The sequence below is a fragment of the Primulina eburnea genome, chromosome 4 (genome assembly GCF_022965805.1).
Source record: "Primulina eburnea isolate SZY01 chromosome 4, ASM2296580v1, whole genome shotgun sequence".
Lineage (NCBI taxonomy): Eukaryota > Viridiplantae > Streptophyta > Magnoliopsida > Lamiales > Gesneriaceae > Primulina > Primulina eburnea.
In genome coordinates, this window is record NC_133104.1 from 39,163,377 (window position 1) to 39,225,519 (window position 62,143).

The 62,143-nt window shown below is 35.6% G+C and overlaps 5 protein-coding genes and 1 non-coding gene across 9 annotated transcripts; 5 read left to right on the forward strand and 1 right to left on the reverse strand.

Annotated features, from left to right (window-relative positions):
• Positions 1 to 13,851: 13,851 nt before the first annotated feature.
• LOC140831211 (uncharacterized) lies at positions 13,852 to 23,729 on the forward strand. Its single transcript, XM_073195046.1, has 4 exons — positions 13,852 to 14,136; positions 14,240 to 14,447; positions 22,275 to 22,333; positions 22,610 to 23,729. Exons 2-4 carry the CDS (start codon positions 14,330 to 14,332, stop codon positions 23,615 to 23,617), a joined length of 1,185 nt encoding a protein of 394 aa, XP_073051147.1. The 5' UTR covers positions 13,852 to 14,136; positions 14,240 to 14,329; the 3' UTR covers positions 23,618 to 23,729.
• Positions 23,730 to 24,848: 1,119 nt separating this feature from the next.
• LOC140831212 (uncharacterized) lies at positions 24,849 to 26,827 on the forward strand. 2 transcript variants are annotated; one of them, XM_073195047.1, is made up of 4 exons: positions 24,849 to 25,417; positions 25,495 to 25,637; positions 25,912 to 26,086; positions 26,171 to 26,827. In XM_073195047.1, exons 1-4 carry the CDS (start codon positions 25,168 to 25,170, stop codon positions 26,524 to 26,526), a joined length of 924 nt encoding a protein of 307 aa, XP_073051148.1. In that variant the 5' UTR covers positions 24,849 to 25,167; the 3' UTR covers positions 26,527 to 26,827. The 2 variants fall into 2 exon arrangements, with proteins under 2 accessions (XP_073051148.1, XP_073051149.1); XM_073195048.1 differs by having other exon boundaries at positions 24,849 to 25,267.
• Positions 26,828 to 27,006: 179 nt separating this feature from the next.
• TRNAV-CAC (transfer RNA valine (anticodon CAC)) lies at positions 27,007 to 27,080 on the forward strand. The gene has a single exon. It is a non-coding gene; the product is annotated as a tRNA-Val (tRNA).
• Positions 27,081 to 30,787: 3,707 nt separating this feature from the next.
• On the forward strand, positions 30,788 to 40,840 carry LOC140831213 (uncharacterized). 2 transcript variants are annotated; one of them, XM_073195051.1, is made up of 9 exons: positions 30,788 to 31,048; positions 32,089 to 33,356; positions 33,493 to 33,611; positions 34,066 to 34,190; positions 34,601 to 34,700; positions 34,818 to 34,895; positions 34,975 to 35,058; positions 39,762 to 39,837; positions 40,443 to 40,583. In XM_073195051.1, exons 2-9 carry the CDS (start codon positions 32,141 to 32,143, stop codon positions 40,448 to 40,450), a joined length of 1,806 nt encoding a protein of 601 aa, XP_073051152.1. In that variant the 5' UTR covers positions 30,788 to 31,048; positions 32,089 to 32,140; the 3' UTR covers positions 40,451 to 40,583. The 2 variants fall into 2 exon arrangements, with proteins under 2 accessions (XP_073051152.1, XP_073051150.1); XM_073195049.1 differs by having other exon boundaries at positions 30,790 to 31,048; positions 39,762 to 39,847; positions 40,443 to 40,840.
• Positions 40,841 to 40,924: 84 nt separating this feature from the next.
• On the reverse strand, positions 40,925 to 43,924 carry LOC140831214 (uncharacterized). 2 transcript variants are annotated; one of them, XR_012117802.1, is made up of 3 exons: positions 42,369 to 43,924; positions 41,327 to 41,881; positions 40,925 to 41,167 (listed from the first exon to the last, which is right to left on the reverse strand). XR_012117802.1 is itself a non-coding variant. In XM_073195052.1 (2 exons), exons 1-2 carry the CDS (start codon positions 43,713 to 43,715, stop codon positions 41,702 to 41,704), a joined length of 1,527 nt encoding a protein of 508 aa, XP_073051153.1. In that variant the 5' UTR covers positions 43,716 to 43,924; the 3' UTR covers positions 40,926 to 41,701. The 2 variants fall into 2 exon arrangements, 1 of the variants encoding a protein (XP_073051153.1); XM_073195052.1 differs by having other exon boundaries at positions 40,926 to 41,881.
• A 9,922-nt stretch (positions 43,925 to 53,846) lies between these two features.
• LOC140831215 (5-amino-6-(5-phospho-D-ribitylamino)uracil phosphatase, chloroplastic-like) lies at positions 53,847 to 55,972 on the forward strand. Its single transcript, XM_073195053.1, has one exon. The coding sequence runs from the start codon at positions 54,650 to 54,652 to the stop codon at positions 55,790 to 55,792; it is 1,143 nt and encodes a 380-aa protein (XP_073051154.1). The 5' UTR covers positions 53,847 to 54,649; the 3' UTR covers positions 55,793 to 55,972.
• Positions 55,973 to 62,143: the final 6,171 nt, after the last annotated feature.

Consider the following 62,143-nt stretch of genomic DNA (forward strand, 5'->3'; position numbering starts at 1 on the left):
AACAAGATTATATATGAAAGAAGAATGAAAGATTGTCCTAACGCAAGTTCTTCCGAAATATGAAAATAAAAAATTGAACATTCTCTAGTTTTTAGTTTATTTAAAATGTTATTTTAAAAAAAAAAAACGGATTGGATTTTTATGGATACTCTATTTTATCACAACCACATTACAGCTAATTAATTAATCAGTGATGATTACTACTATTTAATTAAGCAAGAAGACCATATGATCACTATTTTAGTATTTTATGTGGATTTTATTTAGTATCCTAAAATTAATTAAAAATACTAAGAGCATCTCCAGTCTTACGCGAAACGCTATTTTAGCGTAGGTTTTTTTTTTTTTTTTTCTTTCCAATGACCCTCCTCCCGGGTACGCAGAGTTATTTATTTATTTTAAACAATGTTTTAATATAACAAAACACTTCCTAATAAAAACTCAAACACGAAAAAGATTTATACTTATATTATTAGATTTATAAATATATTTATAGTTATAAATTTTATTTGTGATGTTTTTAATTCTCATAAATATAAATAATTGATAAAAATTTTGATTTAGCAACAACACAATTTTAAACTAAAATATAAAGATAATTATAATTATATTGTTATAAATAGATATTAACAAAAGATAAGAAATAATTTATGTAAAATAAAAAGAATATTCTAATAATATACTTTTTAGTATATGCTTTGCAGTAAATAAGTTGTAGATGAAAGTCGTATTTGGTGCAAAAACTACATTATTTTAGTTCAGAATTTCCATCAAAATAGATTTTTAGACGATATAGGTTGGTGATCACCTAAAAGAAATATTAAATTTCTTGGAAGTCCGCTCCTAATTCTTACATTATAGCCAACCGTTTTTATTCAATTAAGCATTTATTTAAATATCAAACAAACGAATATGATATAATCGTTGTTACCTTTTAAAAAATATATAAATAAATTATTAGGACCAAAAAAATATTATACATTAATTTTTTTATGACACAATATTATACAATATTTTTTATGCACGTAGTCACTATAAACTGCGAGCAATTGTTATTTCGAACTCCTGCAAAACCGACCAGGCCCTGGAAATGAACCCAAATAATGGCCCATATTTCTTTGTGGGCCACCAACACATTCAACCTCTAGCCCAGAGGTAAACAAATAAAAATGGACTGCACACATTCGAATTCTAATTTAATTGGGTGATAGGCTTTTCAAATTGGGTCATGTACGTCGGGCCAGCCGGCCGGCTCCGCTATAAAAATTGAGCGAGTTGGGTTGATAAAATAACAGCTCGTTTGGAGGTGTGCCAAGATGGGGCGGGCTGGCCCACCAAATCAGGGTAAAATTTTATATAAAAATTCCTATTTCTTCATTATTTTTTCTCCTGCGCCTGACCTCCATCACTTTGGTAAAATCTCTATGCTTCTATTTTTTTTGAAGATGTTATGCTCTCCAGTCTCCTCTCTTTTCTCTAATGTTTAACTCGAACGAATCTAGAATTATCGAAATAATATAGTAAATAAAGTAATATTGTGTATTGTTGAACACACAATATTTTCTGAAATTTACAACCGTCTGTTTCCTCAATTTTCTGTTATCTTCCAATGTTTCTCACTTTTTAAGAAAAAGAGGATGGTAAGAGCTAAGTTCCTTGTGCAGACAAACCCTTAAGATCGTTAATTTTTGTTTCCTTATGAGGACACACCCTTAAGAAACTGGGAAAGTGTATACTAAAAAAGATTTGGAATTCACCTTTAAAGGTTTCATTGTATTTACGGTTGGTGAGATTACATGAGTTAATTTTTATTACATATGTACGATGAAATCTTGTGTGACTTAGAATAAGCACTTTAGTTTTTATGGATTATGTTGATTGTTGTATTTTTTTAATGTCTTATTTCAATGTTTTTAAGTATTTTATGAAACTATTTGACTGAAATATATATTTTTTCTATGTTTACTGTAATACTGTTTAGTATTTTTTGCTTAAAAAAAATAAACGGGTCGGTCCGCCTAACCTGCGACCCAAAGTGGATTGGCCATTTAGAGGCCCGCCAAAATGGCAGGCTGTCCCACCCCGCCAGCCCGTTTTGACATATATAGATGCATGAAAAGGTTTTTTTAAATTAATTTTACTTATATTAAAATATGAGTAACATTAAAATTAAAAAAATCAGCGAGGCAATTTGGGAGAAAATAAGTTGAAATTTGAAACTTAGTCTAATTCAATTTCAAAAGTAATTTCAAGGAGAATGATTGTTCAAATCCATATATACAACTTCCTACGACTGGAGGCTGGAGCGCATAAAATTTACATTACAAGTGGCTTACATGATATTCAAATACATAACATTGTATTTGTACTCTGATATCATGTTAAGGTTGAGATTTAATTATAATTCAACCTCAAAAGCTAGCTCAACAAAGATGGTTGTCCAAGTCCATATATACAATTCTCAATAATTTAATCACTGATATACCAAAAATGATGACACACCACGTTTGTCTCTCTCAATCTCTCTCGCTTAATATCTTAATATAATAGATAGATAGATATTGTGTTTCTATATATCTTACTAAAAAAACTAATGTAATAGATTAATGAAATTAATTTTAATATCTGAAATCATATTTGCGGTTACGCCTAATCCCTTGCATTTGTATCACCCGTGACCGACACTCATTATTTATATAAGATGAAATGAGGTATTTATGGAGAGAGAGCCATTTACCATAAAGACACTTGTTTGTGTACCTTCCACAAGCCAAAATCAATCAATAATGTCGGATAAAATAAAATTATCAAGTTTTTATTATCCATTTGCCTGCAATGGACCACTTTCGTACTCCCATCCTCGTGAATCTACACATAATTTCAATATTTTTTTATGTAATAAGAATCATATTTAATGAGCCAAATTTTTTTAGGGATGTAAATGAACCAAACTGTTTACGAGCTATTCGAAGCTCGCCTCGATAAAAAAAGACGTTTGAGTTTGTTTGTTAATCATATCAAGCCAAACTCAAGCTAGATTTCAAGCTCGAAAATCTAATCAAACTAAGCTCAATCTTAGGATATTCGGCTCGTGAGCTCACAAACATGTTTGATAATAGGCTTTTGATCTCGAGCTCGGCTTGTTTAAGTGGCTCGTAAACTCGACATTGGCTCATTTGTTGAGTTGAAAAATTAAAATATTAAAATAAAAATATTAGTCCTAATTTCAATGGAAAGAATTGAACACAAAACATAGTTGGAAAAATAGATGAATTTACACCACATGGTAACAATTACATTTTTTTTTTATCTTACTTGCATATCATTATACTAAAATGTTCTTTGAAACATAATAAATTAACAAAAGTACACCAACTTATTCATTTTTTCTCGAAAAATTTACATCACCAAATCATGTATACGTTGAGTAACTTTATAAATTATTATCCTAAAATATTATATTAAATAGAATATAATGAATTTATATTGATTAAAAAATAAAATTTATTTGTAACAGATGAAATGAAGTATTAAAGGAATGAAATTATTGCAGTGTTATTTATATGATGATATTAGTGTGTGAAGAATATTCGTTATCTGGATGCTAAATATAATATTTGGGGATGTTCAATAATCTAATGAGTTTATGTTTTTTTAGTTGTTATTTTTGTTTTTTGTTTTTGTTATTTATTAATGAATTTATAATTTTATGTATGATTTAAAATTAGTTCATAGATAGATTTAATTTTAACAAGTTCGAATCAAGATCAAACTCGAGCTCAATTCTATGTTTTATGAGCTCGAAAACGAGCCGAGCTCAAGTCAGGCTTGTTAACATGATAAACGAGCTATTATTTAATTAAGCTCGAGCCTGACTTGATTAACATGATAAACAAATTTTTAATGAGCCGAGCTCGAGCTTTTATCGAGCTTAATGATTTCAATACAAATCGAGCTCGAGCCTAAAAGCTCAAATCGAGCTCGAGATCCTCAAATAATATTAAACGAGCCAAGCTCAAGCCTAATACTGTACATCCTTATTGATTTTCATGGAATAACAAACATGCAATTTCTCTCAAGTTTTATATCAAATACATGATCTCTATACTATACTATATATTACATGGACTAGGTCTTTTGTGAGACGGTCTCACGGATCTTTATCTGTGAGACGGGTCAATCCTATCGATATTCACAATAAAAAGTAATTCTCTTAGCATAAAAAGTAAATTTTTTTTATGGATGATCCAAACACTACAAGAAAAATGGTAAACGACAACACACTTTTAACAACGGTTTTTGTTAAAACCGTTGTTAAAAATCTTTTAACAATGGTTTTAGCGAAAACCATTGTTAAAAGTGTGTTTTTTAAGGAAAAAAACAACTGTTTTTATAAAACCGTTGTCTTTTGAGAGCAAACCACAACGGTTTTATAAAAACCGTTGTCTTTTGAGTGCAAAAGACAACGGTTTTTAGGGTCAAAGACAACGGTTTTATAAAACGTTGTCTTTGAGCGTTTTTAGGGTCAAAGACAACGGTTTATAGAACCGTTGTCTATTAGCGTTTTTTTTTTTGACATTCGACAACATTTTTAGAGAAAATCGTTGTGGGAAGTGTATTTTGTGGCATATTTAGCGACGGTTTTTTCTTTAACTGTCGATAAAATTAGCGACGGTGTTAGGCCACCGTCGCTAAATTATAAATCGGCGACGGTATAACATAAACCATTGCTAAAGTTAGCGACAGTTAAAGAAAAACTGTCGCATGTTTAAAACTAGCGACGGTGTTGCCGATTTATAACTTCGCGACTGTTTAAGTAAAACTGTCGTCATTTTCAAAAAAATTCGTTCCCCCCTAAACTTCCCTCTATTTTCTTTCACCACTCTCTATAATTACATGCAAATTTGCTTCAATTTCATCCACTTCACTTCACAACAATTAAATTTTTTTTCACTTACACGATTTTACAACTTCACAACACTTAAATTTTTTATCTCTTACATGATTTTACTACTTCACAACACTTAAAATTTTTATCTCTTACACGATTTTTTTACTACTTCATAACAATTAGAATTTTTATCTCATACACGATTCTATCACGTCATGACACTTAAATTTTTTTATATCTTACACGATTGTACCAATTCAAAACACATATTTATTAAATTCTTAATTTTTTTTATTTTACCAAAAATATTAGCGACAGAATAGATAAACCGTCGCTAAGTAGAGACGAGTTTGCACATGAATACCGTCGTCGCTAAATTTAGCGACGGTATTATGTCCATCGCAAATATCTTTTGCAACGGTTGTCAAAACCGTCGCAAATTGTAGCTACGACAACAGTTTTTCAGTTGCGACGGTTTTTAAAACCGTCGCAAAATGTAGCTACGACAACAACAACAGTTTTAAAATGGCGTTAAAAGCCGTTGTCGTATGGCATTTTTCTTGTAGTGAAATAGAGATCCGTCTCACAAATACGACCTCTGAAACCGTCTCAAACAAGTTTTTGCCTATTACATATGTGTGACATTCATCCTCTACAAATATATATTTCTTATCTTGCCCTTCACTGATAATCTTTCTACTCATTAATAACGTTTTAACTATATATAAAACTTTAATATATATAATTATATGAAATTATATGAACAATGAAATATAAATTATGGAGTTGTTGTGTATGGCACCGTAGAAGAGAGCCAAATTGGGAATGACGCCAAATACAAAATTTACGATCCCGATATCATAAAATAGTGTGTGATCTTCTTCAACCAACCCATTTTCTTGCCTCTAAATCCAAACGTAATAAATTTGGAACAAACAACAATTATATCCATGATTTTCTATTACAACAATTCTACTAATTAAAAATATCAAAATCTCAAAATCATGTTTGTGTCACGTTCATTTTTTAAAATATAATTTATTATATAGTATGACACTGTGAATATATAAAACTAAAAATCGAGGGTAAGTAAACATACTTTGGCACTAGATTCGGGAGTAATGAACTAATTTTTGAATTGGGATTCTTGAATACCGGAAAGGGCATATGGATGCCGATTAAATTAGGCCAATGTTGAGTAAATTTAATGTCATGATTGAAGTTAGGTTTTATTTTTACATAGCTATAGAAGACTTCATTTCACGGGAAGCCAGGAGTTGATGCAAATAAATATTTGGCACATTTTGTTTTATTTATAGAATAAAAGCTTGTTAAGATTGAGATTTGGACTTAACTCAATCTCAAAAACTAATTCAAGAGTAGCTAGATCAAGAAGGAGGATCGTCGGCTCAAGTGGAGAAAATTGTCCAAGTTCATACGTACAACTCTCGAAGACTTAATTCAGCCAATGTGAGACGTTAGTATGAAGTTTACAAGTCATTATAAGCTGAATTAAGTACTTGATAGTTGTATATATGAACTTGAACAATCTTCTTCTTTGAACTAGCTTTTCGAGTTAAGTTAAATATATGTTTCAATCTTAACAAATTCATCAAACAAATTCATCAAATATTTATTATTGAACCAAAAAATATAGAACTTACATAAATATTATTTAGAATTCAGGCACAAATTTATGAGCGAATGATGTGAAACACATTTGATACACATAAAATATTCCGTAAAAATTGCTGCCATCAATTCAAGGATCTTGAAGTTCAACAAGTGAATAAACAATGCAGCATTAAGTACTCTAACAATAATATAATACATTATAATATTAATGCAGCATTAATTACTCTTAACAACAACAGGCTTTTTTTTATTTCACATAGATCTTCGGATTCCTTCGATTATCACCACGAGGTTGCTGCCCATATAAGCGATGTCCCAGAGGATATCCAACCAACTTGTAGCATGTGGCTTTAGTATGTCCAGTCCAGTTGCAATATTCACAATATGGCTGGTTTTTTCTCGGTTCTTCGGCTTTGTGTTGTGTAGAATAAAACACAGATGCTGGTTGGGGATCCATTGAGATCAATGATCTATGGGATTCCTCTTATGATATAATAGAAAAGGCTTGTCCAATACTCGGGAGTAGAATCATCATAAGAATCTGGTTGTGAATCATCATATAGCTATCGTTTAATCCTATAAGGAATTGAAGTAACTTTTGATGCTTGTCATGATTCAAGTACCTTCTAGTTGTGTCACATTCGCAAGAAGGAAGTGTAACCTGTTAAGAGCCCACACCTGTGATGCCGTATCTTCCTGTTTCTCGCTGGACAACCTGCAAGATTTCAGTGCAACAAGAAACAATAGAATATAAAGTGTTAGGATAAAAACGGGCTCAGACGAACTGATTTTGGCCTCTCCAATTACACAGTAAACCAAGGCGAAGACCACAAAGGTTTCCCAATAGAAACACTGGTTGATGCCCTCAACTCACGCTCTTTCTTCCTCACTTTCTAACACGACCAGCAGGTTCACACACACACAGATTTATCCCGTGACAGAACGAGAGAGAAACACACAGAATATCACAAAGCAAAGAGAAACCGATGACACTCAGTCAACACCGAAGGAAGACGCACACGAAGCGAAGCGAAGTATCGCGATCTCTCTTCTCTGAAGTCGCTGCTCACACTCTTGGAGGAGAAGAAAACTCTCGGCTGCTACTGTCCAAGGAAAAGAGTGGTCTTATTTAAGCCAATAGCCCATACGTAAATAAGGAAGGAACAGTAGGTTAAGGTAATGGGCTGGAGAAGAAATTGGGCCAAAACCCAACATTTCTCCACCTTTTGGCCCAACACCGGTTCACTGGACAGGAGAGTCACCTACAGTCATCATCATTGCCCCACTTGCAGAAAACACAAAGTTAGTACAAGTACCAATATGTAGCAAACACTAAGTAAGCTACACTACAGAACAAGAACAGAACACATCAATCAGAAGTATCAAAGTTTAAAATTTTTAGACAGGATATAAATTTTTCAACAGACAAACACTTAGTTCCCATATCAGCAGGATTGAATTGAGAAGGAATTTTTTCAAGATAAACTATGCCTTTTGCAACCACATCACGAATGTAGTGAAATCTAACATCAATATGTTTAGTTCTATCATGAAAAACAAGATTCTTACACAGTTGTATACCAGACTGACTATCAGAAAATACTACAACTTCACCTTCAAGAAAACCAATTTCAGAAATAAGACATTTCAACCAAATAGCTTCTTTTAAAGCTTCAGTGACAGCAACATACTCAGATTCAGTGGTTGAAAGAGCAACAATGTGTTGTAATTGAGATTTCCAGCTAATACAAGCACCACACAATGTAAACACATAAGAAGTTGTTGATTTTCTATTGTCCCTATCATTTGCATAGTTAGAATCCACATATCCAACCAATTTAACACCAACATCAGATTTTGAAAATTTTAAACCATATTTCACAGAACCATTCAGATATCTCAAAGCCATTTGACAGCTTGCCAATGGTAAACACCGGGATTAGACATATACCGACTCAAACAACTCACAGAATATGCAATATCAGGCCTCGTGCTAACCATTAAATACATGACAGAACCTATAGCATTTGAATATGGCACATTCTTCATGATTTTAACATCAAAATCAGTTTTAGGGGATTGCTCTTTACTTAGAACAAAATGACCAGCTAAAGGCACATTGACTGGTTTTGCATTTAACATAGAAAATTTACTCAAAAGTTTCTTAACATAAGTATCCTGATTCAACAAAATGACAGAACGTTTTCTATCCCTATAAATGTTCATGCCAAGAATACGTTTAGCATCTCCTAAAAATTTCATATCAAATTTAGCACTTAAGCAATTTTTGACATGATCAATAGTTTTCACACAAGAACTAATCAATAGTATATCATCCACATAGATAAGCAAGAAAACAGGAACTTTAGCATTTTGTTTGAAATACAAGCAATGATCATAATTACTTCTAGTAAAATTCATAGAGAGCATGCATTCATCAAACTTTTTGTTCCATTGCCTAGGAGATTGCTTCAATCCATACAAAGATTTCTTTAGCAAACAAATATGATCAGGATACTTAGAATCAACAAAACCATCAGGTTGTCTCATAAAAATTTTCTCATCAAGTTCACCATGTAAAAAAGCAGTTTTAACATCTAATTGTTTCAACTCCCAATCAAACTGAGCAACAAGGGCAAGCATAATTCTCACAGTAGTAAACTTTACTACATGAGCAAATATTTCAGTATAATCTATCCCTTCCTTTTGAGTAAATCCCTTAGCCACTAACCTAGCTTTAAATCTGACAGATTCACATTCATTCTTGACCTTAAATAACCACTTACAGTCCACAACAGAACAATTTTCAAGTTTAGGTACCAGAATCCAAGTGTTGTTAACATGCAGCGACTTAATTTCTTCATTCATCGCATTTAACCATTGCACAGAATTTTCAGATTTTAAAGCTTCTTCATAAGACTTAGGTTCAACATTATCAATCGATTCAAACACACTAAATGCATGAGAAGTCATATGAAAATCATCAAAATGTTGTGGCTGCCTAATATTTCTTTTAGATATATCCCTAGCCAATTGATAATCATTCAAATCACTAAGATCAGTTTCAGGAATATTTTCAGCAATTTCTTCATGCATATCAGCATCAACTTGATTATCAAAAACAGATTCAGACAGATTTTCAGGTAAAATATTCACATCAGGAACATTCTGCACATTTTCAGAATCATGACTTGGACCAAGTAAATGCTCCACCTTGTTTGGAGCAGTGGCAGGTTCAGGAGTAGGTAAAGGAACAGATAAACAGGGGAATTCAGACTCATTGAAAACAACATCCCTACTGATTAACACTTTAAAACCAGGTTGTTCCCTTACCCATAATCTATAACCCTTAACCCCATCAGGATAGCCAAGAAAAACACATTTCACAGATCTAGGTTCAAGTTTGTCATTTTTCTGATGCACAAAAGCAGAACAACCAAAACCTTTCAAATTTGAAAAATTAATTTGTGTACCAGACCACACAGATTCTGGACACTTACCATTCAAAGGCACAGAAGGAGACCTATTTATCAAATAAGCAGCAGTACAAACAGCTTCACCCCAAAACCTTTTTGAAAGACCAGAACTAGCAAGCATGCACATCACCCTTTCAAGTAAAGTTCTATTCATACGCTCAGCTACACCATTTTGCTGAGGCGTATAAGGGACTGTCCTATGTCTTTGAATACCAGATTCAGCACACAAATTGTCAAACAATCGATTACAAAATTCAAGACCATTATCAGTTCTTAGAATTTTAATTTTCTTGCCTGTTTGATTTTCAATCAAGATTTTCCAGTTTTTAAACTTCTCAAACACATCAGATTTGTTTTTCATTAAAAACACCCAAACTTTTCTTGAAAAATCATCGATAACAGATAGAAAATACTGATTTCCACCATGCGTTGGCACACTAGCAGGACCCCACACATCAGCATGCAAATACTCAAGTATTTCAGAAGTGACAGAGTGTTTGGGGATAGGGGAATTTGGAAATTTAACTCTGGATTGTTTGCCAAGAACACAAGAATCACAAAATGGCATACAAGACAATTTATCACTACCAAAATAACCATCTTTGTGCAAAATTTCAAGACCTTTAGAACTCGTATGACCTAATCTTTTGTGCCACAAATCAGTTTTGTCACTTAAGACAACATTCACAGAATTTTACACACAAGGTTCATATTCAGCTTGACAAACATACAAGTTTCTCTTTTTGGCAGCTTTGAAAATTACTAAAGACCCTTTCATAATTTTCATAACCCCGTTTCCCCATCTACCCTGTAAACCATCATCTTCTAATGCAGCACAAGAAATCAAATTATGACATAAATCAGGAACATGCCTCACATTTTTCAAAGTTAACACATAACCGGAATCAAATTTCAGCGATACATCACCAAGACCAGCAACTTGACACAATTTTTCATTTGCCATAGAAACAGACCCATGATTCACTTCTTTATAACTAGAAAACAGATTTTTAAATGGGGACATGTGGAAAGTGCACGCAGAATCAACTAGCCATTCATTTTCACACAAAGAACTTGAACGCACAGAATTCACCATAGACACATCACATACCTCAGTCACCATAAAAATATCACACATGTTTTCACTACCAGAAGCCATATTTGCATGGTCATCATGCTGATTTTTAAAGTTTTGGTTTTGATTTTGGTTTTGCTTAGGCCTAGAACACTCTTTAATGTAATGACCAGTTTCACCACAATTATAGCATTTTCTATTCTTGGGTCTTGACTTGGATCTCGCCTTACTCTTACCTCTATTTTTAACGAACGCTTGGTTATGGTTGTTTGAAGGTTTTTGATTTTGAAATCTATGTTGAGACCTTCCTCTAACAAACATAACCTCACCAGAATTATTACCACCCTTATTTGTTTTTAAATCTATCTCTTTGCTTTTCAGGCCGTTCACGACAGTCTCTAAACTTACCTGATCTCTACCATACTTAATAGCAGATTTAACATCACTGTAAGAATCAGGTATTGCATTTAAAAGAACAATAGGGGTGTAATCATCAATATTCTTATCTCCTGTTTGCTTAATGTCTTGCACTAATTTGGTAAACACATCAAGGTTCTCATCGATGTCCTTGTTTAAATCAAGTTTGAACCGGAAAAATTTCTCAAGCAAAAACAATTTACTAGGCAACGAAGTTTCAGTATAAAGTTCTTCTAATTTTTCCCAGAGTTCCTTAGCCGATTTCAGTTTACCAACTTTTCTTAGCACAGAGTCAGACAAGTTCAAAATTATAGACGAATAAGCAAACCCATCCACTTCAGCAATTTTTTCAGGAGTTTCAGCAGCAGAATATGACAAGTCTATCGCTTTGAAAACTCTTTGTTGTACCAAAATACCTTTCATTTTCTGCTGCCATATTGAAAAATCCGTTTTTCCGTTAAAAGGTTCGAGATGATATCCAGTCATAGATATTTTCAAAAAACACAACAGTTGATCAAAAACAACAAATTTTCACACAGAGAAAATTTAAATCACCAAGATCAAAGCGAACACAGCGGAAGCAACTTTTCGCCACGAAAATGGAAACACAACAAGCACATAAAACCTAGAGTTCTACCAGCAGCAAATCCCAGCACATAAATCCGCGGCAAGCGGTTACGCTACTAAATGCAGTAAAAGAGGTTCCAGCCAATATACCAGAGCGAAACTCTAAGTAAGAGTTTCAAATTCCAACGAACCGAAGACGACGGTGCGGCGGGCAGCGTGCGGCGGGCAGCAAGACGGGCAGCGGGCAGCGGGCAGCAAGCCGGGCAGCGGTCAGCAACCAATGGCTCTGATACCACTGTTAGGAGCCCACACCTGTGATGCCGTATCTTCCTGTTTCTCGCTGGACAACCTGCAAGATTTCAGTGCAACAAGAAACAATAGAATATAAAGTGTTAGGATAAAAAACGGGCTCAGACGAACTGATTTTGGCCTCTCCAATTACACAGTAAACCAAGGCGAAGACCACAAAGGTTTCCCAATAGAAACACTGGTTGATGCCCTCAACTCACGCTCTTTCTTCCTCACTTTCTAACACGACCAGCAGGTTCACACACACACAGATTTATCCCGTGACAGAACGAGAGAGAAACACACAGAATAGCACAAAGCAAAGAGAAACCGATGACACTCAGTCAACACCGAAGGAAGACGCACACGAAGCGAAGCGAAGTATCTCGATCTCTCTTCTCTGAAGTCGCTGCTCACACTCTTGGAGGAGAAGAAAACTCTCGGCTGCTACTGTCCAAGGAAAAGAGTGGTCTTATTTAAGCCAATAGCCCATACGTAAATAAGGAAGGAACAGTAGGTTAAGGTAATGGGCTGGAGAAGAAATTGGGCCAAAACCCAACATAACCAAATATGCATATTCATCCACAGGTGTTTGAGTCTCGAATAATAAGCTAAGATTGTGCTGCTTCCTTGAGTCAATCAACTGATATCACAATGGATAGAAAAAATCCTTGATCCATTCATTTTTATCAAACTGTTCTTTCAAATCACTCCAAACTATTGAAGCATTTGTCGAATACACGATTCCTCTATAAATCTCCTTAGATACAGTGTTCATTAGTCACGAAATCACCAAAGCATTACATTGCTCCCACTTGTGCAAAGAAGCATGTCCAACTGCGGGTCGTGGATATGAACCATCAATGAACACAATCTTATTTTTAGCTCTTAGGGCAATTATCATAGCTCGACTCCAAACTCCATAATTCTCGACACCAAGCAATTAATCATTTACCAAATTCATTCATAGTGTGTCCAAAGGATGTAAGAACAAGGGATCATCGAAATTACCCGAATTTGCCATATGTTTGCGATAATCACGTAGCAAATTCCAGCAATGTGATCTAGATCTTGTGTCGCATCAAGAGGTAGGATCGATACCCACTAGCTCTGATACCATGTTAAGTGAAGAAATGTGAGACGAACAAGTTTTGTTCTTCTCGAGCTGAGTCAATATTATTTCTTGTTGTTTTTTGAGTACAGAAGAACACATGCATTTGTACTTCTTCTAAACAACCTAAAGAGTGCTACTCTAACATTTAATAAGAAAAAGCGTACTAATTTTGAACACGTTTCTTTATACAACATTATAACCAAACAAGTTCAAAGATTTATAGTGGTCGAAAGAAACCAAACTTTGATGCCAAATTGCCAACGGGGATGGACAGAGTCAATATCATACAGTTCACATTTTAATGCTGTTTGTGGAAATAAATAACAAATCAAGAAATAAAACTACATGTATATGTGCAAACAAACAAATGACACTCTTTTTTTTAATTATTTGGGTCATTTTCTTTCTCCACTGTCCCTGAGGAACTATTGATAGGACGAAGTAGTTCCTATTGGCATGTATTCTCTACCCCTAACCTCCCGCACTCCCTAATTTTGTGGCGTTGTGTTTCTTGGAATGCATGCATTGTTTTCTTGGGAAATGTAGAGAATGTTTGTTTATGGCGATCTTTTGAAGTTTCTCTTCGTTGAATTAGCTTGGTACGATTACATGGTTTTATGGATAAGATAATGCGATGTTTATATTGGTCATCTAAGCTTCTAAGACAGTATATGTATGTATTATGTTTGAAGAAACAAAAGGGTATATCATTTATCTTGCACTCCATTTATTTGATGATGGTTTTGCTAACCTTTTTCTTTTGGTTCTTTTGGCAGATCATGGGGTTCATCGAGAACTTCTTTAACGCCAATTGAGAGTAAAGACTGATCGGTTATGTCGAAAAGATCATCACGAATCCGAGGATCATGCGGGAAAGTAATATCAACTGCATGTGGGGAGGGCTTGATGTCCTTGAGTCCGGCCAAGGCAAAGCCTGTAATGACCAGATTTCGAATGGAGGGCTGATGAATAAACACATTATAGGTATGGCTGTGACGTTAAATTCTCAGCATTTTGGATATATACATATGTGATGTAATACTCACGGGAAATTTAGGGTCCGCTCCCAGCAAATGTCACTAATCCAGACGCGGGTTTTGAAGTTACCCTGAGCCTGAAATAAAAAAGAAGATCGTTAAGAGGGGGCCAGGAGGGTGTCCTGGCGTAGCCCCTCCAACGCTCAAGTCAGTGACTGAGGATATATGGGGGGAGCAGCTAAGGGTGCTGCTGAAAACAATATAGTGAATTGAATGCCTGAACTGAACACTCAAACCTGGTATTTATAGGAGAATACCTGGGCCTTTGATGGGCTTGTCTTTCATTTGGACTTGGGATGGGCCAGGGGTAGCGGGCCCATCCACGGGGTATCACCAGTCTCCCCCTCTCGAGTCGAACTGAATCGCAGGTTCGAAGTTCGATTAGTCGTGTTGTCCTCGGGTTACCGGGTGCGAGTTTTGCATTTTTCCTCTACTGCCCACTAGTCTCCCCAAAATTACCTCTGTGTTATATTCAACAATTCTCCTTTGCTTACACATCACCCAGCCAATCACCGCCCGCTCCATCCGCCTTAGCCACCTCGCCCTCACAGCGCAGCCCTTGCCTGCTCCGCCCGCCCAGCAAGTCGAGTGCTCGTCCCGTGCAAGAGCCCCGCGAGCTCGCCCAGCAGAATGCCGCGCGCTCGCCCAGCACATCGAGCCCTCCGTCCCGCGCAAGAGCCCTGCGAGCTCGCCCAGCAGTCATGTCGCGCTCGCCCTGGACGCTCGCTCAGCAGCACTCGCGCTCGCCCACTACTTGCGTGCTTTGCTTCGCCCAAGGGTTCTCGCCCAAGCATGCCACGCTCGCCCTACCGAAGCGCTCGCCCCAGGTGTCATCGCCCTCGCCCACTTGCCCGAGTGCCCACACTCGCCCGGCGTGACCTCGCCCCTCCTCGCCTAAGAGCCTGCCCGCTCACCCTCAAGCCCCATCGTCTCGCCTCGCCTCACCCTCTCGCTCGCGTGCCCTCGCCCCTCGCCAGCCCTCCTGCACGCTCGCCAGCCTTCCTACATGCTCGCCCCCCTCCTCGCGAGCCCTCGCCAGCTCTACTTCTCTCCTCGCCCCAAGCTCGCCCGTCGCCCATGCCAGCAGCGCCTCGCCCCGCCCAAGCTCGCCCAACCATCACCCTCGCCCAAGCTCACCCCTCGCCCTTCGCTCTTCGCTAGCAGCGCCTCGCCCATCGCCTTTGCTCTCGCCCGAGCACGCCATCGCGCACACTCGCTCGCTTGCACGTCCACACGCCTACAGCCCTCCTGCACGCTCGCCAGCCTTCCTACATGCTCGCCCCCCTCCTCGCGAGCCCTCGCCAGCTCTACTTCTCTCCTCGCCCCAAGCTCGCCCCTCGCCCATGCCAGCAGCGCCTCGCCCCGCCCAAGCTCGCCCAACCATCACCCTCGCCCAAGCTCACCCCTCGCCCTTCGCCCTTCGCTAGCAGCGCCTCGCCCATCGCCTTTGCTCTCGCCCGAGCGCGCCATCGCGCACACTCGATCCCCGTAAACTCTGCTCCCCAACATCTTTCGTTATCGACTAACCAAATAAATTTTTTTCCTCCCAAACTCTGCTCCTATGCTAGGCGATGCCTTAGCAGAAAAATTTAATTCTCCTCCTCCACTCTGCTCCTCTGCTAGGCGACGCCATAGCAGGAAAATAACAATTCACCACCTCCCCCCTCTAACTCCTCTGCTAAGCCGGGTCTTAGCAGGAAAATAAAAACTCAACATCTCCACCCTCTAACTCCTCTGCTAGGTGACGCCATAGCAGGAAGATAAAATTCAACGCGTCCACCCTCTAACTCCTCTGCTAGGCGATGCCTTAGCAGGAGAATAAAATTCAACTCCTCCATCTAACTCCTCTGCTAGGTGACGTCTTAGCAGGAAAATAAAATCAACACCTCCACCCTCTAACTCCTCTGCTAAGCCGGGCCTTAGCAGGAAAATAAAATTTCTCTTGCACCCCAACTCTGCTCCTCTGCTAGGCGATGCCTTAGCAGGAAGATAAAGTCTTTCTTCCACCCCAACTCTGCTCCTCTGCTAGGCGATGCCTTAGCAGGAAAATAAAGATTCTCCACCCTCACCCCCTAACTCCTCTGCTAGGCAGCACCTTAGCAGGAAAATAAAGATTCTCCACCTTCACTCTCTAACTCCTCTGCTAGGCGACGCCTTAGCAGGAAAATAAAAATTCTCCACCTTCACCCTCTAACTCCTCTGCTAGGTGATACTTAGCAAGAAAATAAAATCAACACCCCTACCCTCTAACTCCTCTGCTAAGCCGGGCCTTAGCAGGAAAATAAAATCAACACCTCCACCCCCTAACTCCTCTGCTAAGCCGGGCCTTAGCAGGAAAATAAAAATTCTTTACCTTCACTCTCTAACTCCTCTGCTAGGTGATACTTAGCAGGAAAATAAAATTTCTCTTGCACCCCAACTCTGCTCCTCTGCTAGGCGATGCCTTAGCAGGAAAATAAAATCTTTCTTCCACCCTAACTCTGCTCCTCTGCTAGGCGATGCCTTAGCAGGAAAATAAAGTCTTTCTTCCACCCCAGCTCTGCTCCTCTGCTAGGCGATGCCTTAGCAGGAAAATAAAATCTTTCTTCCACCCCAACTCTGCTCCTCTGCTAGGCGATGCCTTAGCAGGAAAATAAAGTCTTTCTTCCACCCCAACTCTGCTCCTCTGCTAGGCGATGCCTTAGCAGGAAAATAAAATCTTTCTTCCACCCTAACTCTGCTCCTCTGCTAGGCGATGCCTTAGCAGGAAAATAAAGATTCTCCACCCTCACCCCCTAACTCCTCTGCTAGGCAGCACCTTAGCAGGAAAATAAAAATTCTCCACCTTCACTCTCTAACTCCTCTGCTAGGCGACGCTTTAGCAGGAAAATAAAAATTCTCCACCTTCACCCTCTAACAACTCTGCTAGGTGATACTTAGCAAGAAAATAAAATCAACACCCCCACCCTCTAACTCCTCTGCTAAGCCGGGCCTTAGCAGGAAAATAAAATCAACACCTCCACCCCCTAACTCCTCTGCTAAGCCGGGCCTTAGCAGGAAAATAAAAATTCTCCACCTTCACCCTCTAACTCCTCTGCTAGGTGATACTTAGCAGGAAAATAAAATTTCTCTTGCACCCCAACTCTGCTCCTCTGCTAGGCGATGCCTTAGCAGGAAAATAAAATCTTTCTTCCACCCTAACTCTGCTCCTCTGCTAGGCGATGCCTTAGCAGGAAAATAAAATCTTTCTTCCACCCTAACTCTGCTCCTCTGCTAGGCGATGCCTTAGCAGGAAAATAAAGTCTCTCCACCATCACTCTCTAACTCCTCTGCTAGGAGACGCCTTAGCAGGAAAATAAAATTTTTGCTCCTGTCACGCCCCGAAACTCGGGACTTGACACCGGCGTCGTTTACAATCACACAATTGAAACAACAAGCCTTCTCGCAGCACAGTGTAAACCGAACCAGTTTATATCATAAATTCAAACGAAATAAACAATTGTCTTTTACATCCGAAAATCAACAAATGACAGAATTAAGTGCGAAAACGTCTTAAAACTTATTAAATCATAAATTCGAACTATACTACTACTAGTACGGGTCGCGTGGATCACCATCCCCAAAACTGTTCGGACTCTTCGTCCTCAACCTGTTCTTCGGACGACTTATCTGGGAAGGTTGTAAGGGGTGAGTATTTGGGAATACTCAGCAAGTGGGGGATATCGAGCACAATATAAATCAACATGTAAAATTTCGAATTAATCATATGACTTGCATAACATTTTCGTACCACATGCATAAACATATATCAAGCACTGCAATTTATCGACCTTCTATGGTTTACTGACGTCAGTCCCTCATTTTTACTCCTCTAAGGGGGCGAGGCCGTATAGCGGTTATATCCCCCACCGCGTAAGGGTACGTCATGGTTGGGATTCCCACCCATATACGGTTGACTCCTCACAGTGCGTTTAAAATCGTATGACAATGCAAGAAAGGTAGAAAGAAGATTGTACTCGACTATTTATTTTCTTTTAAAATTGAAAACATGCATACTCGAATCTGAAATTTTAAAGTTTGAAAATAGCCCACTTACAGTATATATTGATTGCTAAAACGTGGGTACTCGGCTTCAGGATTTGGATCGCTACTCGTTCTTCGATCGGGCGGTGCCTCGGCTTAAATTTTTGGACGGTTTAGAGACGATTTTTCAGCAGGGTTTCGCCTTGGTTTTCAGCTCAAATTTCGAGAATTTGAAGGGTGGGGAATGAGTGGGGTGATGGGGTATTTATAGGTGGAGGGAAGGGTGTTAAATATGGTGTTCAAATCATACCATAATTTGCATAATCTCTCAATATTTGACTCTCATTCCCTTGCCATAGATGTTGATTCATCTTCCATATTTCGAAAATATATCTACTTAAGTTAGGAGATTCACACTCTAATCCAATGGTCTAGATTAATTCGAAAAATCTAGGTTACCCGATCCAACGGCTGTGGTGCAATGTCTTGATGATTCTTGTCCAAGTTAACCAAGCATATAATCCTCACCAATCTTGGCATTTATCCTAGGGAAATTTTCGAAATTCTTGTATCATATTATACCTTAATTCTTCAACTTATGTAATATTCAACTCTTGCAAGAAAATCTCCTTCCTAATTTTCGAAAATTGTATGCTTAATCACAATATATCACTATAATATTGCATGTCCAATAGTATCTCTACATATCCCATAAAATATTCTCCCATGCACAAAATAAAATCTCATGCTAACATTTTCTTACAATTATTTAATTATAATGTGGATAAAATCCGGTCCTCACAGCTCCTCTCCCCACTGCTCCTCTGCTAGACGATGTCTTAGCAGAAAAATAAAATTTATTTCATCCTCACAATACAACAACATCCATGAACTTAATATAAGAACTTGGTTTTATTGAATTCCAACTGAGTACATAGGAAAATGCAAAGATGAAATACATTAACAATAAATTCAAGAGTAATATTTTCTGAGGTGTTAAGCATTTCCGAGCCTCTTTAGAGCCTTTCCTGGCGCATTCTCTAACTTTCATCTCTGCTCCTCTTGTACCTCAATAGGACAAAGTTATCCACTTCTTCCTTTCCCAATCATGTTAAGCTCCCCACGTGATCTTTTTCCCTCCCCCCTTACTACCCCTTCATAACACCGACGCGCGACTTTTTGGTCCCCACACAAGACTCCAACTCTTTTTTCCACAGGAAACTTAAGCTTCTGATGATAAGTGGAAGCTACGGCTCTGAAATTCTTCAGGGCTGGCCGTCCTAGAATTCCATTATACGCTGAAAAAGTATCTACCACGGTGAATGCTATCATCTTTGTTACACGCCGAGGATCAGTTCCCAAGGATAGGGGAAGCACAATCTGACCCAAAGGCGGGATGGCGTGTCCTGCAAACCCATACAGCGGGGTGGAGACCGGCTCAAACTCGAATCCTTCCAGTTGCATTTGATCCAACGTGCTCTTGAACAAGACGTTTACGGAGCTTCCATTATCAATAAATATCTTCGCCACATCATAGTTAGCAATGGTGGCCGTCACCACCAAGGCATCGTTATGGGGATTTACAACGTCTCGGAGGTCTTCCGGTCCAAAGCCGATGATGGGATCTTGTGGTAAGTCTTCACCCCTAGATATCTCAAAGTTCTCCAACCTTCTCCCATGTGCCTTCCGAGCTCGCCCAGAGTCTCCATCAGTAGCACCCCCCGAGATCATATGAATCATCCCTCTTGTGGGGTGGTTATCCTCATTCGTTCCGCTCCTCTGTTCAGCGGGATCCCGAGGGACATCTTGACCTCGATCTTCTCTCCTCGGCTCTTCGATCCTTGGATGTATCCAGGGAGGGCTTCGACCTCGCCTAGAAGATGGGCGGGATCTCAGTTCACTCCCGGATGAGGATCCTTCTTGTCTACCCCGCGGCGGAGGCCGGGCACTGCCCTCCACCCTATGTGACTTCTCTCCCCTCTCCCCTGACTCCCTCACCTCCATCACCTTATCCCGACTCCTATTCAGAGGAACATGTGATGAGAATTGTCCTCTACTTCTGGTTCTGTCCTCCTCCCTCTCACCTGCACCTCTCTTCTTACCACCTCTCTCAGCTCCATCCCCCTTACTTTCTCCTGGCCGGTTTTCCATCCTTCTGTACCGTTGAGCATCTTCCAAGTTTATATATTTCTCAGCTCGAGCCAACAAATCATCATAGCAAGACGGAGGCTTCTTGACCAATGACTTAAAAAACTCTCCTCCCCTCAGTCCTTGTGTGAATGCACTTATCATGATGTCAGGGGTAGCAATTGGTATCTCTAGCGCTGCAGTGTTGAAGCGCTGGACAAACTCCCGCAAAGTTTCAGCCTCTTGCTGTTTCACCACAAACAGGCTCAAATAGTTTTTTTGGTGTTTTTTGCTGCTAGCGAATCTGTGCAAGAAAGCAGCTGAAAAATCCTCGAAAGATCGTATAGAGTTGGGCTGCAAGGTGTTAAACCATTGCTGGGCTGACCTCACCAACGTGCCCAGAAACACCCTGCACCTGACCCCATATGAATATTGATGTAATATGGCCGCATTCTCAAATCTCCCCAAGTGTTCCTCAGGGTCAGTATGTCCATCGTACTCTCCCACATTCGACTGTCGAAAATTTGGAGGAAGTCCCTCTTCCAAAATGGCGAGGGAAAAAGGACTTCCTTTCTTTGGGGCTGCAGCTCTGTTTCCCAATTGCTGCCTCAACATCCGTATCTCCCTCCACATCTCCTCCATCTCTGGATTCTCCTCATTTGGACGGGGTCGCGTCTCCTCCACCCTACTCTGACTGCCCTCCACATTCTCCTCTCGCTCCTGGCGAGCGGCCTGCTCTTCTGCAAACATAGATTCTTGATTCCTCTTCATGGCCTCATCCACAGTTCGGGTGATAAATTGGCCCAACTGTTCTAGGGTCAAGTTCCCCACATTCTCATTGGGACGGGGTTGCTCGACCCTTGTCTCGTGAAGGGGCTGCTCGACTCTCATCACTTGACGAGGTTGTTCATGTCTCGTCTCAAGATTCGGTTGTTCTTGTCTCGTCTCAACATGAGATTGCTCGGGTCTCCTCTGAGGACGCGATGATGCTGAGGTAGCTCTTCTACTCCCTCTCTTGCCAACCATCTCTACGTCTCAACTCAAGTATTCCCACAGACGGCGCCAAGTGATACTCACGGGAAATTTAGGGTCCGGTCCCAGCAAGTGTCACTAATCCAGACGCGGGTTTTGAAGTTACCCTGAGCTTGAAATAAAAAAGAAGATCGTTAAGAGGGGGCCAGGAGGGTGTCCTGGCGTAGCCCCTCCGACGCTCAAGTCAGTGACTGAGGATATATGGGGGGAGCAGCTAAGGGTGCTGCTGAAAACAATATAGTGAATTGAATGCCTGAACTGAACACTCAAACCTGGTATTTATAGGAGAATACCTGGGCCCTTGATGGGCTTGTCTTTCATTTGGCTTGGGATGGGCCAGGGGTAGCGGGCCCATCCACGGGGTATCTTGATGTATTTGTAATGGCGTATAAATTTGATAAATTATAAAATTTACGCTGTTGAATGGATATTGTTGGTTCAAGAGTAGGCGATGCTACCTATGATGGCCAACTCTGTTTTGAGGGAGATTTAGATTTTAGCCTTAACTCTTGATTTATTGCACAGTCATTCAATAAATGTTACTCCATTCCAAGGAAAATGATTTGATGCCATTTCAGATATTTAAGATCGTAAATTGTATATATTGCGGCAGATTATCCACGAAAGCTAGATCGGCTTGGAAGTTTTAATGAAGAATGTCAGAAAATTCAAGTTTGTTTCAGCTTAAGACCTTCAATGAGCAATAGTTTGAATTTTGTGTTCTTTGTGATCAAGAATGATTTAAGGGCAAGATATATGGATCCAATCAACCAAAAGGACCACCATTTTTTTAGCCTAATTATCTAAAGCTTTAAAATTTGGCACCTCTGATTTTAAAAGTTTTGCACCATTTATAGTTTTCGCCCTGTAAATCGAAGTCCTGATTTCATCCTTGCATGTGCCTTAGAGATCCAGAAAATGAACTAATCTATGCTTTATTTTTATCAGCTTGCAGCAGACTTGACGATATGTAGAGCTGATGTAAGAGAAACAAGATTCATTAATCTTATTCAAGAAAATATCTGCGTCGAGAATCACAACACAAATCAAATGATCGTTAAGAGACTGCAACGTGAGAAAACTGAGTCGGACCCACTTCATCATCTGGTGAAAACTCAATACAGGGCAAGACATAAGGGCAAAAAGTCTGCTCACAATTCTTCTTTGTATCACAATTCAGCAAGCTTGATTCACCGGCCTCCTTCAATTTCAGCCGGAACATCTTTAAAAAAGCTCAGGACTGCGGAAATATTAGGTGTAATATGCACTCAGGATGCAGACTTGAAGATGAAACATGTTCAGAGGAGAGCTAAAGTCTTTGTTGATCAGATGTTTATTGACAGAAGATTCAATGGAAAACAAGAAACAAGCTCCGAGTGTAAACCTTTCTCCGATGCATTGGAATTTTTAAGTACAAAAAAGGATTTGTTCAGGGAATTCTCACCTGAGCCAAATCCCATGTTAGCAAGATTCATTAAGCCAGTGCTAGATGTCAAATTCTCAGAATTTGAGATCACGTATGATACTAGTTCGGAAAACGGGAACTTGCAGAAGCCTTTCTTGGAAAAGATTGATCATAAGTGCCAATACGTCTCAAAAACACATTTCACGCGCCATCTCGCTAAGATAGTTATATTGAAGCCATCCCCACAAAAAAATAGATATTCGGAAAACAAAATCTGTCATTGCTCGTCTGTGCAATCGTATCAGAAATTGGGTGTTACAGAACCCAATCAGAAACCAACATCCTTCTCTTTCAAAGATATGAAGAGAAAGTTGCAACATACATTTGGAGGCAACAAAAAAGGAACCAAACAGCTTTCAATGAAGGGAAATTCTAATAAACTTGCCAATAATAGACCCATTTTGGGAGTCGGAGACTGTATCTGTCGTGAAATGGACCTCGCGAATTCTGTCTGTGAGAACCGAAAATCTTTTAATAATATAATGAAATAGTTGTAAGGAATTTTTTTGAGATTTTATTACTATATTTTTGGGTACACATATTTTGAGGAGATATATTGGAATGCATTGGAGATTCAATACTAAGTCAAACATACCATGCAATTTAGAAGCAAATCTCCTCACCTAATCCCCATATTTTCGAAATATTGAGGGGCAAGTGATTAAGGAGGGGATCCCACAAAATTGGAAGATAAATCAGCAACGATGGCAAGGATATTGGAGTCAATATTAGGAGATTTGACACGATTTTTGGTATGATTGATCTACCAAATTTAGCTCCACCATCCTCCCCTATAAATAGTGCATCAACCCTACTCATTCAAGACACAAATTTCGAAATTTCTTGCTACATATTTTCGAAAATTCAGCAACTTATCCTAGCCGAAACTCTGCCGAAAATCTTCCAAGAAAAATCGAGCCGTAGTACCGTCCGAGCGAGAACGCGAAGTGATCCAATCCAAGCCGTACTCTCCACGTTTTTAGTATAAACAAACACTGTAAGTGGGCTGTTTTAAATTTCGGTTTTATGCATATGAAATTTTCTGTTTTTGGTTTAAAAATACGGTCGAGTACCGTCGTTTTGTCTATACGTTTTTTCGAAAGTTATTACGTTTATGTTTGACAATGTGAGGATTCCCTGAAAATGGGTGGAATTCCAACATATGGCCCTTACTAGTGGGATAGAACTGTTTTATGGCCTCGCCCCCTTAGAGGATTAAAACTTAGGGACTGACGTCAGTAAACCGTTGAAAGGTGAAAAATCGCAGTGTTATTATTTTATGGAATTTACGTTACGATTATGAAAAGCATGTTGTACGTTATGATATGTTTCGAAAATGTTATTAAATTGGTTATGTTGTGTTCAAAGTCCCCCATTTACTGAGTATTCCCAAAATACTCATCCCCCTTACTCTCCCCTCCCAGATAAGTCCGAAGAGCAGGTTGAGGACGAAGAGACGGATCAATTTTGGGGTTGGTGATTTTCCAGATTAGTAATGGGATTTACTTCGAATTTATGATTTAATAAATTGTAAGACGTTTCTGCATTAGTTTTGTCGTTTAAATCATTTCGGTTTTGTAAAGACAATGTTATTTCATTGAAATTATGATATATAAACTGGTTTCGGTTTATACTGTGCTACGAAGGCTTGTTGTTTCAATTGTGTGATTGTTAAACAACGCCAGTGTCAATTAACCCCGGTCTCGGGGCGTGACACTGTCAGTTCTTCCAAAAATGTTGAGATAAGGGAAAACCGAAGCAAGACATCATCCCTCAGATCCATCGAGAGGCCTGATAATATTTGCATGAAGGAGACAGTGCGCAGAAAAATAGACTTCCCAACTGTTAGCCTCTCCATGAAACAAGAATTCAATGTGATTTTTGAGGCGAAGAGACAACTTTACACTAGAGTGAATGATGTGAACGCATTAGAGAACACAAAAAGAAAAAAATCCCCAAAAACTGTGGCCCGGATTCTTTCCTCTCCAGAACATGATTTCAGCTGGCCAATAAGCCCGAAACGGACAGCCTACATGCTCAAATGAGATCTACTACTTACAGCAACTCTCCTAATATCGTTCGAAACAGTTGCTTGATAATGAATGAGAGGCGAAGTATTTGCCCAAGTCCATTGAGACCAAGTAAAGAAGTTACATGTGATGAAGATTATAAGATATATGAAGGTATTGAAACTTTGGAGACGAAAAAACGTTCATCTATGATCGTAGCCACGGATGATCATGAATATTGTACCGTCCTTTCTGAAGGTGGTGAAGTGGACTTTAATAACGGTACGAGCTATTCCATTAATCCATGTTCTTTTTTATTCTACTAATCTTCTCTTTATCGGTTTGGCACATTTCTACAGGAGAACAAGAAACCGAGGACATAGATAGCATCCAGAAACATGAAAATTGCACTTCAGAAGTGGAAAGTGAATCCACAAGCACACTAAAAAGAAGTGATGTCACAGAGTTACTGGAGGACGATGAAAGTTCGTTTCATTTCATGGTGAGTCCATCTTTTTTAAGTCAAGAAATGGTCATCAATATGTAGCACTTCTGTTCCTTTATGTACCTCTTGCCACAACTTAAGGACGCTTTCTCTGGCATCCAATGCCGGACCAAAAGGATCAGGAAAAGGGCAGTCCCCAAATTTACTATGTCAAATAAAAAATTCTAGATCTTTGAATAAAAACATGTTTAGCCTGTACAAATTTTGATGGAAAATTGATGATGCCGGTTGAGTAACCTCTTACCTTTCGCACAAGTTTCTGACTTGGCAGGACATACATTCAGAGAATGAGATATTGACATCTACATTGGATGATATTCCCTTCACTCCTTTGAGCAGTTGCGACAACACTAAATATCAAGAAGCACATCGAACCCCGGTTTCTGTACTTGAGCCATTTTTCAATGATGTCATCAACAATCTGCCAAGCACCACGTTTCAAACTGGTAACTAACACTGACATAAACAAAACCTTATCCATCATTATCCTCCTCCTGTTTCATACATACTTTACATGACATTATTTGCAGTTGAACTATCATTACAACCACTTCGTCTCGACTTTGAAGAATGCTCATCTGAGTCAACCCCCCAAGATCCTCAACTTGACATTAAAACCTGCAAGAATGAACAAGATCATATATCAGTTTATGTCCATTTAGTGCTCCAAGCTTCTTGTATGAACTGGGATCATCTATCAAAAATTGGTCCACTACCTGAAGAACTGATCCACGCATCACTATTCGATGAACTGGAGTTTCCTCTTATCGATCCTAACCTCAATCCAAAGCTTCTATTTGATCATATAAATGAAGTTTTACTAGAGATTTATCAATGGAACTTCTCCTCTCCTCCTTGGCTAACATTCATAAAACAAAAATTATGAGTTTGCCATTGGAAGAAGTTGTGTTTGATGAGATCATGAAAGAAGCTGACTTCTATGTACTGCCTCAGACAAAGAAACGAACTTTGAACCAGACTGTTTCGAAAGACATGGCGAATTCTAGAATGTGGCTCGATGCCCGGCTTGATACCGAGCAAGTTGTGATTCAAGTGTCAGAATGTTTTATAGAGGAGTTCATACTGGATGTGCTACTTGAATTTCATAAATACATTTGTTCATTCTATTAAATTTTTTTCCCTCTGAGTTCATTGTGTACCAGGTGAAGCTAGTGAATGTTTATTGATTTTTAGGTGTGGAAAAATAAATATATATATTCATTTAAAAAACCGCATCGTTAATAAATAGGTGAAGCAAGTATCCTTCTGCTGCAGTACACCTCTTCTATCAAGAGTTTAAAATCAGATTATCCAATTTAGGATGGTATTAACTTTAATATTTAAATTGTCTATGTCAGCCAACCAAGTCTGGGTGGTGTAGTTGGTTATCACGCTAGTCTCACACACTAGAGGTCCCCGGTTCGAACCCGGGCTCAGACATTTGCCTTTTTTATCTTTTTTAAAGAGAATACATTCTCTGTCACCGAGAAAAACGACCTAAATTATTAAGAGAATGCGATTTGGAATTGGAATTATATTTTGTGTTTGACAAAAAAATTAAAATGTCATTTGGAATTTGATTTTAAAAATAGAAACAATATTATTTAGTATTAAAAACTTCATATTCTTATCGATAACTTTTGCTATAATTTTTATAGATAATTTATTGCCATAGATGATTAGAAAGATTTGTGAATAAAGTAAATATGACAAAATAATATCTGTAAAAATTTATATTATGTTATTTTTTTTTTTATCATAAATAAGATGATTAAGTTAATTGAAAATTGACTTTTTTAAATTCTCTCTATCTTGAGTGGGTCTCATGTGAGACCGTCTCACGGATATTAATCTGTGAGACTGGTCAACCCTACCCATATTCACAATAAAAAATAGTACTCTTACCATAAAAAGTAATACTTTTTCATGGATCACCAAATAAGATATTCGTCTCAAAAATTCGACCCGTGTGATCGTCTCACACAAGTTTTTGCCCTATTTATTTCTCTTTTTTCTTATAATTTATAACAAGTAATTAGCACGATGATGTAACTTACTGAGAATAAAAATAAATCTAATTCTATTGATGTTGTTGAAGTAACACAACGTGTTGTCAATACTCGATTTAACTATATATTTTGTTGGTGCTCTAGAAATAGCATAATTATAATATATATATATATATATATATATATATATATATATATATATATATATATATATATATATATATATCAATGTGTCAAATAAAATAAATATATTCAACCTATAAAGCCACTATTTTAGTAGAGCAACATTTCCTTATAAGAATTAAGATATTGTGATACATCCGACTTAGTACTTCGAAGAGTTTACCAAAATTATCAAGTATTTTGAAAAATTAATGTGCGTTGAAATACTTGACAAATGTAAAGTTATGTATATAATTATGGATTGAACATTTACTAGAAAAATTATATATTTTCATAAGTTATAATACACATGAAAAATACTAAAATGTTTTTTTTATTTATAAGTGTCACATTCATTGATGATTGTTCTATCATTTGATGCTTAAAATATCTTTTTTGTACTTTGAAGATGAAGAAAACGATTTTATCAAGATAATAGATTTACATAAGGTTATTAACAACAACGGAAATAATGAGATCGGTCTTCTTACAAAGTTATTACCGACATCAAATTTTGGTAAGTCAATGTACACAATTGGAATATGAAAATTTAATAAATTCAAGCGATGCATACAATAAGAGGGACAATCAAAGTTGTACTTTTTTCTGTCTATTATATTTGCTCACGTCATGTGGTTTTCATATCAAAATTTTTCATGAAGCATTTATCAAGTATGAAGATTTAATAAATTCAAGCGATGCTTACAATAAGAGGGACAATCAAAATTGTACTTTTTTTTCTGTCTATGTTATTTGCTCACGTCACGTGTTTTTCATGAAGCATTTATCAAGTAGCGAGAAATGTCGTACTTTTTTTCATTCAATAGGATTTTGTCTTATCGAGTTGTAACGAGACACATCTATCGTCGGGAGGACATCAGAAGAAAATATCAATTGATGTATTCTTTTTCCTTTTCTCAAAGATTTTTCCCGTAGAGTTTTACCATCAATGTTTTAAGAAGACAACACTCGAGTCCCGATGAATTTGTCAAACATTTATCTTGCAAAATTGAGATTTTAATAATTTAATAAATAATTATCTAAGGAAGAATGTTATAGATAATTTTTTTATTATAGATGATTATTGTATTTAGTTAGATTTATAAGTTTTGTCATCAAAGTAAATATGACAAGATAATATATGTAAATAGTTGTATTATGCTATTTTCTCTTATAAATAGGGTAATTGAGTTTATTGAAAATTAAACTTGATTATCAACTCTTATAAATTATCTATATTCATATCTCTTTTTTATTTTTCTTTTATCGACAATGTCAATATAAATAACCATATATCGTTTATCAAAAACAAAAAAATATATTTGAACATGAAAACATATAAAGTTTATCCTGATAAAACATATGTAGTTTTCATTGGGCGTAAACCTAGTGTATATGAGACTTGGGAAGAGGCACAAAAACAAGTTAATAAATTTAGCGGTACGTCTCACAGGCTCATTCTCCTCTAGAGATGATGCATTAAAAGCTTTTGGTTCGTATATGGACAATCAAGTTGCAGCTTCTTCTTCTACCCCTAATGTTGAAGAAACGTCGTACGCACCTTCTAGTGCAAGTATAACTCAAGCTGAAAAGATAGTTAAATTGGAAGTTACACTTGCAAATTTATTAGAGATGACAAAGGAGATAAAAAAACAAATTGAATCTCTGAAAATTAATAGTGATGATTAGATATTTTTTTCTCAATGTATTCTCTCATTTATATCTTACAACTACTGGGATGGTTGTGTTTTTCTTCTGTGTATTGTATTGGGAAATCCCGATGTTATTTTCTCAATAAAATGTTTGTTAGTTCTTTTGCCTCTGATATTGATTTATGTGATGAAATTATCACATGTTTGATTCTGAAATTTAGCTCCGTTCAAAAGTCTCATCAATTGGAGATGGGGTCAACGGATGAAGGTCTCAACTTTCATTTTGTTTACTACATTGCTAAACCTTTTTAGAGATTGTGAATTGGATTTGTACCTTTTTTTTATTGGCTGGAAATGGTTGGAAGCGTTTGTGTTTAAAGTTTCTTATGGTTACTCGTTGACATGGTATTTTATGGCTTGTCAACTAAAGTATGAGATGATATTATAGTTTAATTCATAGCTTAAAAATCTTACATATTTGTAATCATAGTGTAAATTTTGAGAAGATGTCCCAAGAATTTATACCGAAACCGAAGCCACAATTTGACTTCATACTTTTTGCTGCTTCCTTGTGCCATATCTTGTTGGGTTGTAGTATTTGCAGATACGCTTACAAGCATCGATGCCAGTCATGGACACATATCAGCAACTTCAAAAGCATTATAGCATTCTAACTGATGAGGGATTTGAATTTAAATAGAAATTTCAAGTTTTAAGTTGGAGTTGCAAAATATGTCTTACCCAGATAATAGCTCTTGTCCTGTTCTTGCTTAACATTTTCGAAGGCTACAAACATTTCCTTTTTGATACCACGTTCTCTTAATCTATCTAACTTCACACCGCCAATAGGGAAAAACAATGAAAATGTGTTTGAATACTGTATCATAAATGAAAATCAAATAAATATGATCTAACAAGCAATATTGATCACAAACATAAACAAACTTTTTAGAATACAAAACACACCAAAATTATGCATAAATATTCAGAAACATTGTCTTGGTATGCAATTACAGAGACTGTGAGAATACAGAAAACAATACATGGCCATGGCCATGAGTTGCAATATGATACTACTGAAACTATTGTCTTGTCTTGGTGTGTAGTTACAAAAATAAAAAAATCAAGTCAGACAATAAAATAATTTTTTAATTTTAAATCTCACAAAATGTCATCAAATTTCACGTGGAACACAGAAAGGATTTTAAGTAGTATATTATTAGTTTAATCATTTAAATTAAATTAATAAAAAAAATACTTCAAATATATTAAAAGAACTAATTAATATTTTCCTCGCATAATTTAGCTCGGACTTGTAGAAATTAAAATTTTACTAAAATCGAAAAGTAAAAACATCTTGAATTGAGTTTCGAGTTTCCAGAGAGTTCAGAACAAACATAGCAATCAATTCTCGATTTTCACTTCCCAATTTTGTTTTCGTCTCACAATCTCTACTTTCAATCAAAAGCAAAGCCCTCGAAAGGAGAAATATTGAAGACTTCATTTCTTTGACTTGGCAAAATGAACTATAAAGTATTGGAACACGGAGTTGAAGTTTTGACTATAAACCATCGATCTTGTCCAGGTTCACTTTTAAACCTTTTCTGCTGATACATTTTTGTATCTATATATGCGTGTTCTTGGTTACTGGGTGTGCTCGATAAATAAAAGTAAAAAGATCATGTTCTTGGAATTGGACAGATGAAATTCAAGTTGGGTTCTCTTAAAGATCCTAACTTTTTTGATTGGCATGGGGCCCTTTTACTGGGAAAGGCCATTGTTCTGCTGTTTGTTATATACTTTCCTAGTTTCATTGTGAATTGCACATTTTTCAAATGCTTTAGTATTGATTTTATTAGGCAATTTTGGGTATTTCCGACTAGTTATGGTTCTGAGTTAATGGTTGAGTATGGATTCCAAGCTATTTCCTTTGGAGAAAACTTGCTGTTGATTGCTAATGAGTATATAAATTTTACTCATGTCTTTGTTCCTTGTTGATTTCAATTATTACGGAGTTGCTAAATGAGGAACTAGGACTTTAACGGGGAAACTATTAGTGCCAGTTCATATGCGAAATAACGTCTGGAATAACTAATCAGCCATCTGATTGTATGAATGAGATTTTCTTGTCGTGTGGGTATATCAAATTTTATGGAGCTCAATTATTTTGGGACTAAAACAGATCATTTGACAAATTTTCATTAGTGACTGTTGATTCTGTTGTGGTATGTTCTACTATAGGAGTTGAGCGTTTGAGAAACGAGAACATTTCAACATGCCTTGGTGAACTGGTAATATATGTAAAAATGACATTGCTTGAGCATGGCCCATGTTTGCTCAATATAAGCTTACTTGAACTGTGCTGGCTGCGTAGGTGACTCACGGTTTCGGTTATTTTCATAGGCTTCTTGTGCATTATCTTTCATATCAATATTTCTTCTAAAGGAACTAGCCCACATTTCTTGAGAATCTCCCTTCGATAAATCAGTTTTTAGTATGAAAGTTAAACTTGTGTGAAGCTCTATCAGTTTTGTGCACCTTGACTTTTGAAGTGTGATTTTATGTACTAAACTACTAATCCCTTTTATTGCGTTTAATAATGGAACCTTATTGTTGATAATGCAGGTGCCATTCTGTCCCTCACCTTTCTTGTATGAATGCTAGTTATCTGTAGAAGATGAGTAAAGACAGAGTATCCCAAAGAAATGAAAGATATTCAATCAAACAAAGGCATACTCCTATCAAGGACGGTGCATCTTTTGATCTTGCTGATTTTGTTTACACAGACGATACTCTCACTTCCTTAGAAAATGATAACCGGTCCCTTAGAAATTCTGATCCCGCAGTTTCCGAGATATTAAGCTCCCGTGACCTAATATCCGCTGTAAACTATGTGTGGGATCGTGCGTCGCAGCCCCTTTCAGTTCTTTTGTCTAAAAACAACTCCCATAGAACTAAGCTCAATCAGAAAAGCAACATAGACGGCTGTTCTAATGAAGAAGAAGCGATTTGTGCTTCTACTTTGACTTATGATCAACCTCTCTTAGACCGGTCAACTGGTAAAACAGATACTGCAAAATTTATGCAGGAAAATTTGGAATATTCTGAAAGGAACAAGAAGATTTTTCCTAGTTATGAATGTTATTCTTTCTGGAGACGATTACAAACAAGATCTACTTTGAAGCACACTTATTCGACTGAGAGTTATGTTCCTGGTGTAGGAAGAATACCTAATTTGGGAATAACTTACAGATGGATGAGTGAAATGAATCTTGCTAAGACAAAGAATCAGGTCTTAGCTAGAATTGATGACCATGTGGCACATGACCATTACACAGTTCATCACTCAAATTCAGCTAGAGGCTCTGTGCCTGCTCATACAGCATGTTCAACATATAACTTAAAAATTTCTGGTTGTGATCCTGGAGCCACAGAGCCTATAGATATATCACGTCGCGTAGTTGCCAATTTTGACTCGAAGTCATCTACCCTGTGCTGTGGAAATGATACTGTGCACGCAGAAAATATAATGACACACATACCAAAGATTTTTCCCTCAAGTTCTGATATTGACTCCCAAGAAACCAATTCAACATCAAGTTTTGATGAAATTAAAGTTCGGGAATCTGTGGATGGCTTGCACGAGGATACATCAAGTCAAGGGGTAATATCTTTTGATGCGGACTCCTCCAAATTCGAAACTAACTTGTCAGCAAAGGAGAAACCTCGTTATTCAGTTGCTAAGCAAGAGCATGCCTTTGCAGGTGCAATGGCTGGGATAGTTGTCAGCCTTTGTCTACATCCCATGGACACAATCAAGACAGTTGTTCAGTCATGCCGTGCTGATCAGAAACCCCTTCACTACATAGGCAGATCTATTATTTCTGAAAGAGGTGTGAATTTCTTGCAAGAGTTCTGGCTGCTTTGAGGAAATTCATTTTCCTTTCTTGAATTTGTATCAATCATACTTATTTATATTTCTTGGGCTAATTATTTCTAAAGGACCTAAAACTAAATAGTTATCCTCAGGTGTAACGGGGCTTTATCGTGGCATTTCCAGTAATATTGTTTCTTCAGCTCCAATTTCTGCAGTCTACACATTCACATATGAATCGGTGAAGCGAAATTTGCTTCCCCTTCTTCCCAAGGTGATGTAATAATATGTTGTTGCAGAAAGTTGAAAAAAGATAATAATAGAATAACTGGAGCATAATATTTGTACCATTATTTTTTGCTGTGTAGGTACTACATACAGTTAATTTTCATGCCAAGCATTACAAATGCCATTGTTTTAGAATCCTCTTTTACCGAAAGACTGAGTTCAAGGGAAGTGTCCCAGTCTATGTTAACTTACCCTTCACGAATAAGTTGGAGATTGCAGAACATAGATCCAAAATTAATAGTCATGGTGTATACATGCATGTTAGTCGAGTATTTGGCAACAAGAACTGATGAATATACAACCTAGATCAATTTAATGTAATATAAAGGTGATTGGATCTTATATTAGATGTAAAGGCCTGTTAAAAACCAAGAGCATGAGTTTTGAATTTGGAATAAGTTAACATCTTCAGATATTGAAGTGTTTCGTTCCTTGTGTAGGAATATCACTCTTTGGCTCATTGCACGGCAGGAGGTTGTGCAAGTATTGCTACGTCATTCATTTTTACTCCTAGTGAGCGTGTCAAACAGCAGATGCAAGTTGGTTCACACTATCGGAACAGCTGGTGTGCATTTCAGACTCCATCGCTTCTCTGAATTAGTTCATGCCGAGTTCATGCCAGGAATTGGTTTCAATAAAAAAAACCGCATATATGATTTTCAGGACAAGACAATATTTTCCAAATAATAAATAAAGTGAAAGGGTGGTCCTGCATGGACGGACGTGGTGCTAAAATTCTGCTTTATGGCTTCCAAATCTATTTTCCTTAGTTAATTTTTTTCTTAATATTTCTGCTATTTTATCTTTTCGTTTCTGAATTATCATCCTGAACTAGTTACAGTTTCTTATTTATTTTCAAACTAGCCATCTCTCAAATTTTAGGTCCTGTTATGTTATTAAACTAATTGACCTGATGCATTTGGAGCTCTCTTGCATGGATGTTATACTTTTTTCTAAACTGCTTTCATGCTGCAGGAATGCCTTGATAGAGGTTGTTAAAAAAGGTGGGTTGCCTTCATTATATACTGGTTGGGGAGCTGTACTCTGCAGAAATGTTCCACATTCTGCCATCAAGGTAACAATAGAGACCTAATATTTTCACAAGGGAAGATATTTCTGATTTTACTTTCAAGATTCTTTCTGTCTGCTGGTGATTGTCTTTTTATGTTTTTAATCATGTATAAACATGCAGTTTTATACTTATGAAAGCCTGAAAGAAAACATGTTACCGGCAGCCCATTCAGATGCTCAAGCTAATACATTGACGACGGTTCGTCTAACATGCTTGTGAATAGCTTACGACTTCAGATACCTTTTCAAGTTTTGTCATAACTTTTGCTGTTTCGCAGTTAGTTTGTGGAGGACTGGCTGGATCCATAGCCTCATTGTTTACAACTCCTTTTGACGTTGTTAAGACAAGATTGCAAACTCAGGTTTGTTAATTCCTAAATCGAGTCATATGTATCTAAAAGAAGAAATTGAGAGAACAAAATTATTTCTGATATTATCTGCAACACACAAAACACAACTATATAATTATCCTACCAAAAAAAGATACAGGATACATTATGTATCTTATCAAATCTCAATCAAATATTTTTAAATATTTAATCAGATTCATTATACTCTTCACTCCTCCTCGAGCTTGGCTATAGATGTTGATAAGACCAAGTTTGCCTACAAGGAGCTCACGAGCTTGTTTTGATAGTCTCTTTGTTAACAAATCAGCAAGTTGTTTAGAATTGGACACGTATTCAACACTAATCATGCCTTGCTCCAATTTTTCTTTAACAAAGTGTCTTCAACTTCTACGTGCTTTGTTCTATCGTGATGAACATGATTGTGAACTATGCTGATTGTTGATTTGTTGTCACAAAAAAATTTCATAGGATCCTTGAATTTTATTTTTAATTCTTCCATTACGTGTCTTATCCAAATAAGTTCACATACTACTTGAGCCATGGCTCTATACTCTGATTATGTACTACATTCTTGCAACAATGGACTGTTTCTTATTGCGTCAAGTCACCAAATTTCCCCAAACCGAAGTGCAATACCCATATGTTGATTTTCTGTTAGTGATAGATCCAACCCAGTCTGTATCAGTGAAGACCTTCGCTCTTCGATAACTGGTTTTTGCGAGAAAGAGACCTCCGTCCGGAGTTTATTTTAAGTATCTCAAACTTTTGTATACGACATCTAGATGACTCTGACATGAGGAATGAATATTTCGACTTACCAAACTCACAACAAAAGCAATATCTGGGCGAGTATGAGACAAATAAATAAGTTTTCCAACCGGTTTTCCTTCGAAGATCCTCTTCTTATTCCCCAACTCAATTGGAATTTTGCTGGGTTTGCAACCAAGCATACCAGTTTTTTCTAGAAAAGAAATAACCTTTTTGCTTATAGCAATTTCCATCCCCGGAAAGTATTTTGGTAGTCCAAGATCTTTGACTTCAAATTCTTTAGCCATCATCAACTTGATATCTTCAATATCTTGGTGATCATTCCCTTGTACAATGATGCCATCACGTATACTATAAGAATAGTGATATTTTTTTACTGCAAATGTTTAACAAAAAAAAATATCTGCTTGTCGTTGGCTATATCCGATTTTTTTATCGTCTTGGAAAACCTGTCAAACCATACACGTGGTGACTATTTTAACCTATAGAGAAATTTGTTGAGTTTACAACCAGTCTGATTTCATAAATCTTCTTCAAATCCTGGAGATTGGCTCATTTAGACTTCATTTTCGAGTTCACCATTGAAGAATGCATGTTTTTTATATCAAACTGATGCAATGACCAGTCAAGATTAGCCGCTAAGGATAGAAGATTAAAAGTGTTGAGCTTGGCAACTGGTGTGAATGTCTTGGTATAATCAATGCCTTTGGTTTGAGTGAATCATTTGGCTACCAGACGAGCTTTTGTGCCTTGTATTTGAGTGTAAATACCCATTTCTTCGCCACTTTGGAATTGTTAGTGCTTCTTGGATAGACCTGGGAATCATCACACTTGACACACTCGAGGTAAAGGCACGAAATGCATTAGACAACTTTGAATAGGATATAACGTTAGAAATCGAGTGTTGAGTGCAAGAGCTCACACCTTTTCTGACCGCAATTGGAATATTAAGATCATGATAAGTTCGTGATCGAGAATATACCTTATGTTTGTTTTGTTGGCTAAGATTAAGATTCACAATTCTTCATCAACTTGCATTATTTTCTGTCGAGAATATACTTGCTAGTTGCAACTCTTGCTGAGATGTTGATTCCCCCTTGTTTCTATTACTGGGACATGGTTTGGGGAAGTTAAATGAGAGAGGGTCTTGAACTTGGTTAGGAATGGAGGCAATCTTGGTGTCTAGACTAACACAAAAGAGGGGTGGGGTGGACTATCCCAATGAGCTTCTTTATCTTGTTTCCCCCTTGAAGTGAAGTGAGAAAAATAAGCTTTATCTTCAAAGAAGGTGACATCCCGGGAGACAATTTTTTCCAGTTTGAGGACAGTAGCAACGATGTTTTTTTTTTTTTTGAGTTGGGGAGTATCCGATGAAGACTGTTTTGATAGCCCTAGGATCAAGTTTACTGCGATGATGCTCATGTGCATGAAAAAGGCCATACACCCAAATGTTTTTTTAGGGAAGGCTGTTGGAGTTGGACAAATGTGGACATGATTTGCTAAGGAGAGATAACGGGTGTCAAAGTTGATGTTTCGACTGTGTAGGCGATTGATGATGACATATGCAGCAATAAGGATAACATCCACCCATAGGTACTTTGGAACATGAATGGTAAACATGATGGAACAAACGACTCCTAATAAATGACGATTTTGGCGTTCTGATATCCTATTTTGTTGCGGAGTATCAATGCGAAAACTCTGATCGATTATGTCATGATGTGATAGGTATTCCCTGATAATAGTATTGAAATATTCTTTACTGTTATCGGTTATAAGGATCTGAATATGGGCTTGGAATTGAGTTTGGACCATTTGGTGAAATGACTGGAAGGTTTTGTTATCATCAGATTTGTTATGAAGAAGGTAACCCCAAGTCGCTCGCGAGTGGTCATCGATGAAAGTTATGAACCATTGTTTCCCATTAGATGTAGTGATTGGTGAGGGATCCCAAATGTCACTATGGATCAGTGAAAAAGGCGTAGTAGGTGTATAAGGTTTGTGGGGAAAAGATAAACGAATATGTTTGGCAAATTAACAAATTGCACAAGTTAGAAAACCAAGATTTTTATTATCAAATAAATGGGAAAGAGCGTTTCAAATAAGAAAAAATAGGATGGCCTAAACGATGATGCCATAACATTATTTCCCTAGTACTAGAAACAAAATGAGAAGAAACACTAGACGCTAGAGCTTGTTGATTTCTTGGTGGAGCAAACTCAAGATATTGGAGTTCATTGTGAATCTTAGCACTGTCAATCGTCTTCCCCGACGGTAGGTCCTGAAAAATACAAGAGAAAGACAAGAATTTAGCAACACAATGGGTGAGTTTGTACACAAAAATCAGATTGCAAGCAAGAGAGGGAACATGAAGCACATATTTTAGCATAATATTCTTCGAGAGTTGAATATAACCATGGGTGAGTTTGTACACAAAAATCAGATTGCAAGCAAGAGAGGGAACATGAAGCACATATTTTAGCATAATATTCTTCGAGAGTTGAATATAACCAACTCCAACAACAAGGCTTAACGAACCATCATCAATCTTAAAATGAGAGTGACTCGAACCACGAGCATGAGAGCAAAAAAGGCTGAAGTCTCCTGTCATGTGATCGGAGGCACAGGAGTCAATATCCATGATAGTTGAGATGATACACTAAAAGCTGAGTGAAATTTACCACATTGAGTCAAAGAACAAGACCCAACAGTGGTGTTTGCTTGTTGACTAAGAGCAGTTTGTCGGAGAAGGCGGCAGTACTGCTCAATAGCCTGTTGGCAGGCTATTCTTGCATGAATTGGGCTTGATGGACACACCCATTGTTCTTCTTCCAGGGCTGCCAATTAGCTAGTTTACCGTAAATTTCCTATAACTTGTCCTTTGTATGACCAGGACGATTACAACGTTCGTACCAAGGCCTCTTACCTGTACGCTGGTCTTGTGATTGCACTTTATTTGTTGCGAAGGCAGAGACCTCTGGAGTTGAGTGAGGAGCAGAAACTTCATCAGTGAGCATACCTTTCCGCGCATTTCTTCACGTCTGACATCCGCAAATGCATCTTCCGGTGATGGAAAGGGATCTCTGGCCACAACGCGGCCTCGAACATCATCCAAATTGTGATTGAGGCCGGCCAGGAAATCAAATTGTCATTCTTTTTCAAGAGAGAGCCTGTGCTTAAAACTGCGATCTGCACATAAAGACTTATCTTCAAGGAAAAAATCCAACTATTGCCGAAGTTCTTGAACAAGAGAAATATTGTATCACATAATTTTGACCCTGCTTCATGTCCTTTAACTTCAATCGAAGTTCACAAATTGTGATGCATTACCCAGGTCCGAATGTATATTCCGACCCACATCCCACACTTCCTTCGCGGTCTGGAACCAGAGATAACGTCTGCTGATTTTGGGCCTGCCACTGATTATATGATGGATCGGTTGGACTTGGGCGAGGGAGTCACCTGTTAAATACCTCAATTTCCCTCGCCAACATATTACAATCATCACCGACTGGGCCGATCGTTGATAGTTTTTGCCGTTGAGTTTATGGGCCGTGATTTGCAGGGAGGAAATATCGTTTCCAGTGGAAGAGGACACCGACCCAATTTTTTTTTTCCAGATGCAGTGTTAGTGGATGAAGCATTTGATTTGTTTTTTGATGATGAAGAAGAAGAAACCTTGGGCTCTTGATACCATAAAGAAGAAATTAATTTAAGAAAATTATTTCTCATATAATCTGCAGCTTATAATACACAATTATATAATACAATGCTACAACTAATCCCACTAAATTAGGCCTAATTAAATACTATCCTACCAAAGATAGAAAAATGATACACAATACATTATTTATCTTATTAAATCACAATCAAATATTTTTAAATATATCTATCATGCTTACAATAGAATATACTTTGTATAGATAAATAAAATCTTTATTATGCAGGTTCCTGGATCGATGGCTCGGTATAATGGTGTATTTAATACGCTTACGGATATAGGGAAGCATGAAGGTTTGAAAGGTCTGTACAGGTGAGGCATCGCAGTAAATTTTAACTGAACAATGACTCGTTTCGTGTCTACCTCAGAATGTTAGCTAGTTCTGTCTTCGAGTTTTTCTTTAAGAAGAATTGCTCATGTAGTGTCGTAGTCAAATGCAATCACCGCAATACAGCTCTGTGGTATGATAAAAAAATAAATAAATAAGAGCCATATTTTCTTGGGCTAGTTGTTGGCCTTTTGCTGTGATGCCCTGGCTCTGTCATTTCATTCAGAGGCATGGGGGATGCTTGGGTGGTGCTAGCATGGTGTCAATTATGTGCTTCATAATTTCCCATTTTCCAATGAAATAAATTGTGGATAGGATTAAAATGACAAGAAACCTATTTTTTTTTTCTTTTGCTTGTGTTTAGTAATGTGAATAGCACAGCAAACTAGAAAAAGGGAGGTGCTGAAGTCACTGGCAACCAAAAAAATTAGTCCGAATGACAAGAATATATATTTTGGGATGGAAGTATACTTAGAAAGATCACACACAGAATTTGAAGTGTTTTTCATTTGAGGCAGGTTTGTCTATTTCAATCCTGGTTCAAAGATTTGACAAAACTAACCTTGATCTTACTTTCAGGGGTTTGACTCCAAGACTTGTCATGTATATGATTCAAGGAGCACTCTTTTTTGCATCGTATGAATCTTTCAAGAGTTTGCTCTCATTGGAGATTCGGCAAAGGAGCACTCAGATAATTCCGATTGAACAGAGGATGGAAGATGATTCATCAACATTACTTTCACTCCTATTCGCAACTGCATGATGAACATGGAAGAAAAGTCAAAGGCTGTTTTTCGACTCATAGAGAGTTTGGAAGTTTGGGGTTACGAATTTTAGAGGTTTCACCGTTTTTTGTTGTTGTTGAGGTTTTATATGAAACTTGTACTTGCAAAGTCATTTGAACACTTCGTAGTCGTGTACTGCCATTGAATATATGGCCGTCGTAGATACTCCATGATCATTAATATAAACTATTTTTAACCATTTATTGGAGAACGCTAACCATTTAGAAAGGTTGACTCTTTTCCTAATGTTGCATCCCATGCTTTTGTTAATTTTCACGTGTGGAGTCCCTAGGAAAAATCATGGATATCAGATGAGATTGTTTGATACTCGCTTAGCGCACCACCATGAAGGTAATTTGAACTCAACCTTTGAAAGGTGATTCTTTTTCTTACCCCGCAACAATGAAAAATAACACTGACGACGACGATAGATTACATCTCAGGTTCAAAATCAATCTCTACGACTCTTTTGGATAAGACCAAATCCTGCGAATTTCCTCATCAACTGTGATCTAGAGCCTACGACTGCCCTCCCTCATTTCTACATCTACTGCTGGTAATAAAAACTTATATTGTGTTTAGTTTGAATCAGCGTTGGAGTAGACAAACTGAATTTTACAGAAAAACTTTTTTTTGCCACCTTCAATTTAAAATGCAATCCACCTCTTGAGTTGCAACATTCATACCATCTGTATTTCAGCTTGTTTCTTACCGCAAACAAGAAATACCAAATCTTCTGCTGCACTTGTTGTGACGCTCGCGTACTCAACTGTGTTATCCAGCCCTGAATCTGTCTTGAGCTTGCCTCGAAAGGATATCAGATTCCTCGTACCAACTTTCATGTAGAAATTAGTCTGGATTTCTTAATCTCATGCATTAATGATCATCTCTTCGTTCATTACACTGCCTATCTATGCTCGGGCAATTGAGAGAATGGAGAATCGAGTACAAGAGATGGCAATATTTCTTCCACGTTCTTCTTGTTAACTTGAAATCTATTTTCCTCCTGCACGTCATCTACCAATATTTCAGTTTCCTCCTTGGGAAATACCCTCATCGAATCAGCACGTTGCTTTTCTTGTTCCTAGCAGCGGTGCCGGTTTCTGAGGAATGCAACATAGCAATGCATATGGAGAATGCTTGTAATGAAGTTAATTGTACATGGAAATCAACTGCATATTTTCCATCCTCGATTAAATTCATCGTAAATCGTGGGACGTTGTCTTTTCTCCCCTGCAGAAAATTAGGCAGTACAGAAGCGGTAAAGACCAAGTGAGTTATCATGCCGGAGTTAAACGATATCTGCATGTTTCAGAGTTTCTAAATGAAAATACTCCTAAATCATACTAAGGATGTCTGGAATTTTTTTCTACTTGTCCCAGTGTACTTTAGTACTAATAGTAAGTACATTTATTTTGTTGATCAGCCATTGTGCTCTCAAGTTCAGATCATAATTATTTAGTGATAAAATATAGTAAAATTCTTGTTAAAAAAATCTTGTAAAAGTTACTTATATGATGAGGCCAAGCACAAATTCTGTTATTGACTTTAAGTTACAGGATATGATTTCAAACATAAAATTTTGGAATAAAAGGGTACATGACTTTTCTTATTTTATTAAAGTAACAAAAATGATACAAGCTACCCACCATTTGATATGCATGACTGATATAAAATTTATTTCTTTTGCTCCAGACTAAAACGAAAATGGTGAAGTTACCTCGGCAAAGAGCTGTATCAGAACTTGATCCTCAGTCATGAAGGGATGACCGTCAGCGATATGAATATTTGCACAGCCAAAAACGTCGAGGGGACAAGCCATATCCCATCCATCACAATCGCATCCTCCGCCGCCTAATCTCCATCTATCTAGTATCGATGAAGGACCCCGACTTTTACTGCTCGGCAAACTATGGATTCCACCTGGAATCACAACATGCATAATCCGAGGACTTGAGTGTTCAAAAACACCCTTATTTTCCCTCTCGATCCGACAATTATCTAGCAAGTTAGGGAGTCGATTATTAATATTTATATCTCCATTCTTGAATTTCATGCTCTCTCTCTTCTCAAAAGGGATTTGCGTGATAATGGAGGCAATTTCAAGTCCTGGATGCAGTTCTCCAGCTTCCAGACACCGAGAAGCCAACAAATCAAAATGATTGTTCTCACGAGAATTCTTCGTTTGATCTTTATTCTTGTTTGTGGATGAGTCTTCATTTAGCTCACAACTACCCCAGGATAAAATGTCATCAGAAACCAGGTAATTATTTTGAGAGGTGACACTTTTTCTCAAAAGGGAAACATCGTACAACACAAACTCTGTTACCATAGAGTTGCTAAAATCTCCCCCAACTATTACCTCTTGACAGGGATAACAAGAGACATGCATCTGTCCCATGATAGGTGTTTCTCGGCTGTAGTCTTTATATCCCCATCCACTAGCATTGCTCTTCCTTCTTTGATGAAGTGAATGGAAGGTATAAACCTGAGATACACTATTTTCGAACTTCCATGTTTTTGCAACATAGATATCATCTGGTGACTTCACTGTGAACTCGAAAAATGGCATCCCGTGCTTATATTCGAACCTGAGAAGACCACGAAGATGTGCAGGAGAATACCGGGGAAAGGAATTGTGGTTTTCTTTCCTTTTGGAACGAGGATCGTGTTCCACATAGTGTGACTTGTCTGATAGATCATTCAACTGGGATTTGAAAGTCGTATTTTTACAATTGCCATCAATATCCCTGCTAATTCTTTCCCGGCTTGCATTGCTGGCTCTACTCAATGCACTTCTTTGAGACTTGAACTTAACAAATGGATCAAAAATCTTTCTTACAGGATTATAATGAGTCTTTGGACTGCTGGTTTTTGAGCTATCACTCTCTGATTGAGCAGGTGAATGTGGCAAAGGGAATCTTGCTGATAATGACCTGTGCAAATGGAAAGAGAGACCTCTTTCTTTTACCCTGCTACCATCAATTTTAGGATAAATGCTAGATTCAGATATGATCGCGAGATCCTGAAAACGGTCATAAGTTGTAGTTTGTTCTGAGAGAGACATTTCTGAGGACGTACTTTGTTCAACTGAATAGCTATCTACATCTGAAGTGGCATAACTAACCACAAACACGTGAATGAAAATGTTGATGCAATTTCCGGAGATAACTTCATTATTTTCCTTCCAGCAATAGCATCAGCTTCTTTGGCTGCCTCCTCCTTCGGAACTTTAAATAGAACGACCCCCTTTTCAGCACCTCGTTATCTGCCAGTGTATGTTGTTGAGAAATTGCTTTAGTTTCTTTAAAAATAAAAGTCCACATGTGCAAAATCATGTGTTTTGAATTAGTCTTTCATTCTGTTATGCTATCCTAGTCTTAAGGAATTAGTTTAGTTTTTTGTTATTTTCAGTCTTTAAATATGTGATTGAATGCATTGTTTCTGATATGAAAAAAGCTTCACCGGACTTGTTTTGTTTTTCTTTCCTCTGAAATTCCTTCAGCAATATTTTTTACAACAACAATTGGTATCAGAGCTTCATCTTGAGGGACCTGTGTGAGTGAGTGTAAACATGGAAGCACAAACGAGTTTCTCATCCATTTCTCCACCTATGTTCGATGGAGAAAATTACCAAGTTTGGGCAGTTCGGATGCAGACACATTTGGAAGCTTTGGATCTTTGGGAAGCTGTGGAAGAAGACTATGAAGTTTCAGCTCTTCCAAACAATCCAACCATTGCACAACTAAAAACACACAAGGAAAAGAGGACAAACAAATCAAAGGCGAAAGCTTGTCTGTTTGCAGCAGTCTCATCAGTCATCTTCACTCGAATTGTTGGCCTAAAATCAGCACACGAGATATGGAATTATCTCAAGACTGAGTATGAAGGAGATGAAAGAATTCGAGGTATGCAAGTTTTGAATTTGGTTCGTAGCTTTGAGATGCAAAGGATGAAGGACTCTGAAAACATAAAGGAGTATGTTGATCGACTTCTCAAACTAGCCACTCAAGTCAGATTGCTTGGATCTAGCCTTGAAGATTCAAGGATTGTTCAAAAAATTCTTGTAACAGTGCCTGAAAGGTATGAAGCTACAATAACAACTTTAGAAAATACAAAAGATTTGTCTAAGGTTACAGTAGCAGAATTACTTAGTGCCTTCCAAGCACAAGAGCAGAGAAGAGCAATGAGGCAAGAAGGAGTAGTTGAAGGAGCCTTGGCAGCCAAGCATCAAGATGATAGAAAGCACAAGAAAAACTATAACAAAAGGAATCAAAGAACAAACAGTCATGATGTTGAAACCAACAACAAAGACAAGCAAGAAACAAAAGCTGCTGGCAACAGAGGAAATTATCCTCCATGTAAACATTGTGGAAAAAAAGGACACTCTCCTTACAAATGTTGGAAAAGACCTGATGCAATGTGCAACAAATGCAACCAGCAGGGACATGAAGCTGTGATTTGCAAATTCAAAAATCAACAACAAGAAGTTAAAGTTCAGATTGAAGACCAAGGAGATCATGATCAACTATTTGTTGCATCATGTTACACAAGTCATGTTTCATCTGAAGATTGGTTGATTGATAGTGGTTGCACAAATCACATGACCAAGAACAAGGAGCTGTTCACAGAATTAAGGACTGCAGATTCGAAGAAAGTTAGAATTGGCAATGGTGACTGCATTGAAGTAAAAGGCAAGGGCACCATAGCAATAGAAAGCTGCACAGGAACCAAGTTAATACATGATGTGCTATATGTTCCTGAAATTGATCAAAATCTAATAAGTATTGGTCAATTAATAGAAAAGGGGTACAAAGTGACTTTTAACAATGGTTCTTGTCTGATTGAAGACCAAGCAGGCCTGAAAATCTTCAATATCAGAATGAAAAAGAGAAGTTTTTCTTTCAATCCACTTGAAGAGGAGCATGCTGCTTTCTTGGCAAAGGAAAGCATCACTGAAACATGGCACAAGAGGCTGGGTCACTATCATCTTCGAGGTTTGCAATACATGAAGACAAATCAGTTCACAAATGATTTGCCTGACCTTGATAAAGAAATTCCAGATTGTGAAGCTTGTCAGTATGGAAAGCAAAGCAGAAAGCCATTTCCAAAGACGGCTTGGAGAGCAACACAAAAATTGCAGCTAATACACACTGATGTGTGTGGTCCTCAAAGTACAGAATCACTGTCAGGAAGTAAGTACTATATTGCTTTCATTGATGACTTCACACGCATGTGTTGGATTTTCTTTTTGAAGTACAAGTCAGAAGTTGCACGAGTTTTCTGGAATTTCAAAGCGAAAGTTGAAAATGAAAGTGGATGCAAAATCAAAGCTCTTAGATCAGACAATGGGAAGGAGTATACCTCAGAAGCTTTCAATCAATTTTGCGAGGAATCGGGCATTCAACATCAACTAACTGCTCCATATACTCCACAACAAAATGGAGTTAGTGAAAGAAAGAATAGATATATTATGGAGATGACAAGATGTATGTTGCACGAGAAGAGTTTGCCAAAGAAATTCTGGGCAGAAGCAGCAAACACAGCTGTATTCCTTCAAAACAGACTTCCTACAAGAGCAATCAAAGATCAAACACCATTTGAAGTCTGGTATGGATACAAACCAACCTTAAAATTTCTTAAAATATTTGGTTGTTTGTGTTATACTCATGTTCCGCAGAGCAAGCGAGACAAACTTGACAAAAGAGCATCACCAAGCATCTTTATAGGCTATAGCGATGCGAGTAAAGCTTATAAAATTTTCAAACCACAAGATGGGAAAATTGTTATAAGCAGAGATGTGCATTTCGTGGAAGACAAAAAATGGGACTGGAATATTTCAGCAGAGGAGGACAAAGTTTCACAGCAACTGAAGTTTCAACATCTGACTAATGGTGTAATAACAGATCAGATTGCTAATGACTGGCAAAATGAAGCATTTGATGATGCTCCTATTAGAGGTACTCGATCTCTTTCTGAAATATATCACAGGTGCAACATAGCAGTGTGTGAACCAGCAAGTTATGAAGAAGCCAAGAAAGATCAAAATTGGATGGTTGCAATGAAGGAGGAGCTGTCCATGATTGAAAAGAACAAGACTTGGCATCTTGTGGAGAGACCTCAAGACAGGAAAGTAATTGGAGTCAAATGGGTGTTTAGAACTAAACTCAATGCCAATGGTTCAGTTCACAAGTACAAAGCAAGACTAGTGGTGAGGGGTTTTGCACAGATTTTTGGTGTTGACTACTCAGACACTTTCGCACCAGTTGCTAGGCTTGACACCATCAGAATGCTGCTTGCAATTGCTGCTCAAAAAAACTGGAGAGTCTACCAGTTAGATGTTAAGTCAGCCTTCTTGAATGGTGACTTGAAGGAAGAGATCTATGTTGATCAACCTGAAGGATTTGTGAAGAAAGGAGAAGAAGACAAGGTTTATCTTCTCAAGAAAGCTCTTTATGGCTTGAAGCAAGCTCCAAGGGTTTGGTACAGCAAAATTGATGATTATTTGTTGAGCTTGGGATTTGTTAAAAGTCTCTCCGAATCAACTTTGTATGTAAAACAAGAAAGCAATGAGGTTCTTGTTATATCACTTTATGTTGACGATTTGTTAGTTACAGGATCCAACACAACACTGGTAAAAAACTTCAAGCTCAAGATTATGAAAGTTTTTGAAATGACAGACCTTGGCTTAATGACATTCTTTCTTGGAATGGAAATTAAGCAAAAAGAGCATGAAGTCTTCATCTGTCAGAGGAAGTATGCAAAGGAGATTCTGAAGAAGTTCAAGTTTGAAGATTGCAAAGAAGTGAGTACACCAATGAATCAAAAAGAAAAGTTGTGTCAAGACGATGGTACTGATAAAGTGAATGAAGAATTTTTTAGAAGCTTGGTGGGATGCTTGATGTATTTGACAACAACAAGACCAGACATCATGAATGCAGTAAGTATTCTATCTAGATTTATGCATTGTGCTAGTGAGATACATCTAAGGGCTGCCAAGAGGGTGATTCGATATATAAAAGGCACAATTGATCTTGGAGTAAAATTCACAAAAAGCAAGGAGTTCAAGCTAGTAGGATTCTCAGATAGTGATTGGGGAGGATCAGCAGATGACATGAAAAGCACCTCAGGTTATTGCTTTAGTTTTGGGGCTGGTATTTTTTCATGGTGTTCAAGAAAACAAGAAAATGTGGCGCAGTCCACTGCAGAGGCTGAATTCATTGCTGCAGCCGCAGCTGTTAATCAAGCAATATGGTTGAGGAAAATTCTAACAGATCTCAACATGGAGCCAAAGAAAAGCACTGAAATTTTTGTTGACAACCAAGCAGCCATTGCTATCTCAAAAAATCCAGTGTTTCATGGGAAAACTAAGCATTTCAACATTAAGTTGTTCTTTGTGCGAGAAGTACAGAAAGAAGATGTTGTAACACTGCTCTATTGCAAGTCTGAAGACCAACTGGCAGATTCATTCACAAAGCCACTACCTTTCAACAGATTTGAGATTCTTAGGCAGAAAAGTGGAGTTTGCAGTTCCTAAAGCAAGGAGGAGTGTTGAGAAATTGCTTTAGTTTCTTTAAAAATAAAAGTCCACATGTGCAAAATCATGTGTTTTGAATTAGTCTTTCATTCTGTTATGCTATCCTAGTCTTAAGGAATTAGTTTAGTTTTTTGTTATTTTCAGTCTTTAAATATGTGATTGAATGCATTGTTTCTGATATGAAAAAAGCTTCACCGGACTTGTTTTGTTTTTCTTTCCTCTGAAATTCCTTCAGCAATATTTTTTACAACAACATATGTCTTCTAGATCGAATATCTCTAGATAGGGCGCACTATGCAGCGACTAAAGCTAATTTTGGTGAACTGTTTTTGTAGACTCGGTATATCATTTGCATACTTGGGATTTCCCTTTGATTTTCTATTCGCATCTTTTGAACTAGGCCGAGAACCAGGGAGGACAGATGTGGGACTATCTACGACACAATACGAGTTCGAGTTTGGCTCCATTTCTACTCAGTCTAGTTTCATCTATAGGTATGACACCTAAAGAACACATGAATTTCAAAAAACGGACAATAAATCAATTAACATCTCTAAATTCAAAACCAATATATGTTTCTGAACATATCATGATGAAAATTATTATAATCCGAATTCAACAACTCAAATACAGTAAATCACCAAGAATATCGAAGCCCAAGTATAACCATAGCATAATGTGCTAACAAAATAATCATATGAAATGAACTATCAAGAGTTGGCTTCTCAACAAGGACATAATGGATTGAAATGCATGCTCATTCGTCAAGAAAGCGTAGAATCCAATTTCAAAAAAAAAACCCGAAACTTGTTGTAATGCACCTTCAATGAGAAAACTGGTAAATACAATGGAAAGAATCTCATACCCATATCTTCTGGTTAACCAACAATATATATCGGTATTTGGTACTAAGCTAACACTCTTTGAGGCAAGAAAATAATTTCCTTTGCATTTCAAAGACACATTTGGAGATTTTATACCACAATGCCACCGAATACGTAGACCCTAGTAATCATGTTGTCCTAATAGCAAATTATACAGAAACCTCAAAAATCTAATTTTTACCACATTTGAATTCAAAGTTTCTAACATTAAAGCAATACATACTAATACTGGACAAATGAAAATCGAGTTTTTAGACAACTTTGCATTCCACGCCAATAAAAGTACAATTTCCATGAAAAACTACAATATCACGCTTTAGATCTCAGAGGAGTGAAGCCAAAGAAAACCCAACAAATTGCAAGTAAATGCAATCATTTTCTTCATCTCTTGAACTCTAAGTCTTGTCTGAGAAAACTTCATTTCACATTTAGCTAATGAAGAAAAGAAAGTTAAAACAAACCAATGGCCAAAAAAAGAAGCAAATACTCACATGAAAATCATCACTCAGATTCTTTTCACACTCAAAGAATCAAGAGAAGAAGCATATATGGGTACAAAGGGGGAAACAATGAGGTCCAGCCCCAGCAACAGTAAATCTTAATGATTTACATGAAAAAATAAACATGCATACCTTGATTTTTTTTATTTATTTTTCTTCTTTTTTCACTAATCCGAATTGATCAACGATCGCCCCCATTACCACCAGGTATGGGGCCAGATCTTGGATTAAATACAATAAAGATGACTGCGCGTATCATTTTTCTTAAATATTTATTTGGGAAACGAAGCTTTGGTTGTATTAATGTTATTTCATTAGTGTTATTCTACATATCGTATGTATGAATATATAACAATTATTTTAAATATAGAGTTTAAGATAATTCAATCTACATGTTATATATTTATTTATACTAAGAATGTATACGTGCCATATACGTAGATGACTAATAACAAAAAAAATAATAACGAGAATTAGATAATATTTAAAGTCGCTTGAATAACATCATGTTTATAAGTATTTATCAATCTAAATATATCGAAACACACTACATAAAAATAAATCATGACAATAAATCATATATATTCACTTATTTATATGACATTTTTTAATCCGCGACATAATACAACTCTCTTAAATGATAAATCAGCAAAAATATTTTTCATTCAAATATCATTCAAAATGAAAAAACAATAAAAATAAAATTAACAGAATAGCGAATTTCCAAATCTGTCAAAGATGGACAATGAATCACAAAAAACCCTTAAAAAACATATTAATTTAATTTGCTAACTTAAATGAACAAGGAAATGTAAAAAAAATTATTTTTTTGGCATAAAATTTAAGAAATAAAGAGAAATGTGTATTAATGTCAACATTCATTTAAGATGGACAATGAATTTAAAAAAAAAATCTCTTAAGATAACCTAATAATTTAATTGGCCGACTTAAATGAAAAATGACATATAAGGAAATTCACAATTGAAGTGGTATAGGCAAACTTAAATGAACAAGGATAAATAAAGAAATTTACAATTGAAGTGGTATATTTATATGTATGTTAGATGAGATGAGATAAAAGATACTTTTGGCATATGTTTCTGATATTTAATAAAGAAAATTACATTTTCGATCATACAACTTGCACGTTTTTTATTTTGGTTATGCTATCGGTCAATTTATAGTTTTAATTCTCTATTTTGTATTTTATTTTTTTCAATTTAATCATTTTTCATCGAATCATTAATTTTTTATAGAAGCGATATCATATCACTGAAAATGATAGTTTTTTTCCCCGAAAAAAAACACTTTGAAATTTATCAACCTGTCCAGAAAACCTGCTCTGCTGAACATAATAACCGACAAGGTTTATTATGCTAGCAAGAAATGAAGGAAGCTCACCAGCGAGTTTATTATAACTCAAATCTAAATTAATCAGCCCTTTCAAGTTCTCAAAACTTGTTGGTATTGGACCAGATAAATTATTATCAGTCAAGTTCAACTTTACCAAACTACTTAAATGTGATGTGTCGGATAATACATCAGCAATCAAGTGAAAAAAGACTATAATTTCTTTTTAAAAAATTATATGTTAGGAAACTTAGACCGTGAAATGATCAATAACATGACAAAAAAGAAAACTTGCAAGTTAGATAAACAAAAATGTAATTTTTTTCATTTAATTATATTGATATTACTCCAACAACTATATGCCTTTGGATCAAAACAATTGAATTCTTTTTGCTAAATCTCTTGTCAAATACTAATTACCATCTGTAATACCTCTTTCTTTCCTAAGCCAAAAAAAAATTATTTATTCTATATTTTCTTCTTTTGTTTATAAACCAATGGAAATTCAATCCTTTGACCACATCATGAGTTGGGAGGCCTCTTTTTAGAAATCCCTTAATCAAGACCTTTGTTTGGATCTCTCTTTTATGCAGAGTATGTCTCTTGTAAAACGTTCTCATGAATTTTTATCTATGAGACGTGTCGACTCTATCGATATTCACAGTAAAAAGTAATATTTTTTCATGGATGATCCAAATAAAATATCTGTCTCACAAAATACGATCTATGAGACCGTCTCACACAAGTTTTTGACTTTCATGCATCAAAGTACTAATTCTATCATATTTGATTATGGTACACGACTCTCCATGTATCATTGAATTTTCCATGCTTTGGCTTGTTATATTTATTTTTAATTAATATGTAGACAAATAATTCCTTTTGATTTCTAAATTAAAAGAAAAAAAATTGATGCATTTATTGTTGAAATGACTTTAAACAATAGTGATGAGCACTATTTTATTATCTTTAAATATGTTACTTTTAAATAACATAAATTTAATCAGTGACCTTAAATGATTAACGTGGTATGATGTAATAAGGTAATAGTAAATATTGAACTATGAATATATAAGATTATAATAAAAGAATAACTACACCTTTAATAGTATGTGTAAAATTTTTATAATTTATATAACACGTGACAATTATATGTAAAAAAACTTGATATTAGAAATTAATAAATAATAAAATTATTATAGTTAAAAATAAGTAAAAATGGGGTGAAATTTTGATGAAAATTCAATGATAAAAAAATAAAAAGATGGAAATATGCTGCTGTTTTAGAATTTTTCAATTTGTGATTTTTGTAGAAACAAGTGTAGGTTCAATTATTGGTAGAGTTTTTTTTTTCTTTTTTCTATTTTTTTTATTTATATATTAAAATTGTAGTATATTCATTTACTATTTTTTATAATTATATTTTCATCTTCTTTTAAATATAAACCAAATGAATTATAAAAAATATTATCTGAGTCGGTGCACTAGTGTATATATATTAAATTCCTTACATTTGTTGTGTGTTTTATTAGACCACGTCCTTTATGAATTATTTATTACACATATTGACATACCACATATTTATTTTTAGTGAAAATAATTAAATAATATTGTACTTCGAGTGATTGTTTATTTGTACACGGAAAATCTAAGTTAATAGATGCAATTCCAAGGCATTTTCGACTTGTAATATACAGACAATAGATATATATATATATATATATATATATATATATATATATATATATATATATATATATATATATATATAATTTATCAAAATTTATTTCCGTGTATGTCGAACTATAATTACTTATTTTTAACTACAATTAATATTTTTTTTAAATAGTAATTTATTTCAGTTGAAGGAAAAACAAATGGAATATGAGTGGATCACATGTGAGACCGTCTCACGGATTTTAATCTGTGAGACGGATCAATCATATCAATATTCACAATAAAAAATAATATTCTTAGCATAAAAAATAATACTTTTTCATTGATGACCTAAATAAGAGATCCGTCTCACAAACAAAACCTGTGAAACCGTCTCACACAAGTTTTTGTCATGGAATTGAATATTATGTTATAATCAGCGTTAAAAAAAATATAGTAATTTATTTCTGTTGAAGGAAAAACAAATGGAATATTATGTTATAAGAAGATCTAGGGTTATTCACACTTATCATAGTAATACTATTTTTAAAAAAGCAGAAATAAAGGAAGACTCATATTTATCACGCTTGTAATTGGAATGACAAGAATAACACATAAACTTATATAAGATATTATGAGTCAATTTTATTAAACGAATTTCCGACCTGATCCGAATATTAAAAAAATATTATTTTTTATGTCAAAAATATTATTTTTCATTGAAAGTATGAATCAGATCGACTTGTCTTACAAATATAAATATGTGAAAGCGTCTCACAAGAGATTTACTCAAGAGTAAAGACAACCAAATAATTCTCGGGAAACAAAATCAAATTTTTAAAAATAATTTGCATATATCCCGACTCATCAAAATTAACTAATCTTACTAAAAGATCGTTTGGATTTTGACACGAGATATTAATTAATCCCATATATATTGATTATAGCAGTATTGTTTAAGAGTACGTCTAATGTAAGACAGTTCTCCGGATCTTAATCTGCAAGACGGGTCAATCCCTACCTATATTCACAATAAAAATAATACTCTTAGCATAAAAAATAATACTTTTTCATGAATGACCCAAATAAAAGATCTGTCTCACAAATATGATCCGTGAGATCGTCTCACACAAATTTTTGTCATTGTATAAAATAAAATTTAAAAATATGTCACCCGAAACTAGGAAGAAAATTCTACAGCCCTCGTAATAATTTCCCAATTTTCTTCTCAAAAGATAAATCGGCACGTTTCGTTTGGTCAAATAAAAAACCTGCGCCAGTGTCGCGGCTTGCTTTCCCCGTTAACAAAGTCCCCCGCGTTGCCTGTAAACCACACAAATACGAAGGAAAACAAATTACTCCACGATTTCACGTTTCTTCGGATCAATAAAAATCTCATCTTTATCATCCAACCCCTTTCCCCTAACCCGTTCTAGGTTACTCTTAAATCCCTTCTTCACAAGTCCTTGATTTTCTGTGTGTCTGTAGATATATTCTCCAATTTCTTGGCCAATTGCTTTTCTATTTGCTTTGTTGAGATCAATCGGGTTTTCTGGGTGTGTGAAAATATTTTCTTTGTTATGAATTTTCTGGGTTCTGGGCTTGGATTTTAAATAAAAAAAAATTGCTTGGGTCAGTGTTGCAAAATCTTTGTATTTGGTTGTTTACTGTAATTAGGTGTGAATAAAATTACCATCTTTGCGTTACTTTTTCTTTATTGTTTACTTTTCGTGAGAATAACTTTTGCGTCATTTTGGTTTTCTTACTTCTCCCCAGAAGAAGGTTCTTAGAAATTTATACTGTAATTAAGCAACGATAATAAATAGAAGATATTAGGGAGATATTTCGTTTTTATGTCTTGGACCAATTGGTCAAAGTAAATTGATTGAAGTTTGTTTGTGCGATATATTTACCTATTTTGAGGGCTTGTGATAAAAGGGATAATTTGTACAGATACAAAATATATATTTATATTGATTTCATAAGAGTTCTGTTTGTGTTGTTGGAAGTGGGACGTTATTGGGTTCTGAAGCCATCGTAGAGTTGAGCTGTTGTGGTGATTGATTACATAAAGATGGTGGAATCAATCGCGACAACATCCATATTAGGGTTACGACCTGTGTATGGAAATCATTATTGCAAGAATGTCTCAAACAAGCGGAAGCCGGCTGATCTTTGTCGCCTTACCTTTACAAAATTTCCCGGTAAGGAAGTTTCTTTATCTGCTGCTTTTCCAAGATTGCGACTTGATCGTCCAAGGATGTCGTGGCTAAAGGCTCAAGCAATGGAATTGACAAAGGAGGTATACTCCTATCGTGGGAGAGAGCAAATTCATCAGGAGTTTATGTACGGGATAGGGACTGGCTTGGATCAGAGGCCGGGGTTGTGGCCACCGGAAAATAAAGCAGATAGTCCCACACTGGGTAATCCATTACTTCGGCAGGAAAGACTTGGTTGTGGTTGGTTAGGTGCTATATTTGAGTGGGAAGGCGTGTTAATCGAGTATAATCCTGATCTCGAGAAACAAGCATGGTTGGCTCTTTCTCAGGAAGAAGGAAAATCGCTACCACCAGCTTTCGTTCTCTGTAGACTAGAAGGAATGAAGAACGAGCAAGCAATATCCGAAGTTCTCTGCTGGTCGAGAGATCCAATCCAAGTGAAAAGATTGGCATCGAGAAAAGAGGATATTTACCAGTCTTTGCAGGGTGAGGTTTATCAATTTCGCCCTGGGTCTCAAGAATTCGTTAATGTTCTGATACAGTACAAGGTTCCTATGGCTTTGGTGTCTACTAGACCGAGAAAGTATCTCGAAACAGCCATTAGAGCCATTGGGATCGAAGGGGTGTTTACTGTCATCGTGGCCGCAGAGGATGTCTACCGAGGAAAGCCTGATCCAGAGATGTTCGTGTATGCTGCACAGCTCCTCCAATTCATACCCGAGAGAGTGATAGTGTTTGGAAACTCGAATCAAACGGTTGAGGCAGCCCATGATGCTCAGATGAAATGTGTCGCCGTTGCTAGCAAACACCCTGTATATGAGCTTGGAGCCGCTGATTTGATAGTGAGACGCCTTGATGAGCTCTCGGTGGTCGATATAAAGAACCTAGCAGCTGTTGAATCAGAAGAGTTTAAATCCGGTGAACCAGAGCTGGAGATGGAGGTTGAGAAAGAATATCACCGCCCTCCTTCTGTCGGTGTTGATGATAGTTTCTGGTGATATTTTCTAAATGTACAGACAGAATGTCATGCTTAGTCTAATTCTTGGTGATGAATACGTATCATTACCACGTGTACAAAGAAAGGGTTTAGGACTACAAGGATAAACAAATTCAAGTGGAAGAAACACATTGTAGTATCATGTATCTGTTATATGTATAGTAATCTGTATTTTAATTTCTGGTTCTTTATTCAAATACTGTTTATGATTCTTATTCCATTGAAATTTAAGCCAACAAGGAAGAAATAATACTGTTTTCTCAACAAAAACTCGGCCTTGCTGAGTTTGTGGATTCACTATTCTGATCATCGACGGTTCCTCATATCTCTGCCTTATATTAGTTTCAGCAGTAACTCCTTGTTGCAAGCAACACGAGGAAGCTAAATTTTTTAGCAAGTAAAAACAATATATATATATATATATATATATCTAACATACATATAAATATACCACTTCAATTTTGAATTTCCTTATATGTCCTTGTTCATTTAAGTTGACCAATTAAATTATTAGGTTATCTTAAGGGTTCTTTTTGTAATTGATTGTCTATCTTAAATGAATTTGGACATTAATACACATTCATCTTTATTACAATTCCTCTTTATTTCTTAAATTTTATGCCCAAAAATTTATTTTTTACATTTCCTTGTTCATTTAAGTTAACAAATTAAATTAATATGTCTTTTTAAGGGTTTTTTTGTGATTCATTATCCATCTTTGATAGATTTGGACCCTAAGGGGGGTGTATTGGTTATAGACTTTTAATGACTTTTATGGAGTTTAAAAGTCTAGAGGTATTCAAACTAGACTTTTATATACTCCATAAAAGTTTAGTGGTATTCAATATAAACTTTTGTAGAATTTTATAAAGTCATGTGGTATTCAAACTTGACTTTTAAAAACTCTACAAAAGTCTATGGGTATTCAAAATGTCAATAGACTTTTAATGACTCTATGGAATTCTATTAAGTACAAGAATTATAACCTAATGTACAACAATAAAATGTCAACAAAAGTCTTTGGTTCAACCTAAAGATTTGGATGTACATTTAATTGAGAAATCTCCCAAATTCACATATTCAATACAAACTTTCATTCTTTTCTCATCTATTTATTTTTCATTTTATTTGTACTTTTTAAAAACGTAATTAAAATTTAATTTTTTTATTAATTATTATATAACATTTTATTTTTAATTATTTTCTCGGTATATCGAAAATTCGGTATTTTTTTCCACCCCTAATAGAGCTTGTATTGGCATGTGCTATATTACACAATTTTCTTTGAAAGAAGTGTCAATTTGATGAATTTCAAATTGAACTAGATAATGAAGCTCAATTGTCTTCATCAACACAAGTTTATGAAGGTGACGACTTTGATCAGTTATTTAATACTCAAAAACAACAACGAGCAAATGCTAATGCATGGAGGGATACCATAACCAATGAAATGTAGAACGATGTCGTTTAAATTGTCAGTAATGATTAGATTTTTTTTATAAAAGACTACTCATTATTTTGAGTGTTCTTTTAATAAAATTTTATTATGAACTTATAAAAATATTGTTCATTAATATATTGAATTGACATAAAGAATTGAAATTTTGATTTCAATAAATTGGATAGTTCATTTGTCGTTTTTCACAAATTAAATTTATTTAACCTTTAAATAAGTAAAATTCATTTACATTTTCATAAATAAATAAAAATTTAAAATTGAACAGGTTATACATGTCCAATAATTATTTAAAAAAAATTAATAAAAAAATAAATCACAATTACAAAAGTCTACAAAAGTCTACAAAAAAAATCTATAAAAGTCTATGAAATATGTTTTACAATTCCATGAGATTCTATAAAAGTCAATCAAAATCCATCAACTCCACAAAAGTCCACCTTTTAAAAAAAGTCATTAAAAGTCATTAAAAGTTTAGATTGAATACACCCCCCTTAGTCAATTTTTGTGATTCATTGTCCATCTTAGATATATTTGACATTAATACACATTCTTCTTTTTTTTTTCCTTCTAAATTTTAAACTAAATTTATGATATAATCTTAAAAAAAATTAATTAATATAATCTTTATAATAAATATGAATTATATTGATAGTTTATTATCATTTATTATATATTATAATTTTACATATAAAATTTTTTAACTGAGTATTATATATTATTTTATTTATATATGTTTTTTTACTATATATGTTTATTTGAGTGGTATTATGTTAAAATTTTATTTTCTTAAATTATTAATCACCAATATTAATTTATAAATGATTGATTATGATATAAAATTAATTATCTATAATATGTATTCTAAAAAAATAGAAATTAAATAAAAGCGACAATGTGTTAAAAGTTAGCAAAAACAAAAGTGATATTTATCTTAATAACAAGCTTAATGATTTTATTTTAATATTATTATGATAATTTAGTAAATTAAGAGAATTTTACTTGACGTTTGTCTATGTGTTCTGTTAATTTATTTTTATTGTTTTTTTCATTTTGAATGATATTTGAATGAAAAATATTTTTGCTGATTTATCATTTAAGAGAGTTGTATTATGTCGCAGATTGAAAAATGTCATATAAATAAGTGAATATATATGATTTATTGTCATGATGTATTTTTATGTATTGTGTTTTGATATATTTAGATTGATAAATACTTATAAACATAATGTTATTAAAACGACTTTAAACATTATCTAATTTTCGTGATTATATTTTTCATTATTAGTCACCTACGTGCATCGCACGTGTACATTCCTAGTATATATATATATACGAATTTGTTACCCTGCAAACCAGGTGTGCAGGGTATCATGAGCACCGCCTCGTAGGCGGTGCATGATTGATCAGCCTTTTTTTAAAAAAACAAAACAAAAAATTTTGTGTGGTTGTGGGTGTGCCACGTAGGCAGGCGTCCACAAGTGTACAGGAAAAGAGTGTGCAGGATATCATTGCTCATAAATATATATATATATATATATATATATATATATATATATATATATATATATTATGTATAGATATATGCATAAAATTTATTTTCGTGGATTTGTCATTTATTCGTATGAGAATATTTCACTACAATACCTTGTCTTTCAATTGGTATGAGTTTTGTAATAACCGTTGCCCACAATGATCATTACATCTGTATATAATATCAGACCATCTTCATGTCGATGAATAGTCATTTCTCAGTGATTTTTGTAAATATTTTTTAATTAGCTTAATCTTATGTGTGGTTTTCTGTCCGCATGAATCTTACATCTTTCTTTGTAATGGATTGGATATTTTCTTTTGTTTTGCTAGATTTTTATATGCATTTCAGTAAAGTTAACAACTTCTAAAAATTTTAAAAAAAAATTCTTGTCTTTAAGTTTTTCTAAAAAAATATACACCTTTTGCACGATGTGTTCTTGGAGAATTATTCTTGAAACATCGATTTTTATTCTAAGAAATTCAATTTTCTTATTGTAATGACTAATCATTTTTTTTACACTCTTTAAAAAAAATCTCTAAATATTTAATATGTTCATCTATATTTTTAGATATTATTAAAATATTATCAATATAAATAAACATAAATTTAAAATAATTTTAAAAAGATTATCCATCTTTTTTTGAAATATTTGAGGTGAATTAATTAATTTCATTAATGATACTTTCCAACTATGGTGATCTATGGTATTGAGAAAGCTGTGAATTTTTTACTTTCTTCTTTCATCCGAATTTGATAAATTTCGAACTTACAATCGAATTTAGAAAATATTTTGGCATTGCGTATGCATCTCTACTTGGTATAAAATATCCATCAAACTTCATAATTTTATTAATTTTTTGATAATTAATTCATAATTTGTGTTTGTCTTTTTATTTCACCATGATTTCTTACCAGAAAACTTAGACTGCTATATACTAATATTCATGATTTGATTAAAACAAGGTTTAAATGTTCCTTGATAATAATCTACAGATCCTTTTGATCTACTATGTTCATTGGGATATGCTTACATATGACGAACTCATATTCCTTAATTTTATGACTGACTTGGAATTGGTTTTTGTCCCACCATGCCAAGAGATCTTCATTGTAGTTTTCTTTGATCATTTTTTTGACATCTTCTAGGGATACTTTTAATTCAAACTCTGCATCCTTTTAGTGTAAAGCTATTTTGAGGAATTTTATTTCTTCTAGTTAGAGGTTTTGATATGTTCTTAATTGACGCATTGTTTCTCCAAACAGTTTAGAATCTTTCATTTTTTTGCTCAGAAGTTTTTCTTCATCATCATGCTTGCTGTGAAACTATATTGGCAATTTTATGTAAAATGTCTCTCTCTTAGTTTTTGGATTATGGCTTTGTGATTACATAGTGTTGTGAATACTAATATTCTAGTTTCATTTTCTTGTGTATAAGATTTAAACATTTGCAAGAAATTATTTCATAACAAAATGTATACTCCTATTTCATGAAAAAAATCAGTGGTGTTTTCACCTTATACCAAGGTGTTTGTCCAGTACCTAATATTGTTGTCATCTAAGTCCTTTTACATAAGATTAAGATTCGCTTGGAAAAATAAATCTCGTACAATAATATCAATATAAGCAGCAAAATATTTTGCCATATTTTGTTCATATAACATCTCTGCTGGATGTATATTGAGAATGAGCTCTTGATCATTGGATTTTCCACATTCGATCATTTGCCCTGAATTCCATTCAGTTCTCTAGAAGTTTACAATGTTTGTGTTCCTCGAGAAACTATATCCCAAGAATCAATTGGTATGGTTCTTTTCTTATTATTCATTTGATATGAGCTTCAAATTCACTGACATGGATCATTCATTGGTAAGTTTCTATATTAAGTTGTTCCAAATAACATATAATGTTACAAGAAAATTGATTTCTTTATCTTCTAATATCAAATACTATTTCGATTTTCTCTACTCTTCCAAACATCTAAGCTTTCCTATTATCGAAAAGCTTTTTAGTACATGTTGGGATTCCTGGACAAGTGTTTTTTCCCACCTATGGCTTGTTATTTTGCCTCTTTGAAAAAATAGTCTTCTTGATTTCAGTCTAAGACTTTGATTTCTTTATAGAATCAATTTGTCTTAAATTTGGATATATGTTCATGTATTAAAGGAAACTCGATTCTTTCAGGATAAATTGTCTAATCAACTTTTCCAAACAGAACCGGTAGTTCAATAAACTCATTTCTAATAAACAATTTTGAGTGATTTGTATCATCTTTCTTCGAAATTTTAATGCAATGTTAAAGCTCGGCTGAAACCTCAATCTGCCCAGGTTCTAGGAAATTTTTGGGTAAATTACTCTTACAATTTTTTCTGCATATAAATTCCCTGATATTTTTCCAAGTATTGGATCTTGAATACTACTCATTCATTTATTGCATATAGCAGTGTTAATGTATGAATTTATTCATTCTTTAAAGATAGCTTCTGACATCATCTAGATTGTTGATATATGAATCCAAGATATGGTTCGTGCTAATTCTATCTTAAGTTTTTACAATTCTTCCTCAATTTCTTCATAATAAATTAATTGCGTCTTCATCCGATTTCCCATAAGTTTCATTGGAATTGTCATTTCCCTTCAAAAGACCTTATAGATTAGATGATATTTTCTGTTTTTTGTGCCAAGATTTTTTAAGAACTTTTATACTTATCTTGAAGAGAATCCTTGATATATCTCTAGGTAATTATTTTTCCTCATGATTTTTCGGACCATGTTATTAGATATTGTTGTCTGACTAAAGAAACTAGACAAGTCTTAATTTATTTTGCGTTGAAACACATCGTCTTCACTCAGATTCTGATTATGTTCTATCAAATTCTTCCTGACTCAAGTTGTTTTCTTCGTATATACTCTCGTCTGAAGGAATATCTTCTGAATAATATACTTGAACTAGATTTAGAAATAAACCTCTTCTTCAATATCTGAATTGGGTTCGAATCATTTTATTCATTTTCTAGACTGTTAGTCGAAATATGACATTTTGCTCCACATATCCAGTAATTATAACCTTTAAAACTTTTACTAGCTCGAGTTTGAACTCTTCTAAAAGTTTCTTTATTGATGTATGTATCGTGTTTCGAGATGAGTTCCATGCTTGGGATGACGTCCTACTTCTTGATGCTCCCTTTTGCCCAGATTTGTAATATCTGATTTTTTTTAGACTATACTATTATTGATTTCCAAGAACTACTTTCACATCTTCCAGTTATGGCATAAAGATGAGAACTAAAGCTCTTTCTTTTCTACTTTTATAGCTTACTTATAATGATTGATGGAAGATCGTTTTCCTTACAACATAAAAG

Coding starts and splice junctions, on each gene's coding strand:
- LOC140831215 (XM_073195053.1), top strand. CDS start 54,650: ATGGTGGAATCAATCGCGACAACATCCATATTAGGGTTACGACCTGTG.
- LOC140831212 (XM_073195047.1), top strand. CDS start 25,168: ATGAGATCTACTACTTACAGCAACTCTCCTAATATCGTTCGAAACAGT. Junction 25,638..25,911: donor AAAGTTCGTTTCATTTCATG/GTGAGTCCATCT, acceptor CTGACTTGGCAG/GACATACATTCAGAGAATGA. Junction 26,087..26,170: donor AAGCACCACGTTTCAAACTG/GTAACTAACACT, acceptor CATTATTTGCAG/TTGAACTATCATTACAACCA.
- LOC140831213 (XM_073195049.1), top strand. CDS start 32,141: ATGAGTAAAGACAGAGTATCCCAAAGAAATGAAAGATATTCAATCAAA. Junction 33,357..33,492: donor ATCTATTATTTCTGAAAGAG/GTGTGAATTTCT, acceptor AGTTATCCTCAG/GTGTAACGGGGCTTTATCGT. Junction 35,059..39,761: donor AGACAAGATTGCAAACTCAG/GTTTGTTAATTC, acceptor TTTATTATGCAG/GTTCCTGGATCGATGGCTCG.
- LOC140831214 (XM_073195052.1), bottom strand. CDS start 43,715: ATGTCTCTCTCAGAACAAACTACAACTTATGACCGTTTTCAGGATCTC. Junction 41,882..42,368: donor TGATACAGCTCTTTGCCGAG/GTAACTTCACCA, acceptor AATTTTCTGCAG/GGGAGAAAAGACAACGTCCC.
- LOC140831211 (XM_073195046.1), top strand. CDS start 14,330: ATGCGGGAAAGTAATATCAACTGCATGTGGGGAGGGCTTGATGTCCTT. Junction 14,448..22,274: donor GATGAATAAACACATTATAG/GTATGGCTGTGA, acceptor ATATTGCGGCAG/ATTATCCACGAAAGCTAGAT. Junction 22,334..22,609: donor AAGAATGTCAGAAAATTCAA/GTTTGTTTCAGC, acceptor TATTTTTATCAG/CTTGCAGCAGACTTGACGAT.